We start from the raw sequence: 60,948 nt of genomic DNA, 5'->3' as shown, positions 1-60,948 counted from the left end.
AGACTCCATAGAGTTAAGTTGTTAACCCATTTCTTGTTCCCTGAAAAAGGCCTACTTGTATAATTCTGAAATGTACATTATTTTTCAGTTTTGGTTCAGCTTACCTTTTTTTATTTACCTCTGGCAGTTCACCACTTACCTTTGGACCCTTTCAAGCTGTTCATTTGACTTGAACTGCTTGAATTTCAATAAAAAAATTGAAAAATTGGGGTGTTCTAAAACTTTTGACCGGTAGTGTATATAACTTACGATTTAAGTGTTTTGTAATATCAAGTTGTCTTCTTTTCTTCCACTCTATAATATCTCCAGTCAGAGCTCCCAGGGCGAGGTACACAATAGTAGGAGAAGCTATACGTTTTATTGTTCCTGCACATATGCAATGCTCAATCGGCTGTGGAGGTCAAGCCTGCAAGTATGATAACCCGAGTTACTGGAGTGAAGACCAACAGGCCATAAAAGGCCTCTACTCGTCCTGGTAAACATGCTTGTTCTTCTTTAGTAGTTGTGATACACTGTAAAAAATGTTTGTAGAAATTACAGTAAAACACAGTCAAATTGCATCAGGAATGGGGCGTAAAATTAAAAATTGTGTATCACCGTAGTAGGCACTTTTAATTACCATAAATCAAGGAATTGCACAATTTTTACTTTTACTGTCATGAACTGTACACTGTAAAAAAAATGTTTGTAGAAATAACAGTAAAACACTGTCAAATACATCAGAAATAGGGCTTAAATAGACACTAGACACTTTTAATTACCGTAAATCAAAGAATAGCATAAAACTTTTACTTTTTTCTGTCATTGACTGGAAGAAACACACAGTTTTGCTGTAAAAATATAACATTTTAATGCAAATTTTATGGAGATATTCCACGATGTGTGAATGAATGACACAATTACCCTAAAAATAACAGGAATATTCAGTCTAAATTACAGTTTTTGCTGATATTTACATTTAAATTTACAATGGAAAACCCACTCACTGTAATTTATCAAGGAATAGCACAATTTTTACTTTTACTGTCATGAACTGTAGGAAACGCACAGTTTTGCTGTAAAAATATAACATTTTCATGTAAAGTGAATGGAGATTTGCCATGATGTGTGAATGAATGACACAATTACCTTAAAAATAACGAGAATATTCAGTCTAAATTAGTTTTTGCTGATATTTAAATTTACAGTAGAAAACCCCCTCACTGTATTTTTTACGGTGAAGTTCTGGCAACCACAGCTGCCGGTAATTTACCGTAAATTTAACAGATTATTTTTTTACAGTGTAGTACAACAAAACATAACAGTTTTCCAACCCACTAACTTGTTCTATTGTTTTAGGGTTTCTGATAATCTTCTCGCTATGTCCAGACCCTCAACAGAAATCATTGAGAAGTATAACATCATTGATCAATTCAAAAGGTACAGCAGCTTTGTTTCATGGTCTTCCAGCGACACACAGCACCTGAGGAGATGAGAATAATGACTTGTTCATGTCTCTGTTTGTGTGTGTGTGTTTCTGTTAAGGAATGGTATTAAATCAGTGATCAACCTACAGATACCTGGTGAACATGCCACCTGTGGAAACCCTCTGGAGCCAGAGAGCGGCTTCTCGTACCGCCCAGAGGTCTTCATGGAAAACAACAGTAAGTGCTTTATGCGGCCGTTCTTGATCAATGATCATCAAGACAACATTTTGATTATATAGATAGATAGATAGATAGATAGATAGATAGATAGATAGATAGATAGATAGATAGATAGATAGATAGATAGATAGATAGATAGATAGATAGATAGTAAAACTGAATTTATCATTTTATGGTCTTTTACTGTCATAGTTCAGCAGTTTTCCACCGTAAAATCTACAGACATTTTTTACAGTGTAGGCTATTTGAATGTTTATACATATTTAAAATGAATGTTTATACATATATAAAATCTTTACTGCCACATGCCATCACACTGTACAATAACAGATAATAACCTGGTTTATTACATGCTGTCTATGCACTTTATGTGTTCTTTATGCACACTGTTCATTGCACCTTATTTGTTTCATAGCACCAACATTTTTATACTGTATATTCATATTTATTCTGCACTGGAATTCTATTCTACTCCTTAATTCATACTCTTCTTTAGACACTTTATTTTTTATTGTATTTTTATTGTATTTTTATATTTTATTGCTTGAAGTATGCCTAGGTTGTTCTTTTTATTTAATTGTGTTGTTATTGTCTCTGTGTGTAATGCTGCTGCTACACTGTAATTTCCCAGCTTGGGATAAATAAAGTATATCTATCTATCTATCTATCTATCTATTGTATAATAGATTGTATGCCGTTGTAAAATACTACTCCTACTAAAACTTCTTACCATTTCAGTTTATTTCTACAATTTTGGCTGGAGTGACTACGGAGTGGCCAGCCTCACCACGGTGCTGGACATGGTGAAGGTTATGGCTTTTGCCCTGCAGGAGGGAAAGATAGCGGTGCACTGTCACGCTGGGCTCGGCAGAACAGGTAGATTTAGTTTTTATCCTGTCCTGTTGTCTTTTAGTTTATATCCTGTCCTGTTGTCTTTTAGTCTTTTAGTTTTTATCCTGTCCTGTTGTCTTTTAGTTTTTATCCTGTCCTGTTGTCTTTTAGTCTTTTAGTTTTTATCCTGTCCAGTTGTCTTTTAGTCTTTTAGTTTTTATCCTGTCCTGTTGTCTTTTAGTTTTTATCCTGTCCTGTTGTCTTTTAGTTTTTATCCTGTCCAGTTGTCTTTTAGTCTTTTAGTTTTTATCCTGTCCTGTTGTCTTTTAGTTTTTATCCTGTCCTGTTGTCTTTTAGTCTTTTAGTTTTCATCCTGTCCAGTTGTCTTTTAGTCTTTTAGTTTTTATCCTGTTGTCTTTTAGTCTTTTAGTTTTTATCCTGTTGTCTTTTAGTCTTTTAGTTTTTATCCTGTTGTCTTTTAGTCTTTTAGTTTTTATTCTGTCCTGTTGTCTTTTAGTCTTTTAGTCTTTTAGTCTTTAGCTCCAGTGTTTCCTCATGGGGGCCTCCTCACTGGGGGGTGTGTTGGGTCTGCCCGTGGGGATGTGGTCTTGGGGACTCCCTGGGCCCGGGGGGCTGGGCGGCTCTGCACCATGTGTGGAGTCCGCCTCGGTCTCCCCGGGTCCTGGTGGTCTCTGTGATGGCGCCCTCTCTCTGTTTGTTTTTTCTTATTTTTTGTAAAGCACTTTGTGTTGCATTTTTATGTATGAAAAGCGCCAAATAAATAAAGTTTGATTTGATTTGATTTGTAAGGAATGTTGGATGAACAGCAAAGTCTGATCCTTTCTCTGAATAATCTGCTAAACAATTAAGGCGCTCCCCTTTTCCACCCTGCAGGTGTGCTGTTAGCATGTTTCTTGGCTTACACCACCAGGATGACTGCTAACCAGGCTATTTTATACGTACGTGCTAAACGACCTACTTCGATCCAGACGCGGGGTCAGCTGCGTTGTGTCAGGGATTTCGTCCAGTTCCTCGCCCCTTTGAGGAGCGTGTTCTCCTGTGCGGAGCCTCGACTCAACCGGGTCACCCTGTCCCAGTACCTGAACCGCCAGAGACACATTCTGCACGGCAACGAGAGGAAGGAGCTGAAACACCTACCGAAGATCGTCCAGCTGGTGTCTCGGCTGCTGGTGGACATTGCAGAGAACCGACAGGTGATTGAGGAAGACATTCTGGAGGCGCCTGATATTGAAGACATAGAGATGACTCTCAGCGTCATCGAGAAGATGGGCCCTGAGTTTTATGCACCTGGCAAGCCCCGTTTGCCAGGTGCGCCCATATTACCCAGACATTTCAACGAGCCGCCCATTTTCTACCATCGCAAAAGTCTGAGCTACAGCGAGTCCGACTTGAGACGGCTGGGCTCCAAGCTCAACCTCCACACACAGCCCCTGGGCCCCATGTCTCAGAGTAATGTGGACCTTCCCGAGGCCACTCAGCCTGCCGTCCAGCATCAGTGCAACATGTCGGAGGTTTCCTACGGCTCAACAAGCTCACTCTGGCAAGTCAAGAATTTAGAGACCCAAAAAGATGGATCCATTCTGCTGAAGAAAGTGAAGCGGAAAACCATCCAACGTAGTGAGTCTATGGGGAACAATGAATCTGAATCCAAATACAGTACCATGTTGTCCAAGTGGAAACAAGAGCAGAGGGAAGAGTTAGGAATCAGCAGGAGGAAGCATGAAGATGGAGAAGAGGAACAATCAGAGGTGCCCTTTATTACCCTGCAGTCAGAGTTGTCCCTGGAAGCCAGGAGGCTGCTAGTAGCACAGGCGCTTGCAGTGGACCTTCTTCTTGATGGGGAAGAGGAGCACAAGAACAGAGTCTTGGCCTGGCAGGTAAATGACCCAGTAATAACCCAGTAATAACCCAGTAATAACGTGGTATTTGTAGAATTGGAGGACATGCATGCAGAATCAAAAGTCTACTCTGCAAAAAAGCCAACTTGTATTTTTTGGCCTAAAACAGTGATTTAAGTTGGTAAAACTTGGAAATATAAATATTGACATTTAGGGCAATAATGTAAGTTAGCACAACAAAGGAAGCCAGTTGTCTGCTCAAAAACAAGTTGGTGAGTTGTTGTTACTTATATCTTTAAGTTGGGGTTCACAACAAGGGACAATAGTTCTGATAACTCTTATTTCTTTGCTGTGAAATGCAGGAAAGGGGTGAAATTCGGTCATTAGCGAAAGCTAGCGGCTAACTGATGCTAGCGGCTAACTGATGCTAGCGGCTAACTGGCGCTAGCGCCGCTGCTTGTTACAGCAACAAGAGTATCCATTAGCGTATCAATGCTAACTCAAAATTGTGGTCGCAACATTAGCTGACATTTCATAGCAGCGTTACAATCGTGGCAATTCAGCACATTGCAGAAGTTAGCAGAAGTAAGGATTAAAAGTTATTACAATGTAAAATTATAAGTTAGTACAACGTACAGTTGAGTTGACAAAAATCTAATTTCAGAGTTGAGCAAACTCAAAAACAAAACTTAAAATATTTAGTTTAATTGTCCAACTTAAAAATGTATCGAAGTTTGTTGCCTTGAAATTTTTGGTTCACCCAACTTTTCTTTTTTTGCAGTGTATGTAAATGCTTGAATTTGTCCTTTACACAAAACTCAATTTATGTTAAAATGTTAGTTCAGTTAGCTGTTAATGACTGCAGGCACACTAGTCCTAGTTTTTTTTCTGAATGACAAAAAACAAAGTGACCCTTCCAAATTAAATGTAAAAGACAACAACCTACGCCCAAACCCACATGATCACTTCAATTCTACATGTAGCTGCTATGTCGGAACTTCTTTAAAAAAGTTTTAATATATATACACTACCGGTCAAGAGTTTTAGAACACCCCAATTTTTCCAGTTTTTTATTGAAATTCAAGCAGTTCAAGTCAAATGAACAGCTTGAAAGGGTCCAAAGGTAAGTGGTGAACTGCCAGAGGTAAATAAAAAAAGGTAAGCTTAACCAAAACTGGAAAATAATGTACATTTCAGAATTATACAAGTAGGCCTTTTTCAGGGAACAAGAAATGGGTTAACAACTGAACTCTATGGAGTTTTGGGCTATTTTGCCCATTTTTCAATTATTTTCATGTCTTTGTAAGTCATTTTGAGTCTTTTTTTTTGTCATTTTGTGTCTTTTGGTGTCTTTTTTTTGTCATTTTGTGTATTTTTTTGGTCATTTTGTGTCTTTTTTTAGTCCTTAGTCCAACATAAAACTTTCAAAACACTATCATGCTCAATAAAGAATTTTAAATGTTGCAAATGTGCATTAATTTCAGAGTACACTGAGACATTAAACTGCATAATTTTCAATTAAATTCTGGAAAAGTTGGTGTTCTAAAACTTTTGACCAGTAGTGTATGTTACTCAGAAATTGTAAGCCTTCTCAAAATGTTGCCTAATTAAACTAAAACTTAAAGCAGTTCTGCAGCAACGGAGGTTGATCAAGCCTTGAAAGTTGCTAAGTTGCTACCAATTCCTACAGGTGTCCCAACTTTTCTTGATCACTTACAACCTACAAGTTGCTCCACATTTAAGGGAACTTCTGCAACTTCTACTTTGATGAGTCAACAGTTTAGAATACATTTTCCTTTCTAAATTGATTCTCTGATTTCTTTTTTTTAACTTCAATTGTTTATTTGTTATATGCATTAATTTCAGAGTACACTGAGACATTAAACTGCATCATTTTCACTTAAATTCTGGAAAAGTTGGGGTGTTCTAAAACTTTTGACTGGTAGTGTATATCAGGGTGAAACTCGTCTGGCTGAATGTGTGCAGGCAGAGCTGAACCAAGGCGGGGGCTGGGAGAGGCTGTGTCTGGAGCGGGACCCCTTCATCCTCACTGGGCTCATGTGGGCGTGGCTGGAGCAGCTCAAAGAGCCCGTCATCTCCGTCCAGGACGCCGTGGCCCTGAACTCTAACCACGCTGACGCTCACACCGTCTTTAACACACTGGACCAGGTCAGTGAGCTCTCTGTGCCCGTTCACATTGAAAACAACAGCAACGTTACAATGAAGTGCCTGGAGCTACAGAGTTTATCTAAATATTAGAGGTGGGGGAAAATCGATACAGCATAGTATCGCAATATTTTGTGTAGCAATATTATATCGATTCATGGCCCGCCAAGTATCGATATTAAGTGTCCAACAGTAGTAGCAGGCTCACTTTTAGGAATACACTGGAGATACTATGTATCATATAAAACTAAAAGATCTAAGGAATCTATAGGTGACATTTGTGGACATCGTGTATTTTGTCGGGAAGTTGTTGAAATAACGCTTCAAAGTTAAGCATTTTCTATAATTTATTCAGAAAAAATTCAGAGCAGTGAAGCTTAAAGTTGAGGAAAGTTTGATAAAATGCTGCAGTCGTTGTCATCCATACCTGTTTAATATCTGTTAAGTTCTGTTTGACTGGTTGACTGATTCAGTCAAATAGAACTTAACAGATCTTAAACATGTATGGATGACAACGACTGCAGCATTTTATCAAACTTTCCTCAACTTTATGCTTCACTGCTCTGAATTTTTTTCTTGTTGAGATGAGATGAATAGATTGAGAATTTTCTCTTATTTTCAATTCTTGACTGATTTTAATTTTGTGGACACAGAATGCAGTTAAACAGTTTAATCGCAATGTATTGTATCTCAATATTCACCATATCGCAAAATGCTTAAAATCGCAATAATATCGTATTGTGACTCAAGTATCGGGATAAAATTGCATCGTTGGCATTCCCACCTCTAATAACCATAATATTCATCTCTTCCCAGGCCCCGAAACAAACATTAACATGCATACTAGATTGTATGGCTCAAATGCAGGTAATACCAGAAGAGGTTGAAAATGCTTTCCTGAATCGTACAATAAAGGCTTTCACCTGGGTAAGAAAATCAATGCACATGGTTCTTTTTAACAGTTTAATTGATTTCCTTGTCAACTTATGAGTCTTGTCTGCCTTTGAACAGATGGAAAACAACTCAGAGGATGGAAGCAAAGTGTATGAATCCATGACTAGAGCCCTCCAGTGTGTCATTGAGGACATGAGAAGTGCGTTCATCGAAGAGGATGAGAAGCAAAAATCCTCTTCCTGCCCTTTAACATAAGGACTACCAGTCATGTATACGTGTTTCACTGCCTGTATGTCTGTTTGTTTGGAGGAAATACATAGGAAAGGATGCTTTTGTGCCTTGTAACCAAATGATTTACTTTGTCAAGATTTTGTCAAGTTGGGCTAAATGTAAAATCTTATAGTATGTAGAGCAGGGGTGTCAAACTCAAATACACAATGGGCCAAAATTTAAAACTTGAATAAAATCGCGGGCCAACATTGAACAAATAAACCTTTTAATATATACCAAACATGTTTTGCTTTAACATTAAATATGGAACCAGCAATGCTTATAAACATACAATATATAACTAAATAGTGCAGACATGCAAAATCAAATTTCAAATAAAAAACACATCAATGTCATTAATTTTTTAAATTCAAATTAAATAAAAATCATATGCCTCTTTTCTATTTGCATCCTTTTGATTTAAATATCAAAATATCAAAAAGTTTTTCAACAGGTTAATACATTTAAAAATAAAACAACAATAATAAATCTAGTATTAGCGGTAAATGCACAGTGTAATACCGGCGGGTCAGCTTTTATAGTACAATAATAATATAATAATTTGGTTTGACACCCCTGATGTAGATTATTGTCACTAATACAGATCTAACATGCCTCATATTTCCTTCATCAATTAGTGAATGGAGGAACATATTGACAGTTGAATATTATGCCTTAAGACTGGTAATATTTAACAGTGACATACCTCAGCTCCATAGATAAGAACATTATCCTTAAACCTTCCAAGACTTTCTTAACAAGTTTGTCACCACGCAGTGTATGAATGCCTTTCCTATAACATAGCATCTCTCATAAGTGTTTAGCGTTACATTCTGCTTTCTGTATACATAGACTTACCAAAGAGCATCCTAATGTTTGTATATATGATGAACAGTTCATAATAAAAGAAAATCCTTCCTGTGAGTTGTGCAAACTGCTTGTAGGCACCTTAATGTGGAGCAGCGAAGCTCAGGAGGTGAAAGAATACGCTTTGAGGACGTCTTTCCCGTCATTCCCTTCTGTCGAGGCTACGATGCTGGAGTAATCGCAGGCGACATGAGTGAACCCTCTGGAAAATAGGACACAAAACATAAAGTCAACTTTAAACATGACGCTCAAAAGAAGAAAATGCAGGCACTCTGGTGGATTGACAAAAGTTAAAAAGCCTTTATTTTACATGGGTTGCATATAAAAAACACCAACGCGTGTCGGCTTGCGCCTTCCTCAGGGAGAATGGAGACAAAAACACATGCAACCAATGTAAAATAAAGGGTTTTTAACTTCTGTCAATCCACCAGAGTGCCTGCATTTTCTTCTTTTGAGTTCACTGTTTACCCATTGCAAGAGCACCGGTGTATTTAGGGACACCAGCAGCGCTCCTGTTATTCTGTTTTTTAAACATAATGCATTTGGGCTGTTGCAATAATAATAACTTTTGCTGATACAGCAGACCAGAACTAAAACATACAGAATACTAGTGGTGTCAACAATAATCGATTCGGCGATGCATCGCAATGCGGGGCATGCACGATTCAGCATCGATGCGGCAAAGTGCCATAATCGTTTATGTTTATTTCCTGTCCTCCAGTGGGAAGTTGTGGGGGACAGGGTGGGAATTTCACACTCTGGCCTTGATGCCCTGTGAAAAAATGTTCAATTTACGGCCAAGGTGGCCTTTGAGCCCCTGTCAAAGTTCCAGTAAACACAACGCTAACCCGACCCACTCCCTGTCCTTCCAGACATGCACGGGTAAGCACAGGTAAGCTAGCGGGACAAGCTGTTTTGATTTGTTGTGACTGAAGTATGTGGTAGTATTTGACAGAACTTAACATTTAAGTTTTTATAGAAAGTACTATTGATAGGTAATTACCATTGTATTTGCCTATTTAAAGTCGACTCGTTCACGTTACATTTTTGCTTTATGAAAACTAGCGATAGCTAGCTAGCTGGGATAGCGCTAACGTCTTCCCTAGCTCAGGAACAAGGGCTCGACATTTAGCTGATGTAGATTTCACCTCAGCAGGTTCCTTTTTATGGCAGGAGGAGGCATTTCTCTTTCCTTACTCTTAGCTGAACTCAGGCAGGAGATTCATTTTGCCATCTTTTCAAAATAAAACCAGTAAAATCTATTGTTATTAGGCCTATCTGACTGCTTGAATTGCCTCATGACTGACGAAAAATGTCCCTTGTTGTGTGCAGAAGAATTGTGATGCATCGTAGAATCGAATCGTTACCTGGTGAATCGTAATCAAATCGAATTGTGAGGGAAGTGCCAATGCACACCCCTACAGAATTACAGTACCTGGACATTGTGTGAGAGCCTCCCAGTAAGTGGTATCTGCTCTCCAGGGTCAACCCCTGGTCTCTGTCTTTTCTCCATGTCAACACTCGTAAGGACAGGTCCTTGGATGCCGTCACCACACGAAAGCTATCCTGTAATTATGAAGACACTTATACTTGGCTTTCTCCAAACAGGTGAAGGGAAATTTCAAACTTCAAATCAAATCAAACTTTATTTATATAGCGCTTTTCATACATAAAAATGCAACACAAAGTGCTTTACAAGAAAAAAGAAAAAATAAGAAAAAACAAACAATAAAAATGACAAAACCCACCCCTCCCTCCCCCACATACACATCTGTAAGTATACATACACAAACATGCACACACGCATTTAGTCATGCACGCACACAAACACACTCAGACTCACACACAGCACATATTGATTGACAGTGTAGAGACATGGCAAGGCACCGAGGATCCAGATGAGATTTTAGAGAAGACTAAAAGACAACAGGACAGGAGAAAAACTAAAAGACTAAAAGACAACAGGATAGAAAATAAAAGATAAAAACTAAAATACAACGGGAATAAATAAATAGTAAAATAATCAGTTAAAAGCTAGACCAAACTTTAATTTCCAAATGAGAAAACAACCTACCACACATATAGAAGAGATAGGCATAGTGTGCTCTTGAAAGCTAGCAAGCAGGGCTCCTTTCAGAGAGAACACCCTCAGCTCTGGACCAGCTGCCAACACTAAGCAGTTGCTGTCCTTAGCCTCCAGAAGGATTTGTGAGGACCCAGAGTTCAGCGTCAACGGGAAGGACTCCACCTGCTGGACTAAGATGAGATTTAAAAATTATACCAGTGCAAGTGAACAGCAACATTTGATTGGTGCTGTAGATTACGGGATTAATTCTGAGATATTGAGTTGTCCTGTACATTTTTAAAGGGTGCCAACATTCATAAAAACTGTTAAATTTACACTACCGGTCAGAAGTTTTAGAACACCCCAATGAAAATGATAAAAGACACTGAGCCTCCACTATATCCTTGCTCTGACCCTAGACTATAGATCCAGAAACTTAATTTCCTCATCTTTGATTGCCTACTTACAAAAAAACTAAGGGGAAATGGTCCAATGACTGAGCAAGATGGGCAATTTGGCCGCCATATTGATATGCAAATGAGAAGTAAAGTAGGCTGGTTCCTGACTTGTACCCATAAATGCTCCTCACTTCTCATAGGAGGCCTTTATTCTGAAATCCCTCTAGACTATCAGGAAGAAGCATGGGATCATGGGAGTTGTTGTCCTAATTGTTTAATAACCACCAGTGCTGATGAAAATGTACCTGACTGGACTTAGACAGAAATAATGTTCACAGACCAGTTAATGTAACAAACTTTCATGTTACATTTAGGTTTACATACATTTTGCTGTCATTAAAACCCAACACTGGGGGTCTGAAGCCCCAACTCCCCCCAGAATCAGTTAGTGATGCTGAATCTTATATTATTCATTCATTTATTACCCTTAACGGCTTGACTGACTGACTGAATGACTGAGCAAGATGGGCAATTTGGCCGCCATTTTGATATGCAAATGAGAAGGTCAAAAACTCAAAATTTCGCTTGGGAACCATTTTTTTTGATTCAGCACCCTTGAAATAAGTAAAGTAGGCCGGTTCCTGACTTGTACCCATAAATGCTCCTCACTTTCACTTTTTGGACAATTCCGTCTAGACTATGACGTCATTGAGTTCTGCCTATAGTTACTGTTTTGATTGTGAAGCCGCTATAGTGACAGAAGTTACACACTGTGTGTTTAAAGCATATCAAAGTTAATCTGCACATATCTCAGTCCTCACCCTTGATCTCTGACTTGTACTTAGTCTTTGTAATGCTGACATCGAAGACAGTGAGGGCTTTGTTATTGTGGCTCTGGTGGTGGATAATGGCCAGTCTGGCGGGCTGGGTGGGGACGAAGACAGCCGCCTGGCAGCCAGCGACGGGCACAGACTGGCACAGAGGATCCTCGTCCTCTGTCGGCGAGGTCAAAGTCTCAGTGTAAATCACCTGCCAACAAAGCAAACAACACAAATCTACAAAATGCAAATTCATGGTTCCTATTTGTGTCATTTGCACAGAGTTAATGTGGTAAAAAGAAAACACACAAGAACAGAGCAGGAAACACAAACATAAAGTCAGGCTGTCAAAAACAACAAGAAATACCTTTGGACTGATATCATCGTTGTCCTTAGTTCCAGCAGCGATCCATTTCCTGTCAGGTGAAATAAGGAGTGTGTTGACTTTAAAGGAGTCACACACAGTAACGCTAGACTTTTTCGTCAAAGCTGAATCAGCTAGTGTACACACGGATCCCTGACTGGTTCCAACCTAGAGAAGAAAAAAATGACTTATTAGAATAAAAAAAAGCTGTTATTTTTAGATATACAAACCCAGAAATACTGAAGGTGCTTACAGTCAGAAACCACTTGTCGTTGATACTGTACTGTAGTAATGTACAGTCTGGGGATGCAGAAGAATAGGAGGCCACCTCCTGGCCGCTCTGACCCTGCCAGGTCTTGATGAGGCCTGTGGAGTCTGCTGTGATCACAACTTCATGCTTTTCATCACTTATTATGGCCGTCAGAGGACTCTGCACAGGGCTGCACCACAGGACTTTACCCTGAGAGAGAAGGAGGCATTTTCAAGGTTATTATAGTTTACGAAAACTAACGAAATAACGAAAACTAGAATTGAAAAAACATTTTCGTTAACAGAAATAAAAATAAAAACGAGAGTTAAAAAAAAAAAAAAAGATAACTAACTGAAACTGTATTGTGGGGTTACAAAGCTAACTAAAACTAACTAAAATTAAAGTGGAAATGTCCTTCGTTTTCGTCTTTGTCAGCTTTTTTCATTCGTAAACCTTTTTGATTTGATATGAAATCTATTTCATACGGAAGCCCTGAACCGCAAGTGAAGAAATTTTTTTTTGAGATGTTATCTTGTTATTTCGAGATCATATCTCGTTATTTCAAGATAATAAACATATGTAAAAAAAAAAATAAGAATTTAAAAAAAAAAACATTTCCAAAATTTTTTTTCTTCAGATATTATCTCATTATTTCGAGATAATATCTCGTAATTACGAATTAATTTTTTTTTTTTTTATTATTATTATTATTTTTTTTAATTATTTTTTTTTTTTACATAGGTGTGTTATCTCGAAATAATGAGATATTATCTTGAAATAACGAGATATGATCTCGAAATAACAAGATAACATCTAAAAAAAAATTTCTTCACTTGCGGTTCAGGGCTTCCGTAATTTCATCTTTCTGGTTTTATGACTTAATAAACTTATTGGGGCTGAGATGTTTCAGACAAAGGAAATAAAGGAAACATTTATTGTGACCTTATTGAATCTGGACCCAACAAATACCCCATTACAAAAACACTAAAACTAACACTAAAATTAATAAAAACTAAACTAAAACAAAGCATTTTCCAAAAAATAAAAACTAGCAAACACACTCTAAAAACTAATAAAAACAAACTGAATTGAAAACAAAAACTGACAATGGAATTAAAACTAAAACTAATGAAAAATCCAAAACTATTATAACCTTATACCCCAGGTGAGGGTATTTAAACTAGTGGCTTTTTGACTTTTAACTAAGAAGAGGGAACTGTTGGAGAAAGTTGGTTTTCATAGTGTTTGGCTGGAATCAAACTGAATGCTGACTGCAGTATGATGCCTGCATTCAAACAATGTCAATGACAATAAAACAATATATTTCAGATATGGCCTGATGAGGACTTACAGCATTTAAGGGGACTATGGATGAATAACTCCAGTTCCACTTCAGTCAATCTGAATTATCCCTGTAATGATGACTTTTACATATTTACATACACTACCGGTCAAAAGTTTTAGAACACCCCAATTTTTCCAGTTTTTTATTGAAATTCAAGCAGTTCAAGTCAAATGAACAGCTTGAAAGGGTCCAAAGGTAAGTGGTGAACTGCCAGAGGTAAATAAAAAAAGGTAAGCTTAACCAAAACTGGAAAATAATGTACATTTCAGAATTATACAAGTAGGCCTTTTTCAGGGAACAAGAAATGGGTTAACAACTTAACTCTATGGAGTCTTGGGCTATTTTGTCCATTTTTCAATTCTTTTCTTAGTCATTTTGTGTCTTTTGGTGTCTTTTTTGTCATTTTGTGTCTTTTTTTGTCATTTTGTGTCTTTTTTTTAGTCATTTTGTGTCTTTTGGTGTCTTTTTTTAGTTATTTTGTGTCTTTTGGTGTCTTTTTTTGTCATTTTGTGTCTTTTTTTGGTCATTTTGTGTCTTTTTTTTAGTCCTTTAGTCCAACATAAAATGTGATTTTGAATCTTTTTTTTACTTTCACGCTCAATAAAGAATTTTAAATGAATTTCAGAGTACACTGAGACATTAAACTGCATCATTGTCAATTAAATTCCGGAAAAGTTGGTGTGTTCTAAAACTTTTGACCAGTAGTGTATTTTCTATGGTATTATTTGTTAACACCATATGAGAGTCATAAAATAAATTGAGAACAGATTAACCTCACATACCTAAATTTACAAAAATGTGGATTATGTAGTAACATCAGTCAAACTCTGTGCCCCCAAACATAAAAACACTCAGGATAGTAGCAGGATTAAGTTGTTGGTACTGACGTTTTGGATGTCCCATGCTCGGATTGTCCCATCAGCCGAGGCGCTGCACACTGTGGCGCTGCTGCTGTCCCAGAGGTCAGGAAGCTGAGCTGAGTTCCCCTGCAGGTACACAAACCCTGCCACCCGGCCTGATGGACAGCATGTCAGGGGAAAAAATGGAACCTGGTCTCACAGAAATCCGTGAAATAGCCACGGAATCACTCAAATTTCCGTGAAACTGACACGGATTTGGCTACAATGCAAGTTAATGACAGTCATATCCCGTGGCTATTCCATGGATATTTGTTCCTATTGGTTTGTTCCAAGTCACGTGACTTTCAAGATTCTGGCGGTCAGAACAAAAAACATGGAGGACAGTTCTCTCATTTTTAGTGAAAAAATTCATATTTTGACTTTGTTTCTGCATAAAAATGGATTTTGATCACATTTCTAGCGAGAAATACATGTTTTATTTTCTAAATATTCACTCAGTGAATGTACATAATCACTGTGTATGTTGGAATAGCCACGGGATATGACTGGCATTAACTTGCATTGTAGCGAAATCTGTGTCCGTGTCAATTTTGTGTCTTCTGGTCATTCTGTGTCTTTTTTGATAATTTTTGGGATTGTTTAGTCATTTTTTTAAATTTTTTGGTAATTTTGTGTCTTTTTTTTTTGTATTTTTGTGTCTTTTCTGGTCATTCTGTGTCTTTTTTGGTCATTTTGTGTCTTTTTTTAGTCATTTGGTATCTTTTTTGGGGGGAAACTTAAGGAAATATGCTGCACGTTGAATTATGAGAATGATCCAGCACTTTTTTGGAACTTCCTATTGGTTTGTGTCCATTTTTAGTGAAAAAAAATCAATATTTTGACTTAGTTTCTGCATAAAAATGGATTTTGATCACATTTCTAGAGAGAAATATATGTTTTATTTTCTAAATCTTCACTCAGTGAATGTACATAATCACTTTGTATGTTGGAATAGCCACGGGATATGACTGGCATTAACTTGCATTGTAGCGAAATCCGTGTCAGTTTCACGGAAATATGAGCGATTCCGTGGCTATTCCACGGATTTCTGTGAGATCATGTTGAAAAAATGAGATGAGACGCATTATGAAGTCGTGCAAATGAGATCCCGGAGAGAGACGGCATACCTGTGTGTCCTCTGAGGCTTTTGCAGGTGTAACCTCCTGACCTGCCTTTCGTCATCTTCATCTCTAAATGGCAACGTCGCAGGAAGTATCTCTTCCATGACTGCTTCACGTGTTCACTCGCCAACACAGACAGGTTACAGAAACTCCAGCGCTGCAGACACATCCTCCTGAAGGGACCACAGAGTTTGATATTAACCCAAAAGAACCCAGAGCTATTTATCCTTGAAGGAAAATCATGGAGGATACACCACAGACCAAGTGGGCCACAAAGCACACATTTCTGACGTTTTGTTTTTTTTATTCTACCCCTAAATGTCAAAGATCTGTGATGTAACATATATGTCACGTTGGGTGTTTATGGTGTTTACTTTTATTATATTTCTTATTTTTATATGAATAAACTCGACACCTTTTCTGCTTACAGAAACACAAATTTGTCTTTTTCTCAAATTGTGACATTAATAGTGCTGTTTCACAACAAATTATTTTTCAGATTTGTTTTTAAGTAACAAAATAAGAATAAATCAATAATAAAAAATAAACAACAAACCCTAACAGGGTTAAATGCAATAAAGGACACCCTATTAACAAATTAGAATTGTTAAATGGGTTTAAACAAAAAATCGTAACAAAAAATAAGCTTTTTGAAATTAGCTACTTTTTTAGATTTCTGTTTCCAGTCACAGCCACATTTTGGAGAAGTCACTAAAGTGTTTGTTACACCAATGTCACCGTGGGTTCTTATGGGTTAAGATTTTTTTTTAATTTTTTTTATTATTCAAAGACATGGATGGATTACAAAACAGCTCTCATGGTCACAGACCAAGGTGTATGGACCAACCCTGGCCTTCAACTACCAAATGTCACTGAATGAGACGCACACCAGCCAGGAAGAGACTCAAAATGACCACAGAAAATAAAACAGAAAAAAAGACAGTTATGGAGATGTAACAAAGAGACACAAAATAACTTTGAAGAGATGCAAAACAACTACAAAGAGACACAAAAAATGGTCACAAAATGATTTTAAAGTGAAACAAAATGACAACAAAGAGACAAAAACAACTAGAGACACAAAATGACTACAGAAAGACAAAAACAACTACAAAGAGTCACAAAATGACTTTAAAGTGAAACAAAATGACTTTAAAGTGAAACAAAATGACTACAGAAGGAAACAAAGTACAAAGAGCCATACAGTTACTACAGAAAGACACAAAAAGACAACAGAAACAAAGCTGTATAAATAAAACAACTATAAAGAGGAACAAAAGGACTACAATTTAACTAACACAACTGCAAAGAGACACAACTTAACTGTAAGGAGACACAAACTTACTACATACAGACACAAAATGACTGCAGAAAGACACAATTCGACAAAAAAAAAGGAGCAAACCAATCACAAATGAAAAAACAGATCAAAACAATTACAAAACTACAACAAAAAGATTATGAACAACTATAAAGTGTGCTGTTATGCAGGAGGTGGTGTTGCGAAAAGAGTGACTCAGTTATCTGGGGGTGTGGTTGTCGCGGTAACAGGTTCTCAACTAGCCAACATCACATGCATTACGTCTTGACAATACGTCGTCACACTGTTAAAATAATCACCTAAGTCATTTCTTGTCAAAATGTTTTTTTTTTGCCTAAATCATCTCCTCATTGCCACCTATGGTTAAAATCTCCTACACCCTCAGTTAATCAGATCATGTGATTTTACCCCTTTAAGATAATGGCCTATGTCAAGTGTGTGACTTAGGCGGATTTATTATGCCTAAGTCAAAATAAAATGTGACTTAGGCAATTTTTTGAACATGCCTTTGTGACTTAAGCAAGATATGGTAACACTTTATTTTGAAGGTGTCTACATAAGAGTGACATGAGCGTGTCAGAAACATGACATGGGATGTGTCATGAACATTAATGACACTTTGAAGTAACATTAATGCTCATGATACTGGTCATGTCATGTTTCTGACAGGCTTGTGTCACTCTTATGTAGACACCTTCAAAATAAAGTGTTACCATATCTTGCTTGAGTCGCAAAGGCATGTTCAAAAAATTGCCTAAGTCATTTATTTCTTTTAAGTTACATAATTTACACACAGTGTTATTACTATGCCAACAGCCATCCTTTGTTACATCCTTTTTGAGTGAAATGATCAATAAATGTCATATGTTACCAGTGGTGGAATGTAACTAAGTACATTTACTCAAGTACTGTACTTAAGTAAAGTACAAGTACCTCAAAATTTTACTTGAGTATTTCCATTTTATGTATTTTTATACTTCTACTCCACTACATTTAGAGGAAAATGTTATACTTTTTACTCACACATGAAAACATGATCGGTTTAAAGTTTAAAGTGACATTTCCTAAATTAGACCTCATAAAAGCATATTAAATAGTTAAAATGAGAAAATGAAAGCGGTCCCTACATAAATGCATCAAAAATAATAATCCAACAATATATTTTTAGAATATATAAAACAATCCAAGTGGGTCCAATCTGCATAATGAGTACTTTTACTTTTGATACTTTAAGTACATTTTGATGCTGATACTTCTGTACTTTTACTTCAGTAAGTTTTGAATGCAGGACTTTTACTTGTAGTGGAGTAATTTCACAGTGTGGTATTGGTACTTTTACTTAAGTAAGGAATCTGAATACTTCTTCCACCACTGTATGTTACACTTTGGGTGAAGTTTTTTGCGTTTCCTGCAAAACTTGAAAAAAAAAAAATGATTATTTTAACAGGGTGACGGTATGAAAATACAAACAAAGCTCACCTCCATAACCAAGGAGTCTCTGCAGCCTCGTTCCAGTCCTAAGAAATAAAAAATAAATCACTGTAATCACACACAAGTCACACACATTTGGACATTATAATAATAATCTCGTTCTTAATAGATATGAGTTACTTCCGCAAGTTGGACACTCCTTACCTTACACACACTGGAGGCGCTGATTAAATCCTCCTCAGTCAGAAATGTAAAAATATGAATGAGACAATCACCGATCAAGTGTGGCTGATGGAAATCCATACTGATATCGATAATCCTGCACCCTTTGCAACAATTGTCACACTCCTATATGTCAAAGCGACATAAGCTTACAGTTGGCGCAAGCTACGGAAAGAATCCAGGGACAAGAGAAGGTTGAGGTTTGTTTTGACTGCAGCCTGCAGTGTCTCCATTCCGCCACCAGGTGTCGCCATTGTAAAAGAAGAGGAGCTCTGGATCATCTACCTCCTCCAGGTAAGACACAGACCGCATACAACTATGAGGTGGATGAATTATAGCCTACGTTTGAAGATTAAAACATACAACCAAAGTAAATAAATAGTAAATATCATTCATGTGTGATTCAACCACCTGTTATCTGTTTTGAGAATAATTATTCATCTGCTTAAGAGAGAGAGAGAGAGAGAGAGAGAGTAAAATAGAATTTGAAAAGCAATGCTTCTTTGTTTTAATGTTTATCTGTAGATATTTTTTGTGATTTTTTTTTTTTTTGGAGGGGCAAGTTTAGAAAAAAGTTAAATTCTGAGAACAAAAGTGGTTATGCGCAAGAATAAGCTGATGATGGCCACATTCCGTTGAGGCCTGACCCACTTAATAACCAAATAAAGAGCCATCCCAATCAGTCAAGGTGAATTCACAGTGGAGGAGTGTGTGTGTGTGTGTGTGTGTGTGTGTGTGTGTGCAGAGATTCAGCCCTGGCGGGATTCTTCAGCTGGGCCCCATGTCTCCTGTGAACACGCCCCAGATAGATGAGCCAGATATATAGCCAAGACCTGCGGGTAGCAGAGGAACTGTGAGAAAGAGATAATCGCACTTGCTCACCCCAAGGGTTACCTGTAACACCCTCGCAATGACAAGAGGGCCCAGCGAAAGGGGGCCACGTAACAGGAGTTTGGATGACACCCTAGCCGGCAATTTATAAAGAAAAAAGATTCCCGAGCGTGCGCTATTTTTTGATGCTTTTCGTCATTTTGGAGTTCCTTTGGAGTTACCTGGGATCGCTGTGATCGATCGGAGAATAAGCGAACCGAGTGATTCATCAGCTCTACTGATCGGTGCATGAAACTGAGAGCGGGGCCGCAATGAGTCGGAGAACAAGACGCTGGATTTTAAGAGTTTTACTTTGTCTGGGAATTGTTTATTTGAAAATTGGGTGAGCTGCGTTTATTTGACTTCTCATTAGTCTGCTGTAGACTCTTCTAAAGCACCAGAGACTTTAATAACTGAGGAATGACAATGAGACTTTTATCTGTTGTTCCTTTCGCGTCTACTGAATCTTATATTTGCTCAAAAAGCAGGCAGGTGAATTAAAAACAGTAAAAGAGAAGAGCGTGATCTTATTCCAGTCAGACTCGCGGCAGTTGCGCTCCTTAAACTCAAAGACAATGGTAAAACTCATACTGGCATAATAGTTAAAAGTATCTACAACCTTAGGGAAGTGTTTAATTTAAGGAATAAGTCTAGTGGTTCCTCTTAAACCAAACATTTTATAGAATATCTTCTAAAGCGAAAGTTTTTTTTTCTACATGAATTATACTGTTAAAATATTATTATCCCAATAAAAGCAGTCTAAAACAGTATTTTTCACATGGATATATTAAATATATATTATATATATTCCATCATCTAATATGTATTACCCCGGATGGTGGAAATGTATTTCTTTTTAAAATTGTAAAAAAAAAAAAAAAAATTAAAATTAAAAAAACGAAGAAAAAAATTAAATAAACATCCAAAATATTAGAATAGGAAAACATATATGGATGATGGCTGCTTTCCCCTCAATTATATCCATCTTCCATTCACAGTGGCTTTTCGTCGGTGGTGGCCCTAGGTGCGAGCATAATCTGTAACAAGATCCCCGGTTTGGCCCCCAGACAACGGATTATCTGCCAGAGTCGCCCCGATGCCATTATCGTCATCGGAGAGGGAGTCCAAATGGGCATCAACGAGTGTCAGTTTCAGTTCAAAAACGGGCGCTGGAACTGCTCTGCGCTTGGAGAGAGGACAGTCTTCGGAAAAGAGTTGAAAGTGGGTATGTTGCTGTCTGTTAACGTTTGTCTATAGTTTGAAAGTTTCCCCCCACAGCAGTAAACACAAATAACCTCACACTCTGATGCGTATTTGTGCGCATTGTGCGTAAAATACGCACGGTCTTTTATCTCTGTTTCTCTTGTGGTTTCCCTCAAATTGTTCACTATTTAGTAACTGCCAAACAGAATTCCAATATACATGTAAAACAAGAAGTTACATTATGACCGAGAAAAATAAAACAACGACCTTGACATGCATCCTTCTCCACGTCTTACAGAATCTAATAACTGGAGCTCTTGATCTCAGGAGAAAACCTGCACCAGACAAACTTCTTCTACTCATAAATATCATAAGGAGCATCCCATAAGGAGTCAGTGTCATTTACATCAGGCCTAGTTTTTCTCCAGACTTTTCATTGAGTAGGGCTTTTCTATAAAAAGGTATCTGAAGCCAGCACTGTAACAAAGCTCCTGTGACTGTTGGCAGCTTTTCTTTTCAGCCCGGCAGAGTCTCTGGAGACACATTTTCACTGGTCTTTATCCTGTCTAGTGATGGGTGCTGTGGCTCTCACTGTAAGAACGTAGATCTTACCACGGGTATAAGTTACAGTGGTGCAAAGCCAAGAGGAAAGGAAGACCTGAAAGTCCTAAATTAGAGAAACAAATTGGTCCAAATCAGTGTTCCTACTGCTGAGACAAAAGTCTCCTCTGGAGAATGCTGAAACTATGGCTGGAGTTTTGTTGCTCATTTGTTGGCCTTTTATAAATTGAAGATTAAAGACTGTTAGATATTGACGACACCAATAACAGGAAGGGTATTTTGTCTAATGATGCCTTTGTGGCTACATTCAGTGTAAAGAGTTTCATAACAGAGGATGCTTTGTTAAATCATTTAGATAATAACCTTAAAAGAATTCAAATATTTTCTTAGTTCCGCCAGAACTATTGATGTACAACAAAGACTCTAAATACCCTTTTACACAATGGTCAGTAGCTTGGACCAGCTGTTTGAGGCCATCTTGCCTGCTGCTGTTGGAAAGAAAGGATTATCTCTTCATGCTGTTGAAATGAAAACAGTGGTGTTTGACAATCTGTTCCTTTATGAATGAGTGGTTTTAGCCCATCAAGAGTCTTGGTTTGTGTTTCCAAGACAGGAGTTTAGGTCCACGGCTTGGACAGCCATACCAAATCGATTGGTTTTACTGATCAGATTAGTGGGAAGGCCAGTGGTTGTAAATGAACGCTATTGTTGATGCCAAGGCTGAGTGGAGCTGTGGAGCCCAGAATTGTTCTTAAGGCGAAGGGGGAATGACCCGTAAACTGACATAATCCTGATGCAAGGTGCATCAGCTTTGAGCCATTTTAGGCCTGAACTGTTTGCTCTTGAACTTTGTAGTTACACTAAGCTGTATGAGATGAGGTGCATGCCTCTGCAGAGATGAAAGAGAAACAAACATGGCAGAAGAACAGTGAACTGGCACTTCTTGTTCAACTTAAACAGGCGTTTGACTCTTTTCGTCCACTCTCTTTTTAATATTTTCCACCTTTCATTACATGCTTAGAAAGAATTCATACCATCTCTTGCGGTGAACTCATGTACTCAGAACTGCAGGGGAAAAATTAACAACGGAGCAGTCAGAACTCACTGACACACCTTCTTTTTTGGCTCGGAGCCCATCAACTCTATAAAAACGTCCACATAATTGATGCTTCAATATGAGGTTTTTTTTTCAATGGCAAGGGCACACATTCAAGATGTTTATCAAGAACATGGCAGCTTAACATGGTGAAGCGGGTGGCAGGAGGAAGCACAAAGAAGGAATGATGTTTGTTTTGAACAAACAGAGACAAGAGGAGTTTATTTACACATAGATATGATGGATGTTTTAACCAGGAGTTTCCTGTTTGCTTGATAATGAATCTCAGATCTGAATGAAAGCATGCTAATCGCTGAATATTACATTATGGGCTGTTTTCACATTGTATTAGAAAGGGAAAGTACTGCTTTGTTTGCATTACATAAAGCTTTGAATAAGATAAACCAAACATTTGTTTTATAGTTTGTTTCTTGTCTCATTATTTGGCTGGAAAGCTTTGCTCCAGGATGTGTCTGTATGAGTCCTGTCAGATTAACCTTTAGTTATTTGTCGATATTTCCCTGTGTGTGTAAATGATTTGTTAGCTGGACTTGGGTAAGATAACAGCAGGATGAAGATTCGGATGTCGGTACCTTATGAGTTTACACAGAATGTGACAGTTTCTGAGCGGATCAATAGTTCTTCCTTTACAACCCTCTTATTCATACTGCTTTGTTGACTATACTGCCAGTGGCCATCTTGGTTCACGGGCAGGACAGTTTCCAGGTCAGGTTTCAAAACACTGCAGCCCTTTAGGGATATGTCAGCAAGACTGTGATGTAAGCACACATACTGTTAATAATTAATCTCATTTTTAAAGTCCCCCTCCACTTAAAAATGTGTTTTTCTAACGTTTATGTCTTCTAAAAGGTTTGACCTTGACTATAGTGAGTTATAGCTGCGCAAAGCCTCTCACTAAGAGCTGTTTTAACATTCCTCTACTGTGCATTTCACTTCAATGTAAGATTTTAACGTACGCCAGGCTTAGGTATATAGATTAGGTACGTCACGACTTGGAAAGCCAATCAAAAGCTCAGTAAGAAAACTGAAAACTACTCAGTACACAAGAAAAACCCACACTGTAACATTAGCAGATGTGATGATTACTTTCAAAACCAGCTACAGATACGAGCTAACAAGCTAACAAGCAAAGCATCAAGATGGCAACTTACCATTTTGACACAGCTGCTAGTTGCCGAACTTGGTGCACAGCAGACTCCTCGTTTAAGTCTGGAGGCTCAAACATGTATGGCTGAATCTCTCCAATGTTTTCTCGAATACTCTAATGGGAAAAAGAAGATGCTTAACCCTCTGGAGTCTCCAAAAGTGCCAAAGCATGGCTTCTTCATCACCAGACATAAAAACAAAGCAAACCAAAAAAAGACACAAAAAGACACAAAATGACTACAGAAAAGACACAAAATGACCAAAAAAGACACAAAATAACTAAAAAAGACACAACAACAGCCACGAAATGACCAAAAACACACAAAGTGACTTACAAAGACACGAAAAGGATTTAAAAATGGACATAATAGACCATTGGATTCCCTAGAGTTAAACTATGTCTGTTGTGTGCAGAAAATAGTAGATGTGCATCCAGCCCCATCTTTAAGATCTTAACTTTTATGTGGTAAAACCATGTAAAACCAAGTATTAATGATATCACATTATTTCTTCACACTTAAAACATGTTTAGGGGGGTTTAAAAGTAATCTCATGTACTTCTTGTGTTTCCTGAAGGAGAAACAACATGACATTCTCTATTTCAAAAAATGTAATCTTGCCACATTTTATTCATCCCCCTTTTTTTCCGCTCCGCTAGGCAGTAAAGAGGCGGCGTTCACCTACGCCATCATTGCGGCAGGGGTGGCCCACGCCATCACAGCCGCCTGTACGCAGGGTAACCTGAGTGACTGTAGCTGTGATAAGGAGAAGCAGGGTTTCTACAGTAAAGACCAAGGCTGGAAGTGGGGAGGCTGCTCGGCAGACATCAGCTACGGCCTGCGCTTCTCCCAAGTATTCATCGACGCTCGGGAGGTCAAACAGAATGCAAGGACGCTCATGAACCTGCATAATAACGATGTGGGACGCAAGGTAAGTCATTAGCAATACCAGTTTGTCTCCTTATTGAGCGAAATGACTTTAAAGATTAGGGTTTTGTTCTTTAACCCTTTGATGCACAACATGGGTCTAAAGCAGGGGTCTCAAACTCAAATTACCTGGGGGCCGCTGGGGGCACTATCAAATGACCAAAAAAAGACAGACCAAACAAACACTAAATTACTTAAAAGACACAAAATGACAAAAAAAAAGACACAAAATGACAAAAAAGATACAAAATGACCAAAAAAGACACAGAATTACCCAAAAAGACACAAAATTATTTTAAAAAGACACAAAATTACAAAAAAAAGACACAAAATTACCACAAAAAAAAGACACAGAAATACCAAACAGACACAAAATTACAAAAAAAAGTAATTAAAGGGACCTTCCACACACAACACGGTAAAGTGCCATTCATATAAAACTCACATTAAACTTTCATATCAAGGTAAGGGCCACAAAATATCGTCACGAGGGCCACAATTGGCCCGCGGGCCGCGAGTTTGAGACCCATGGTCTAAAGTGACCCGATATATAGGATTTTTTATGTTCTATATCTTTGCAATAAATTATTTTCATCATTAAGTATTCCAGGTTTTCCTCAATTCGTTTTTTTGATCATCATACATAGTAATTTTATGTTTTCCTTGATTATTTTTTTAATAAAATCCCTTTTTGTGTCACAACTCTTCTAATGCTTTAGCTAAGTAGCTTGCTAAGGTAACTACTTAGCTAACCTCTAGGATAAGTATTTAGCTAAGTAGCTTGCTAAGCTAACTACTTGGCTAAGTAGCTTGGCTAAGTAGTAAGCTAAGTAGCTTGCTAAGCTAACTACTTAGCTAACTTCTTGGCTAAGTAGTTCGTTTAGCACGCTACTTAGCCAAGTAGTGAGCTACGTAATAATACAAAAACATATTTTCTTCATAAAGTATGAGAGGCAAAATGGAAATAATGATCTGTTGTTATCAAAAACAAGATATTTATACAAGATATATCCCATACATAACATGGGAAAGGAATGCGGGTCATTTTTGACCCATGTTGTGCATCAAAGGGTTAAAGGGACTGTAGGGGAACTGGTGCTTAGCTAGCCTAAGGGGAACCCTGCCTCACAAAAGTTACATTCTCATACAATAAAACTGCATTGTTGATCATGTTTCAAAGGAAAACAATTTCTCCAGCATTACAGTTGCAGTTTGAAACACTTACTACAGTTTAAATTTGTGCTTAACTGTGAAACAATCACAGTTTGGTTAGGTTTGGGCACCAAAACTACTTGCCAAGTGTAGTAAAACATCATGGTTTGGGTTAATATAAATATATTTGTTGTGTAACTTGGTTAGGTCTAGGCAACTGTGTGGTTAGGTTTAGTAAAAGATCATGGTCGTTTGTTTCAACCATCCATTCACACCAACATCCTCCATGCTTGGATATCCGCTGACATTGATTTGAAATGTTTTTGCGATACATCAAGAACAAAAGCAATCCGGGTGAGAATACATTTCCTGTAATTTAGAACGCAATTTACGATGTAGTTTTGTTACATGGAAACAGATCAGGCTGGTAAGGCTGGCCTCACTAAAAGTGCCATGATGTGGTGTGGGTGCACCTTGCCAAAGACTGAGACAGTCGGGGCCAAGACTGAACAAGCAGTGGAATATAAGGCTGCTTTTAAGAGAAGAGCTGTCTAAGTGGCAGGGTTTGATTACAACCCAGATCTCTGCACTGAAAACAGATTGACACTGTACAAAAAGGCATTAGCCCAGTCATCCCCCCACTCATGGGATTAGCAACAGTGAAACAGTATACAGTTACCTTTATGACAAACCCCACCCACAATTTCTCTAATATCATAAACCCGCTTCAGGTGCAATGTGCTTGTATATGCACTATAGAGGTGTTGTTATAAAAGAGTGTAGTGTTATGCAGCCACCTGCGTACCAACTCTAGTCACAGTTTTAATTAAGTCCTTAAAGGAACACTCCACCGTTTTTTCATATTAAAACATGTTATTCGGTCAAGTAAGACGAGTTGATACAGACCTCTTGCGTCTCAATGCGTGCACTCAATCGCCCTGGCGCGCGGAGCTACTTGGCTAGCACTTAGCTTAGCCCAGTTCATTCATTAGGATCCAAACAGATGGACAGTTAGAAGCGACCAAACTCCTCCACGTTTTCCCTATTTAAATACAGCTACACGAGTAGTTAAACGACCAAGTATGGCGACACAAAATAAAACGTGTCGCTTTTCGAAGCGGATAAATAATATCAAAATCAAATATCAAAATAATATCATCACTTCCGCTCCCTCTCACTTCCGTCAGGAGTGATGATATTACTGCGCCGAGTCGAAGTGCTCCCAAGTGCTATTCCGCCATACATTATAGTTCTCCTTTTTATCCGCTTAGAAAAGTGCCACGTTTTATTTTGTGTCGCCATACTTGGTCGTTTAACTACTCGTGTAGCTGTATTTAAATAGGGAAAACGTGGAGGAGTTTGGTCGCTTCTAACTGTCCATCTGTTTGGATCCTAATGAATGAACTGGGCTAAGCTAAGTGCTAGCCAAGTGGCGCCGCGCGCCAGGGCGATTGAGTGCACGCATTGAGACGCAAGAGGTCTGTATCAACTCGTCTTACTTGACCGAATAACATGTTTTAATATGAAAAAACGGTGGAGTGTTCCTTTAAGCAAAAGGTTTGGACATCTATCATCAAGTAAAAATGAATTTTAATATATTCTGCCAAGCTGACTGACACACCCTACTGCAAAAGTTACAAATGGCCTTTCGACGTAATAAACAGAACAAGAGACAGCGACAATAGGGGAAGGATGGTTTTCATGACGTGCTGACCGGCACATGTGATGGCTTCTCTGCATGCATGGCTGCAGAACGCTGCAGAGTGACAAAGAGACTCCAGTGAGTCTAGAGGTTAGAGATTGAGCGGAATAATGTGCCAAACAGCTAAAGTGAAGTTGAAGTAAGTAAGGAATAAAAAAGCAGCTTTGCCCAAGTTAACTCATAGCCTCTCCCTCTCTCTCTCTCTCTCTCTATTACACTGTGCCAAATAGCCTGATTCACACAACCAACACGTCCATCCCAGCACTCGCTGAAAAGCCTCCCTGCACACAATTGCACCCAGTAGATCATTTTCTACGTGCGTTTCAAGACCATGAATTCAAATTGGCTTATCTGGACAGCTAAATTGCCTCCCAGGGAAAGGACTGTACTTGTGGATTCAAACTTTGCTACTTCGTTTCTCTTCTTTCTGCTAATAAATGGCCTCTCTGTTTTGATAGTCACCCCCTCCCCCTTTTATTTATGCTAATCAAAAGCAGTGACACTGAGCAGGAGTGCCGTTCACAGCTCCCTGGTCGAAGACGTCCAGACAAAGGCTGTCACAAGTGTTGGTCACAGAACAACTGATGGATTAGCCAGTTGAAGCCAAGGGTTTTATGAAGTGGTTAGCTTGGGGAAAAGTTTTTTCTTGCTTCTTGTTCACACGTCTGTATTTGGGTTTTATGGTTAGAGTTTACTTGCCAAGAACACAGAGGCATAAATATCTCGTCAACAGCTTTAGGAGACCATATCGCATACCAAACTCCTAGCATTTAAGCGAAAGGAAATTGCAATTGACCTTGTTGCTAAAGAAGATTCCAGTTTCAGTCAATGGCACTTCTCATTGTCATCAGTTCGGGGTTTAGCAGTAATCCTAGTCACTCGGCGCCTTGTACAGTCACTCTTGACATTTGTGTGTTGTGTGTGGTGCCTACACACACAGAGCCTGAAATCTGATACATTATTTTGGCTTCTGTGTATATGGTATCACACAACTATGTGGTGGGGCTGTATTTAATCCCCAACCACGGTGTATTTGTCAGTCACATTGTTATTAAATTGCACGTTTGTCATTTGCCTTGAAGTGCAGGAGTTGAAATGTGAATTGCGACAGTTTGAAAGACACCAAAGTTTAGACTATGTAGACAGTGCATGAATTGTAATTTAATCTGGAAAATGGAAATACAAGCAAAACTTTCTTTCTGCAGATAAAAATCATTATTGAGAGGAAACGTCACGGTTATTGGTTTTAATAATCTAGTACGGCTGTTATTAACCTATCATCATAGTGTATTTATCACTCATCACTGGAGTGTTTTCACAGTCGTTACTACGTTACTAAGTTGTTTTTGTGTCTCTAGATCCTGGAGAAGAGCATGCGATTGGAATGCAAGTGTCACGGTGTCTCAGGCTCCTGCACTACCAAAACCTGCTGGACTACACTTCCCAAGTTCCGCGAGCTCGGCTACATTCTCAAGGAGAAGTATGCCCATGCGGTGCACGTGGAGCCAATCAAAGCCAGCCGCAACAAGCGCCCGAAATTCCTCAAGATCAAGAAGCCTTACTCGTACCGGAAGCCCATGGATACAGACCTGGTGTACTTAGACAAGTCGCCTAACTACTGCGAGGCGGACCTTCTGACGGGGAGCTTGGGGACGCAGGGCCGGGTGTGCAACAAGACAATGATGCAGCACATCAGCGGCTGTGACTTGATGTGCTGCGGCCGGGGATACAACACACACCAGTACTCCCGCGTCTGGCAGTGCAACTGCAAGTTCCTGTGGTGCTGCTACGTTAAATGCAACACCTGCAGCGAGAGGACAGAGGTGTACACATGCAAATGAGAATATTTATTGGATGATGTGTGTGTGTGATGATGCATGTGAACGTACAGGATGATGTCTTTGTGTTTTCATGGACATACTGGAACATTTAAACTTTACAGGAAGGCTGTTATTGCAGTCTTTTCATACATAATGAGGAACTACTGTACGTCTTGATTCTTTTGCACACAAAGCTCTTCACCCCTCGTCTTTAAAGGACTGTTGTGCTTGTTGGGGCGCAATGTTGAAAAAAAAAGTGTCAAGGGAAAAACTGGACCCTGGCATGTGGGACTGGGTGCCCACAGTGTGAGCCAGTGATGCAAAAACAAAAAAATTTCAAGACTTTTAAGCTATATGGACATTTAGGAAATGGACTTTGCCAATGCAAATGAATTATGGTGGATGTGATTGCTGGGCAGGACACACTGCTGTAGTTCTCACTCTGTGCACAGATGAAATGACACAGCCATTTGGAATATTTAACATACTGTATTTAGAGAATGAAAATAATTAATATTAATTTATTCTATTAAGAAAAACTACTGATTTTGTCCGTTATGGATCAAAAATAACTAAATGTTGGGAGGTTTTTTTTTAGTTTATTAAAGCAATCAAAAGTTGTCCACACACTTGTTAACACACTGGATTTGCCTGGAATAATATGTAATAGAATAATGTTCCAAGATGAAACTGCTGTAGGCTACTCACGTTGACCTTCTGACCCTCTCATGAGTTTGTCTTCCCTCTGTTTGCTGCTAGTCTAGAAAATCCCACTTGTTGAGGTCGAAGGCTGTACGCTCTACTGACTGTCTTCAATGGCATTGCTTACTTCAAGCTGATTTAGCTTAACAGGACTTACTTACTTACTTACTGATCAAAAACACAGGCACATTTTCCACTTTTGGTAAATATTGGTTCATAGAGTATATTTTGTAAAAGCCTATTTTTATATGAATGTCTTATTTATATCTTTTGCATATTCAATGTTAAGTTCTGACTCTGATTCCTGTTTTTAAATCCCTGTGAACGAAAAGCTGATATATGTAAGTTGGCCCCTGCTGTCACTGCCATAGTTGTATATTGTAAGTGATAGAAACTGTTTATGTGTCTGTGTTCAAACGTCTGTGTTTACTGCATTTCATGACTACTACTGATGGAATACAGGAACAGAATAACACTAACAAGACATGATTTTCATTATTGCTTCCTTATATATCAAGTTTCACTCTGATAATGACAAAAAAAAATTGGGAATGGCATGCCAGACAGAAAAAGATATATGGTGAATGTTTAGTTTTGCAACATTAAATGCACTTATTACATTATATACAGTTGTAATGGGCTATAGATGGCTAGATAACAGTATAAAGAAATGGTGTAGCTTATAAAATGATTGAAAATTTCAAAAGAAAAATATAAACCTGAACATTTTCTTGCCATAAATCAGTTTATAGCAGTGGAGTTGTTGAACATTTATGACATAAATTACCTTAATTGCTCATTATATAGGAATCAATGAACTGTTAGAGTCATTACTTAGACTTTTAAATGAACATAAATGTAAATCTTTATCAACGGTAGCTACATTGTGGTTTTTATCATCATGAGGCAATCGTAAAGTCATAAAATAGGGTATAAATATTCTCAAATATCAGATAAATCAGTTCTCAAAGTGTCTATCCTACACGTACAATGTGTGCAATGCTGGGCGGCAGAAAGAGAGACGTCTTTTGAGCTGGGGAAAGTTATTCAGGCTTAATTGAGGGCCCATCTTGCAGACTGGGAAGCAGTTGAATGTGTCAGAGGAGAAAAGTGTTTGTGCTCTAATGGTAGGGTACCAGGGTAATTGATGAGGCCGGTTGGGCAAACTGTCACGGAGATGACTTGCTCAGTCGGGGGAGTGGGAGCTGTCAGGTGATAGATGACTCGCACATCTGCTTCATTCACTCCTGGGCCACTAGTTGCTACAACAACTCCAGTGCAGCAGAGAAAATGCAGGGCAGTCTCCAAGAGAGGCCGGCCAACGTGTCAGGGAAATGTTAACGATGCTAAAGCCCACAGTGGTTACAGATTCCACTCTCATCGGCCTGGAAGTGGAGCGGGGAGACGGGCCCGAGGTGCTGACGGAAAACCTGCTCCCAATAATCTCCTCGGATTGACAAATGTGGCCTGTAAAGTTTTCACCTGTGCTGTGTTTTAGAGCATTCCCACATGGGTATTTTCCTTGTAAAAAACCGCCTTTTCCCTCCCCCGAGAAAAAGCCAAGACACGTGAGAATTCAGGTTTAATTTACAGTAGATTAGCCGTTTCATGTGTCATTGGCAGTGATAATCTGTCCACAATAAAGAGAACAGGGCGTGAGGGGGATAATAACAGAGTCTCTGTCTGACAAAAGCCCCCAGCTTTCATAATATTGATACAAAAGACTCACGCATAAGAAAAGGGAGCTACTTCAAAAGCTCTGGTTAAACTTAAACTAGGGTTTTGTGTGTAAGACGCACATCACATTATCTCATGAACAAAACAATTACTCAGACCTTTATATTTGTCACTTATTCACTTTCACTTTAAGTAATCTAACATCTGAATTGACAAGGGTAAAACCCCAGTTTTTGAAAGTGGTGTATGACGGTTACAAGGTGCTCGCAAAGTACATGTTTCCACATTAAAATGACTAAAACGACTCGACTTATGATATATATTTTGTTGAGTTGTGTACTTTAATGTTCCCAAACTATTTTTAAACCGGGAGAAATCTGTATTGAATCAAAACTTGTCACTTGTCAATGGTGTCATATGCCCTTTGCGCATGTGTCAGCACTGCTGTTGTCTGTCACAAGTTGTCATAAATTGACTTTTATTCATTTTAATGGCCACATTTTTATGATGCAGTTTTTAGATCTTTTTCCTTTTTAAATATATACTTAAACTAGATGAAGGAATTTAGTCATCAGACACCTAGATGTAAAGTTATCAGAGGAACAAGCCGAGCAAATACGGCAGCTTGGCCCCTCCGAACAGCAGAAGAAACCCAGATTTTTAAGGTGAAATTACTTTATTTAGTGTTTTTCCGAGTTTAACCCATAAGAACCCAGACCCAGTTATCCTTAAAGGATTTTTTCTATAAGTGGACCGCATTGAACACATTTCTGATGTTTTTAAAAAAAAAAATACTACCCCTAAATGTCAAAGATCTGTGATGTGACATATACATTACAATGGACGTTTATGGTATTTATTTTTATGATATTTCTTATTTTAAAATAGAAAAAAAAACTAGACATATTTTCTGCTTACAGAGACATAAATTTGCATCTCCATAACCTTTATCAAAATTGTGACTTTAATTTGTTCAGGAAATATGGTCAGAATAAGTTAAATGCAACACAGGACACAACTATTAACGGATTAGAATTGTTAAATGGGTTTAAACTTTGCCTAGTAACAAAAAATAAGCTTTTAAAAATTAGCTACTTTTACACATTTCTGTTTCCAGTCACACAGTATACAACTGTTAGGGATTTAATGAGTTAAGGTGAAGCATAAAGCTGAATATGGGAGATTCTAGAAGATTTAAAGCATGGGTCTCAAACTAGCGGCCCGCGGGCCAATTGCGGCCCTCAAGACGATATTTTGTGGCCCCCACCTTGATATGAAAGTTTAATTTAATTACTTATTTTGGTAATTTTTTGTCTCTTTTTTGGTATTTGTGTCTTTTTTAATAATTTTGTGTCTTTTTTTGGTAATTCTGTGTCTTTCTTTGGTCATTTTGTGTCTTTTTTAAATCATTTTGTGTCTTTTTCAAATCATTTTGTGTCTTTTTTTTCTAATTTTGTGGGTTTTTTTGGTCATTTTGTGTCTTTTTTGGGGTCATTTTGTGTCTTTTTTAAATTATTTTGTGTCTTTTTTGGTAATTCTATGTATTTTTTCATCATTTGGTGTCTTTGCGGCCCCCAGGTAACTTGAGTTTGAGACCCCTGATTTAAAGTGTTTGATACACGGGTGTCACCGTGGGTTCTTATGGGTTAAATCACCGGGTGTATTTATTTTGAAAGGAAGACACCTCTACGAATGATTCAGCTACCTGTCAAAACCTCCTGAACGTCTGGATCTTAAATTATCAGAAGAACACACTGAGCAAACGTGAGTATCAGCTCAGCCAGCAGGGCCTGAACAGCATCGGAGAAGCTGCAGCTTTTTAATGTGAAACTGCTTTATTTAGTCTTTAAACCAGTTTTAATAAACAAGTCTATTTTGGGGGGAGAGGAGGAGACTTCTGCGCATTTTTCGGCTGCCTGTAAAAACTTGTTATTGTTTTGATTAAGAAACCCCAACGCAGAAAATTACATATTGCACGTCTTAGCTTCCACTAATACAAATTAATCATGAGGATTTACACCATCAAACCACTGATGCTAATATTTACAGTGTGTCATATCTTTTGTTTTTTAAACAAACAATGCAGTTTAGCTCCTGTTCCAGGTAATCCACCTGCAGTGTTTTCCAGTCAGGTGCAAAAACACCAGCACACAGAGGCCACAGTCACTTCATCCCTATTGAGTCACAAGCACAAAACACCACCTCCTTTGATATCACAGCCTAAGTCAGACACCCTGCAGGATCACTGAAATGCTAATTATACTCTTAGCCGTGTTTCTCTATAAACAGGACCGGGCCCATGCCAAGATGTTCAGGGGTGTAATATCCATGTTGCTGTGAAGTGGGGTTGCGTTACCCTTTGGAGTTTTGTTTATAAGAACACACACACACAGACACACAAACACACATACTCACCCGTCACCTGCAGTAGTTGGAAATTGGTGGTAGCAGCAGATTTATGGTTGGTAGTCTGGCTCACTCCCTGTGTTATTACTGGAGGCCTGCCACAGCTTCCCTATCTGCTCCCATGACCCATTACATCAGGGCGGCCCAGCGGCGTGCTCCAGCCAGCAATTAACGTCAAAACCAACAATGACTCTTTTAACACGTATTCAAGCAAGATCCATCCTGCTTTCCGTTTTATCATTAGATCGGCCTTCACTGGTGGCGAGATTCATAGCTGACATTTTTTAGATTTAACTCATGATTCATCCATTTTTTGGAACCAGTGATAGAACTTGTTCTTACCTTTCTTTTTCTTACCCTTTTTAGGTTTATTGTGATTGTGATTGATAAATTGAGAATATGTTTTTTTTCTGTATATTCTGTGCTGTTCCTGTGGACCCCAGGAAGGCTAGCTGGTTACTAAGGTACCAGCTAATGGGGATCCTTAATAAATAAACAAATAAATACATAAACTTGAGGTTTATTTCTACTTTATATCATGAAGCTAAACCTTATTACCTTTTATAACGTGATTATAAGATTTCTTCTCCTGTTCTGTTCTGTTCTGTCTGCAAAACATCTACTTAGAGAATTAATGTTCCCCGTGAAACACAGATAGCCTCTTGTATTTACTTTTCCAAAGACGACTGACAATATACCACCAATGAAGAAGGAAATGACTCACAATTTCACAGTAAAAGAGTTGTTAAATCATACATTTTACAGGGCCTTCATTAACACAAGGTTCTGTCTGTGTTTGAACTATTCCGTTTCAACAACTTCCAACGTTTCACTCAAACTACTGGACAGCACTAAAGACAATAATTTTAAAGGAGGAGGAGGAGGAGTGAGAAAATGTGCTCTCCAGTTTTTTCTCTCCCCTTCGCTCTCTCTGACCATAAATCTTCTGACACATGATTATGTCAGTCATACTTTTGTTTTTCCTCTGGTTGAGACATGCACAAGCACCTGAGCGCTGCACAGTAAATTGCAGAGCACAAGGTTGTCTTTATGTGATTCCAGAGATACTGCACGGGCGCAGAGCTCATTCATGCACTCTCTTAACAGAGTGCTGTTTGAGACTCTGCGATGGAAGAGATAGCACACAATATCCACTCCCCACAAGAGAGGTCCACAACTGTTTGGCCCTCACAGGGGGGCTGTCTATCTGACTTCCCATGGTCTATCTGATTTTACAGGTAAACACAGTGGTCAAATAGCTCCAAGCTATTGTCAGAGGCATTAGGGTAAGAACACAGGTTGGATCAGCTCTTTGGGGGGATTTTGCAGGAGCCGTTTACAATGATTTGAGTGAACCTACCGGCCCGCTTAACCTGCCCTTTGAAAGCTTTGGAAATATGTAATCATGAAACAGTAATGCATCTGAGCAATGGGGTAATGAGAACTTTCAGGGAGTGTGTTAAAAGCAGCCTTTGATGGTGCGTCGTGTTGTATCTTCAGATGATCTGAGCACCCCATATGATACTTTTCCTCTGTTTTTGGAGTGGTTGGAACAGGGCTATGGAGGGCCCTCATACCTGGCCCCCCTCCTCCCTCTCCTCCCTCCTCCAGAAGACGTCACCTGAGCTAAGCTTACAGTAATCCTCCGACGTCTCGGCCGTCCTGACACGGGATGTTTTGAACAAAAACACCAAACTCACTACAACCCCATAAGACTCAGAGACGCTTATGAAATATCACTGATATTCATCCTGACAGCCTTTCCCTGTTCTTCCCTTTTACAACAGCTGGCATCTTCTCTTCGTGATTTGATCGTTTCTTGTCGGTTTGACAAGACAGCAGGTTCTTATAAACCACAGTCTCATTAGGAAATCTTTCTCTCAACTCACCGAGACACGACTTTTAAACAAGAATGGGAACAACACTGATATGAAACTGGAAACACAGCCAAGCCTTTTTCCATCTGGATATTATGAAACCAATTAACAGAAGAAAAGGTGCACAAAGAAGTAAACAAACTGCGTGTACTTTACTGATGGTGTCATAGCTTCCAAGCTCCTGTCTCTTGGCTGAAAAGTTCAGAGGGAGTTGCAATGAATTCTCTCCTCTAGCATCTTGCAACCTGTCCAGACACGCTCCTAAATGTATCATTGCAGAAAGCTATGAAACAATTTGAGCTGATGCTGCCAGTTTAAATAACTAAACCATGTGGTCAGAGCTATTATATCATTAATCTTCTCCCTCTCCACTCATGCTTTGCCAAGAGATGGAAACACCCTCACCTTCAACCCAAAAGAGGTAAAGAGATACCTGAAAGTACTTCTTTTGATATGTAACCCACAATGCTGGTGACAAAAAGTGTTTTGAAGTCAGCGCCACAGACCTTTTCAATCATGTTATATATTCATTTCATTCCCTGCTGCGGGATCGAAATGCATATTCCAGAAAAGGTATTGAAAGATTTTGCGGTAACAGCACAGAAACAAGTATTCTGCGCAATTACAATGTGTGTGTATGGGTCACAAAGTGGCTTTTGTACGTGGTTAATTGTGTACACAGATGTCATGAACTCTAATAACCACTTGTATAAAGTTTGGCTCCCTGTAAATAATAGCCAGTGTTGGCTGTAAACAAGGTAAAGGCCTCTGTAGAGATGTCTGACAGGTGGTATTTCAGGTCATTCTGTTCATTCCTCTTAACATATTTTTCCATTCGTCACTTATTCCCCCTACAATGCCACACAAGCACTATTCAGTTTCTAATCCAGCTAAAAAAAATGAACTGAGGACGACACCTGCAATCCATCTTTTACAAACTGGATATAAGAGGTCATGATGTGGCTAGAAATTGAAAAGCAGAACTAGAATAATTAAAAGATATGGTAACACTTTACAATAACCATCATTTATAGATGGTAAACAGATAGTTTATTAATGTTTAATCATCATTTATAAACCATATATAGGCCATTTAGAATGGTGAATAGAAAATGTAATAATGTTGAACTATAATTTATAAATGCCAAATAGATTTCTTTACCATAAACAAACATAATTATTACTTTATTAATAGCTTTACACTCGTTATAACATTTTTAACACCATATTAAGTATGTAAATGATTTAAAAATTATTCGTATACCTTTAAGAAATTGCTTGAAAACATTTAAAGATTAAATATGTATAGAATTTTGTAAATGGTTAATAATAATTGGTTTATAAACCATCTATAAACATCACTTAGATGGTTATTGTAAAGTGTTACCAAAGATATAAGAGAATCTTCCATTCCAACATCGTGAATTGTCAATTTCATTCATAGGTAGACTGATCCTTTGCTTCTGATGGTTTATAACATACTTTTTTCTCTGATCCCTTTTACAGTAATGCTGTTTTATTTTGGTTTTAGTTATTGTTGTTGTATCTTTCATGTACACTCCCATTCAGTATAGGATTTAAAGGGCCCTCTGATATATGACAGCCCTGCTCTGTCATTTAAAAATTGGGAAATCATTTTAAATTTCTCCAAAACATGGAACGTGGAATTGGAAGCTGTGGAGTTTATGTTTTTTTGTTTTGTTTTGTTTTTCTTCTGTTGTAGAAGATGTAGGTATTGTTGACACTGTTTTATTGAATGGGAAAAATTAACATAATAAGTGTTTAAAAAAAAAAAACAGCAACTAATGCAGCCTTTGCAGCTGGAAATCGGACCTGCTTTAAGGAAAGAGAGCTCCTCTAACTTAATCTATGATACACACTAATTTAACACAGTGTTCTTTTCTGCAGATTTTTTATTTTATTTCCTCCACTGAGTGGTTGCAACGCTGTGCTACCATAAATCAATAAACATATTGGTAACACTTTCTATGAAGACTGTATCTATAGTGCATTATGAGCGCATTCATAGTGAATTATAATGCTCATTATAATCAATCATAATGCATTATGACTGCATTCATAAACACATATAAAGCTTCATGATGCACTATATCAACAGTTATAAATATAGCTTATAATGACTTATAAATCCAAGTGTCTTATGAGTGCTCTTGACTGGTTATAAACTACAGGCTGACTGATGAGGCTTCTATAATGCAGTATAGCTAACAATGAAACATCATGATTAGCTATGCTGCATTATAGATGCGTCTATATGAACCTCACTTTACTTAAAGCATACATTGATCATTTATTTATACTTATGGCATCCTATGAGTCCTTATAACAATTGATTGTTGAGGTGTGTGTATAGAGGGGTATGAGTAGTTGTAATGTATTATAAGCCTCATCAGTCAGCCTGTAGTTTATAACCAGTCAAGAGCACTCATAAGACACTTGGATTTATAAGTCATTATAAGCTATATTTATAACTGTTGATATACACTGTAAAAAATGTCTGTAGATTTTACGGTGAAAAACTATTAAACCATGACAGTAAAAGACCATAAAATGATAAATGGGTTAATTCAGTTTCAGTAACAATTAAATACTGTAAATGTATATATCAGCCAGAACAGTATTTTTACAGGTTTTAAATTAAAAACAAACAAACATTACTCTATTACTGTAAAATACATTGGCACCGTGTTTGTAACAAAAAGCATCACTGTAATTTTTGCATTTATTTTTTGTAAAAATACTTTTTCTCACTGTTAAATGTACTAAACACCATATATCTAACAGAAATATACTGTAATATTTAATGGTAAAATCTTTAATTTATGCGGCATTTATGAAGTATTTTCTTGTCAATTATATGTCAAATCTTTTGATGGAAAAACCTTTTATTTATACGGTAAAAAATGGAATAAATGCAACCTTAAACGTGAAATCAACAGTGTCAATATCTTTTTACCGTAATATTAGAAAAAAGTTGCACCGTATTTATTACGGTAACGTTCTGGCAACCACAGCTGCCAGTTTTTTACCGTAAAAATGACGGGGTTTTTTTTTTACAGTGTAGTGCACCATGAAGCTTTATATGTGTTTATGAATGCAGTCATAATGCATTATGATTGATTATAATGAGCATTATAATTCACTATGAATGCGCTCATAATGCACTATAGATACAGTCTTCATAGAAAGTGTTACCGAAATATTTTTAGGAATGAAAAGCGAAACAAAAACAACAAAAAACCCCTGAAAAACCGAAGTATTGTGCACTGAATGACCTCTGAGCTGCTGGGTGACAGTGCTAGATGAGGCTGTGACAGTGGTAGATGATCCTACAGTTCAGTGCAGGGTCAGAGGCTTGTCTGTGGGGCAGGAGAACACAGCTGGATGCTCTTCTCTGAGGTCAGCTTCAGTAATGGTAATGGGATAAAGAATAGGACAAAAGGCAAACGGGATAAAGAAAGCCACGGAGGGGAGAGAATCTCACTTTCACTCGCCTTTAATGATTTTACACGGGCTTTATACCTACAGTATGTTGATTTATGGTTATTCTAATGGTATATTGCTGTTGTCTTTAAAATACTGAGCACAAGCGAAACAAATGGTGTTTTTTTTGGCTGGCTATTCATTAGTGAGTGTCTCCTCTTGGCCTAGTTAAATGCAGCATGAAAGCCTGATGGGTAGTGACTCCTGATACTGTGCCAGACAGTGACAAACACCCTAAAGGGTTTCTGGCAGGAAGTCTTTAGATTCTTTGCTCCTTTGCAGCCAAATAAATGACCCTGTCATGCATGCACTGACAGGGAAATAGGAGCATATCGCCTATCTACAGTTTCTACAAGGAGAATAATATATATATGATCCGGACAATGATCTTATGTCACCTGCGACTCCTGAAGAGGGAACAAAGGCATTTGAAGCATTGTCAGTTGGCACAGATAGCAGAGCGATCACTTCCATAATAAATCACCGCTCTTCAAAAGGATCGGTGTCTGGTGACAGGACGAGTAGGCCGAACAAAGCTGTCTGCTCTGACAGAAACTCACATGAAGTGGAAGCGGTTCCTTATTCTCAACCTTGGGGTCGGGACCCAATTGGGGTCGTAAGATGATTTCTGGGGGTCGCCAAATCATTTTGGAAGTCAGCTCTGTCTCCACTGTGTTAAAGTGTTCATGTGTTAATGTGTTTTAGTCTTTTTGGTCATTTTGTGTCTTTTTTTGGTCATTTTGTGTCTTTTTTGGTCATTTTATATCTTTTTTTGGTCATTTTGTGGTCAATTTGTGTCTTTTTTGGTCATTTTGTTTCCTTTTTTGGTCATTTTGTGGTCAATTTGTGTCTTTTTTGGTCATTTTGTTTCCTTTTTTGGTCATTTTATATCTTTTTTTGGTCATTTTGTGCCCTTTTTGGTCATTTTGTGGTAAATTTGTGCCTTTTTTGGTCATTTTGTGGTAAATTTGTGTCTTTTTTGGTCATTTTGTTTCCTTTTTTGGTCATTTTATATCTTTTCTTAGTCATTTTGTCTTTTTTGTCATTTTGTTTCCTTTTTTGGTCATTTTATATCTTTTCTTAGTCATTTTGTGTCTTTTTTGGTCATTTTGTTTCCTTTTTTGGTCATTTTATATCTTTTCTTAGTCATTTTGTGTCTTTTTTGTCATTTTGTGTCTTTTTTTAGTCATTTTGTCTTTTTTTGGTCATTTTGTTTCTTTTCTGCATCATTTTGTGTATTTTTTTTGTCATTTTGTGTTTTTTTTGTCATTTTGTCATTTTTGGTCAGGTTGAGAATAGCTGCCTTATAGCACTGAGCTGATGCTTTAAGCTGAGAGGACACCCGCAGAGCATAGGGAACAAGGATGGGACTTCTTCAAAAACTGTATCAAGGCAGCCTAATTGTATAATCCCTTACTGAATAGGGAATGTACACAATAGTGAATATTACGAGTGATTATTTTCATTTAGAATTTTGAAATCTTAAGATAAGTCTTTCATATGTGCATTATGCTGCACTGTAAAAAATATTCTGTTTAATTTACGGTAAAATACCGGCAGCTGTGGTTGCCAGAACTTTACCGTAAAAAATACAGTGAGTGGGTTTTCTACTGTAAATTTAAATGTAAATATCAGCTAAATCTGTCATTTAGACTGAAAAATTACTTGCCATTTTATCCCTATTGTGTCTCTTTTTCCTAATTTTGTGTCTCATTTGATAATTTTACGTATTGTTTTGGTCATTTTGTGTCTTTTTTTGATAATTTCATGTCTCTTTTGGTCGTTTTCTGTCTTTTTTTGGGTAATGTTGTGTCTTTTTAGATAGTTTTGTGTCTCTTTTGGTCGTTTTCTGTCTTTTTTGATGGTTTTGTGTCTCTTTTGGTCGTTTTCTGTCTTTTTTTTTTGGTCGTTTTGTGACTCTTTTGGTCATTTTAGGTCCTTTGTTAGGTCCTTTGGTCTGCTATTATTTTTAGGGTAGTTATGTCCTTGTGACGTTATGGTATTTCTCCATTCATTTTAAATGAAAAATCTAATATTTTTTACAGCAAAACTGTGTTTTCTAAAGTTTATGACAGAAAAAAGTAAAAGTTTTGTGCTATTCTTTGATTTACGGTAATTAAAAGTGTCTACTACGGTGATATTACATTTTTAATTTCACGCCCTATTTCTGATATAATTTGACAGTGTTTTACTGTAATTTCTACAAACATTTTTTACAGTGTGCTCATCAGCAGATAAAGGCACACTATGCAGGAATTGTCACTTCCTGTCCATAAACACAACATTCAAACTTGGCCCATCCTTTCCAGCTCAACAAACTCTTGATTCACTCTTGTTTTGGAACTACTTTTGGCTGCTTGACGTTTTGCCTTGCTATATTTGCATTTTTCCAGGGCTGTGTCTGCTATTTTCAAAGCTTCAAGCCTAAAGGCTGACGCCCAGAAATGTCCCAAACACAAAAAATAAAAGGAAAGAGAAAGTAGAGGCAGTGGGGAGGGTCTCTGCAAATACAGATACAACCACACACTTCTGGTGGATCATAAGTGATGATTGAAAATGAGGGAAAATGCTGTATAATACATGTAAATTCCAATTGTGCAGCAATTTAGGCCACCAATTTTATTATTTTTCTATGTATAATGATTTATGAATGTTGCATGCAGTAAGCAACATGAAATTGGATGTTTTTCTCCTAAAAACAATAAAATAAATATGCCAAAATGAACCATCTTTAATCTGAATAAAATATTTTTTGTGCCTTTTATGCCAAAATGGTGAACTTTTAGCAAGTAGCTATTTATTTACACATCCAGCAGATACAGAGCAACATGAGCATTCATTTGGGGTTGTGTTTATAGCCATCTGGCAAATGTAATTGAGAGTATAACTCTTCTTTTACCTCTGTTTTGGTATCCACCAACACCTGAGGGGAATATCTGTTTCCTTAGCGGCTAGTGCCCCACTAGCTTATCTGCTGTTTAATGTGGATTTTTAAACCTTTTTTTTGCTGATGCCAACCCTGTCTCTTAAAAATTATGCTCTCATACAACAAAACTGCATTCTTGATTATGTTTCATGGTAAATGCTATTTAAAATAACACTGTTTACTTTTGGTTTCTCACAGGAAACAATCACCAGTCTCATGGGTGAAAGTCTGTTTGACCGATACACCTCTACTCCTACCGATCCGAACAGCAACTTTTCATGCTTTATACTCCATTCCCTTACTTCCCCCTTTACTTTTACCCTCCGTTATGCACTCTCGCCTTAGTATTGTTCATAATTAATACGGCCACTGGAGGGCGCCACCAACAATACATGCTGATATACATGTAGCAGCCCATTGAATGAGCTGCTAACGACCTGCTGTACCTACTAGAACAGACCTGGGCATTTTGAGGTTACCCAGAAATTAGAAATCAATACAACCGCAGTGCTTTTATTTTGAAGGTGGTTTACGTATATCTGCCGAACCTGGTCTCACAGGAATCCGTGAAATAGCCACGGATTCGATTAACTCAAAATCTGTGGAATAGCCACGGAATAACTCAAATTTCCGTGAAACTGACAAGGATTTCGTTACAATGCAAGTTAATATTTTTTCCTATTGGTTTGTTCCAAGTCACGTGACTCTTAAGGTCTCGGTGGTCAGAACAAAAAACATGGCGGACAGTTCTCTCATTTTTAGTGAAAAAATCAATATTTTGACTTAGTTTCTGCATAAAAATGGATTTTGATCACATTTCTAGCGAGAAATATATGTTTTGTTTTCTAAATATTCACTCAGTGAATGTACATAATCACTTTGTATGTTGGAATAGCCACGGGATATGACTGGCATTAACTTGCATTGTAGCCAAATCCGTGTCAGTTTCACGGAAATTTGAGTGATTCCGTGGCTATTCCACGGATTTTGAGTTAAGCAAATCCGTGGCTATTTCACGGATTTCTGTGAGATCATGTTGATCTGCCTGCATGCATACCCACCTGCAAAGAAATGAGTTCCACAAAATACATTGGTTACCATTGGTTACCTAGGTACCTTGTCAAAAACACATATTGCTTTTTGCATAAAGTTAATAAATTACTGGTTTACTGCATAACATGAATGACGTATCTCCATGAAAATAAAAGTAAGACATTCTTTGGTCACCTTGTGAATCCACCGTAAGAGCTAACAAACATTAGCATTAGCACTTGAGCTAACAAGCACTTTACTATAGTTAAGACAACAAATATAGCCACAAATATATATCACAGAACAAACCTTGTGTCCTGTCAGTCAGCCACTATAGAAGCCTTTTTGATACTTTATATCAACTTTCTATTAATTACGACGCGCTCATTATTTACCGTTCATTTTTCATTTTACCGTTCCACCTGTTATTTCCTGTCACTACCTTTCAAAATTAAAGCACCCATTTCACACTGGACTTCACCTTTTCAAAATATAAACATCACAACATTGTAAAATACCTAGAAAATTTACAAAAGTGATAAGTGATATAGTGATTGGAGTATTTACTACTTTTTACTGCTATATTTGATTTACTCCACATTAACAGTCTCATCATAACATGTATTCTTATCAGTAGCAGCTAAAAACCAGATAATTTACTGTATTTTATAAAGCGATTCAATGAATATTGAGCAGAATTTAGACTTATGGTATTGGTCATGTGGCCCCTTGGGAAAATGAATTGCCCACCCCTGTACTAGAAGGTATAGTAGGGTCATACTCGCCGATCGTATGTGGTGATAGGTGCTGATAAAGACCCGTTCAATAGTCTGATAACAACTGAACCAGCTGCTGTAGCAGGGGAGTGAGAGTGACCCTGCAGGATCTTTTGAAGTTTTTAAATCCTCCTTAAAAACACACTTTTTCTCCCTGGCTTTTAATCAAGTTTAAGTGGACATCTTGCAAAAACAAAATTTATTTTATTATATTTTTAATTTATTTTAGTCAACGTTGCACTGTGTTTATGTATTTTAGTTTTTTCGTTTTTACCGTATTTCCTAGAACTGTATCTGATATCTGTACAGCACTTTGGTCAACCCCGGTTGTTTTAAATGTGTCTATAAATAAAGTTTGACTTGACTTGGCTTGACCCAGAACAGTAAAGTTCAGACATAAAAAGCTCTGAAGAGCTAAGCGGACAATTTTCTATCAGTTCATCATCAAGCCCATCTACATACACATACAAGTAGCCATGTGATCCACTGTTGATACAAAAATATTCATTAATTACTCCTTAAGTTAAAAAAATAAAATAAAAAACATTAAGAAAAGACTACTGATGTCCATGCTGAAGTGAAACAAATTGACAAAAGAGCTCCGATTCCTACAAGATGAAGCATGATGGGAGATAGCGGGACGCGTCCTGTAGCAGGTGGAAGCCTGCTGCAGGTGGCAGGCCTTCAAAGGCAACAGTGGGAAACATGTTAAGACATCAAACAATTATGCTGCAGCATATAGGAAAGCTGCATGCTGCCATTGTAAAACCATGAACACCCACAGGGTCAATGAGGTCTAGACAGATTAACAGGATAATTAACACGTCTCAGTATTACATACAAAATCTGTAACGCCGAAGAGTATTATGACTCTTCAGGTAATGAGAATACAAGGTGGAGAAATACACACAAAAAACTGTGAACTATTCAACAAGAAAGGGAAATAAGAAAGGTCTAACGCAGGGGAGTCAAACTCAAATACACAGTGGGCCAAAATGTAAAACTTGGACAAAGTCGCGGGCCAACATTGATATTTATTGAAAAAATTGACCTAAACAAGTTCAAACGAAATGGAACAAGCAAAGCTTGATATAACTTAATATTGCAAACATGCAAAATCGAATATCAAATAAAACAAACAAACACATCAATGGCATTCATTTCTTGAATAAAATTTAAATAAAAATCATATGTCCCTTTATTTTATATGCGGCCTTCTTTAAATTTAAATTTAACAGTAATCTTTTTTCCACAGGCTAAAAATAAATGTGAGAATAAAATAACAATAATAAACCAAATGACTAATAATAATATCCTTCAATGAATGTGCAACCATTCAAGCCTTGGACTAGCAAGAAAAAGTGCATAAAGACAACTTTAACTGTTGCTCAGTTTGCTCCACACTGATCTACTGTGTTCAAGCCAAAACACCAGCAGAGCATTCTGGGATTTGTAGTATTATTTGCGCTGTATAATAATAGATAGATAGATAGATAGATAGATAGATAGATAGATAGATAGATAGAAAGATAGATAGATAGATAGATAGATAGATAGATAGATAGATAGATAGATAGATAGATAGATAGACAGACTTTATTTATCCCAAGCTGGGAAATTACAGTGTAGCAGCAGCATTACACACATAGACAATGACAATTAAATAAAAAGAACAAACCTAGGCATACTTCAAGCAATAAAATATAAAAATACAATAAAAATACAATAAAATATAAAGTGTCTAAAGAAGGAGTATGTATTAAGGAGTAGAATATAATTCCAGTGCAGAATAAATATGAATATACAGTATAAAAATAATAATACCGGCGGGCCAGCTCTGGTTGTCATTTGGTATTTCCTCGCGGGCCAAATATAATTATACTGCGGGCCAAATTTGGCCCGCGGGCCAGAGTTTGACACCCCTGGCCTAATGTATTATGAGAGAATGCAAAGTACCAATGGCCCCCTACAGTCTGGGACAGGCAGCAAAGAGAGTCTCCTCTGTGTTACACTGGATCACAACGTTCTGTATTCTCATCAAGTTCTGCACTATTTCTCTGAGATGGAATAAAAAGGAGAACAGGTTCAGAATGTGACAGGTTGGTCTGTGTCTAATGACAGGTTTATCTTGAAGAGAGACAGAGACAAACATTACCTCAGTTGCTGCTCGCAGACGTGCTGCACAGCCCAAAGACAGCGTCAGTTCACCGAGTCTGTACTGATCTGTCCTGGGGGAAATTCCTTTCTACTACTGTCCCTCTCTGTAGCAGACTGTAGTTGTCAGTGTTGGGTCATATGATGATATATTTGTGTGTTTCGACAATGGAAAAATTCCACTATCGTGAGCACATGCATGAGCAGCGAGGCTGAAAGCTCGAACTGGAGACACGTGCGGAATAAAAGATGGGGACGAGACAAGAGAACACAAAGCTCAGGTGAAATCCGCTTTGTGGATCATTACCAAATTAAAAGGGGCTTTTCCAAAAAGTCCTGAATCAAATGTTCAATTTCAGCTCACTTCATGATTTATTTTACAATAACATATGTCACACTTGTGCTGCTCAGCCAGACAGATTCCTGGCGACACACCTACTGTGTTATACCTCTCAGATGTGTCTGACAAAAGTGGACCAACGACTGAAAGTGAAATTACCTTTTGCTAATAGTAACTGGTTAGATGTACTGTACAGTGTTAGAAAGACTTGGTCCCTCCTTACACAAGCTGCCTCAAAGCCTGTCAGGCAGGTTTTCTGTAATTACATGAAAAATGGCTTTGGTCCCTCCGGGGTTTTGGCCACATCAGAGACAGAAGAAGTGTCTTTGCATGCTCATATGTGTGTGTGTGTGTGTGTGTGTGTAACTGAGAAAGGGGAAACACTAAAAGAAGCAGTGAGGGTTTATGCAAATGGTCATCTCTCATTTTGTTAGTCATCTGTTTGTTAGCAATGCTGGGAAACTCTTAACAAGTTTAATCATACATAGCAATCAAATTGTCTGGCAGCCTTTCTTTGATACAAAGTATACAAGAGTCAGGCAAGTTTACAAACCGTCATCAGTCAAATCTCAATTAACAGATCTGTCAACATCACGAACAAGGCCGGTCGAACTGCTGCAGTCTGTTTCAAACTGTTTAAAACCTTAAATGCCACTGGCAACAAACATCCCCGTGGTTTATTCTCAAAGTCTTTCATGATTTGTGTTAAATTGTGCGAGATTCCTCCCTAAATCCTGGTGATCAATCAAAACCTTTCGAAAGCAAGCCTTGGGCAACATATTCAGGAAAAACCCTAGAGTTTCAGAGCTGTGGAGGAGATGATGAAGATGGCTTAGGTGAGAATGAATCCTCCTCTCCAGGGGGAAAAACTATGATTAATCTAAGTCACGTCAACAAAATCAATATTTTCTTCTGCAAAGGAAACAAGCTAATTGCAATTCACAATATCGGCTAACTACACTAATCTACGGGCCAAACAGATGTTGTGTGCGGTTTGATAGATTTGGGTGCGAGCAGAATCTGTCTGGAGCTCCGAGGCCTGCCAGATGCTGCTGTATCAACACCTCTTTTATCACCTGAAGAGAGCCATCATGCCAACTATGACAGTAATTCCATCTGAGAGGGCCACACTGACAGAGGTATCATCCCAGCATGGATGAGTGGGATTGACTGCACACATTTACATTTGGTAACATGCTTTCTGAGAACTCTCCCGGGTTGTGAGCACTGTCGGCCAATGTTTGGACTTCCTGAATTTATGCATTCAATAAAAAGAAGAGCAGCACATTCCTTCAGAGTTCTGTGCCAACCTGCATAACTGTATTTGCACATGGAAGTTTCTTTTCATGTGTACGAGAATGGCAATAAAAGGGCTGCCATGATGGCAGGTTAATCCTCCTACATTAACACCCAAGAACACAATGATTTAACATCAAAACTCCAGAAGCTTGCTGCTGGTAAAAGCAAAGGAAACAGTCAACACACTGCTTGATGACTTTCTGGCTTAGGTAAACAGAAAGTCTTACGGTAAGAAAAACTTGTGTTGTTTTACACTTGTCTGGTTGTACAAACAGAAGTGTGAAGTGTGTTTCATGCTATAATCAAGTGGCAACAGTCAACAGCTATATAGTTGTGTGGAAGGTGCCAAAATCCTGCAGTCTGCTTTAAGTAGCCCTGGGTGTTTAGCTCCGCTGGCTTGTGCTCTGTTTTATCCACGGGATAACACACTGTGGGACTAAAAGATGGATTTGGCAGCTACTCATTACATTCACAACTGTTAATTAAAATGTGGCTAACACTTTTGTTTGTTTATCAATATTTATCCTCTTCTCACACGTGAAAACAGCAGAGTTTGCAAGTTTGTTTAAGGCATACCTGTTGTCATGTCATAACTTCACCGCATGTGGTGATTCCTGCCTGTTCTTGTGTGCTGGAACATTTTCTTGAATTTGGAAGAAGAAATGCGTCTGATTTCAAGCCTAGAGAGAGAACAGGAATGTTATCAGTAAGTTTAAATGTAGTGGAGGTGAGTGCATCAGACAGATTAAGGCATTTTAAAGGGACAGTTCAACCCCACAATTAAAAAAATATATATTTTTCTCTCACCTGTAGTGCTATTTATCAATCTAGATTAGTTTGGGGTGAGTTGCCAAGTGTTGGAAATATCGGCCATAAAGATGTCTAACTTTTTAAAAAATATAATAAAACTCTAAGGCAATTAGCTTGGAGCTCAATGGACCAAAAATATTTTTTTAACACAAAATTAAAATCTCTTTCCAGATGTCATGAGCTGGTTATTCAAGATAATCCGACCTGGTTGTGAGAAGTTTCATGGAGTACATTTTGGTTGAAAGTATTGTTTCTATATGATTTTTGGAAAAATCCAGACAATCCAGCATGATAAACAGCACTAAGAAGGACACTGTGTTTTAAATTTTGGAGTGAACTGTCCCTTTAAATCAGTAGTTCTCAACCTTTTTGAGTCGCGACCCCCAATTTAACATGCATGTTGTCCGTGACCCCCACTCACTGAACACAATCTCACACGCACAGTTCAGATCACCCAAAAAAGAAAAAAAAATGACCAAAAAGAGTAAACAAATGACCAAAAAAGACACAAAATGACCAGAAAAGACACAAAATGACCAAAAAAAGACACAAAATGACCAAAAAAGGACACAAAATGAACAAAAAAAGACACAAAATGACCAAAAAAAGACACAAATTGACCAAAAAGGAAACAAATTGAGCAAAAAAGACACAAAATGACCAAAAAAAGACACAAATTGACCAAAAAGGAAACAAAATGACCAAAAAAGACACAAATTGACCACAAAATGACAAAAACAAGACACAAAATGACTAAAGAAAGACACAAAATGACTAAAAAGAACACAAAATGACCAAAAAAAGACTAAAACACATGAACACTTTAACACAGTGGAGACAGAGCTGACTTCCAAAATGATTTGGCGACCCCCAGAAATCATTTTGCGACCCCAAGGTTGAGAATAGCTGCTTTAAATAACCAGACCATCGAAAAACTAGACTAGACTAGAAGTTGTCTTAAAGCACTCATGGCTAGATAACTGGACTCTTCATCATAGGTGTTCTATGGTGATTGCAGGGCTAAATGTATTTTGATAGGCTAGAATAGCTACTGGAACTGTCACTCTCATCCAAGTATTGAAGAGAGATTTTTATGTAAACCCATAAATCAGTTAACATCCCTGCTTAGATATGCTTCAGATCACATTATGTTCAAGCTTTGTATCCAGGCATACTATTTTTGGATTCTGGGTGTGTTTTTTACAGACTGACTGTATTTTTGGGAATGCCAATAACAAATCCCTCTTGACGTTTTCCTTTGAGTACAACATGCCACAGCACAGTCCACAACTGTATGACGATTGCACCTTGAAGAAGAAAAATGCCTTTTGAAATAACAAACACTTGAAGCCAGCTCATTACTTGGGTGACATTGTTTCTTCCAAGGCAAGCCTCAACTCTTCATCATTATACAACTCTGCCCATTGCTCACCCAAAGAAAATTTATTACCCTCACTCAAATCCACTTAGAGCAGACAGCATGCATTCTGTAGCTGGCTGGCTCTGAGTGCTGAGCAGTTTGTGAGGAATGCCTCGCACCAGCTGATGAGATGTCAGGTATGAAGCCACGCCTCCAGTGTTTTGAACCACAAATAGATTAGTGCGGATTAATTAGTGCGGACTTTCAAGGACACAAACTGATTCCATGTTTATGTGAATGCAACCTGGTCTCACAGAAATCCGTGGAATAGCCACGGAATCGCTCAAATTTCCGTGAAACTGACACGGATTTGGCTACAATGCAAGTTAATGACAGTCATATCCCGTGGCTATTCCATGGATATTTGTTCCTATTGGTTTGTTCCAAGTCACGTGACTTTCAAGGTCCCAGCGGTCAGAACAAAAAACATGGCGGACAGTTTTCCCATTTTTAGTGAAAAAAATCAATATTTTGACTTAGTTTCTGCATAAAAATGGATTTTGATCACATTTCTAGCCAGAAATATATGTTTTATTTTCTAAATATTCACTCAGTGAATGTACATAATCACTTTGTATGTTGGAATAGCCACGGGATATGACTGGCATTAACTTGCATTGTAGCCAAATCCGTGTCAGTTTCACGGAAATTTGAGCGATTCCGTGGCTATTCCACGGATTTCTGTGAGACCATGTTGGTGAATGATATAGTGAAAAAGACTACAGCCACACTATCAGCTCTGTCTGTACTTGGGCATGACAGTGCTTTGAGCTAAATGCTAATGGCGCCATGCTAATGTGCTCCACATGACTTACATGCAGAAGTTTAGTTGGAATTTAATTTCCGCTGCATGACTCGACACAGGTGGGCTCATGGGAGGGGTTTGGCGATGGCGAAGGCCCTCCATCTTGCCCAAATGTTAAAAAATAAAAAATAAAATACACAGCAAGCGCCCTTTTGCTTGCCCCCATTGTATATAAGAAAATGTCCTCTAGGGCAGCTATTCTCAACCTTGGGGTCGGGACCCCAATTGGGGTCGCGAGATGATTTCTGGTGCTCGCCAAAATTTTTTGGAAGTCAGCTCTGTCTCCACTGTGTTAAAGTGTTCATGTGTTTTAGTCTTTTTGGTCACTTAGTGTATTTTTTTGGTCATTTTGTGTGTTTTTTTTGTCATTTTGTGTCTTTTTTTGTGTCTTTTTTTAAAATCATTTTGTGGTAAATTTGTGACTTTTTTGGTCATTTTTTTTCTTTTTTGGGTAATTTTGTGTATTTTTTGGTCAATTTGTGTCTTCTCGTCATTTTGTGACTTAATCCGACTATAACTGGACAACTGATGTGCATGCAAACGTGCTAGCCCGACTAATGTCGGAGTTCTCCAACTCTGATTAAGACACCCAGATAATGCGATTGGAATACGATTTTCGCTGGCATGTATGAAAAGACAATGCATGTTGTCCACCCCTGGTGCTGGCGTACCACCCCGGAACAAAAACATCCAAGAAAGCTGGTCACATTAGCCGGTCAGTAGCGACGGCACAAAGTGTCAAGCCGAACCCTCTAACAGCATCCATCTTGTTTGAAAATGCTGGTTTCCCGCCTTTCTCCCATAGACTGTATATAAATAATGGACGTAGTCTCCGTGACGTCACCCATTGGTTTGTGGCCCGTTGGAAGCCTCGAGTTCAGCGTTATACTCATCGCCATCTTGCGTCGCCATCTTGTTTCCGATACGCGGAGCAGACCATATCTGGACTGTGGAGGAGGAGAGGGATCTGATCACTGACTACAGCCTCTCTACACCTCAACCTGACTGAGAGAAGCTGCTGCTAATTCATGTTAGCATTAGCTGGAGCATTAACTGGGATGTTAGTTTTGGCTAGCAAAAAAACAAAAACAAAATGTATCTTTCTTACCTCAGAAAACTGAGCAGCGACTCCTTGGAGTGTCTGTTAGTCCAACCAAACACTGAACAAGACATTTACTGAACAAAACGTTCAAATAAACTGTCATTAAGTGAAAATACAGTGAAAGGGTCAAAGTTATGAGACCAAACCAGTAAACGTCCTCTTTTCTATCTATATAACGTTATATATAACTTTATTGACACGTTGCCGTGGATACGCATTGTTCTGCTTCTCTCCTGGTGACGGCTCGCCTTGTTAGTGACCTGTCAATCAATGGTAGCCCCGCCCCAAATCATACGATTCTTTATCTTCTATTTTCTTCTAAATGGGGCCATTATTAGAACTATTGACATCAAATTGTCTTGAAGAAGATTTTTTACTAGTGATTGAGACCATAGTGTTGTCCCTGAAAAATTTTTCTAAAGTAATAAATCAAGTGAGAAGTTTTCAATTTAGCACTGAAATGAATGGGCAGATTTCTTTTGCAGCCAAACTTAGCGCCCCCTGCTGGAATTTTCGGTGAATTGCAGGCTTTATGCACTTACTGGTGGCCTCCATGCTCAGACACGGAGATTGCCGCCTGGTTTCTCCACTTGTTTATTATGATGTAATAGGTCAACAGGAAAGGGGGTTGTATTAACCCGCTGAAACGACGCATATCACCACCTAGTGTTGAGGAGGAGGACATGTTCCTGTCAGTTATTCCATTTTCTAAATTGCATGTAAACTGGGAGAAGGACAAAAGTCTGATTTGATGCAAAATCGACTTTAAGCATAGCTCAACTAAACTGCATGTAAACGCACTCACTGAGTCCGCCACTCTTACTTGACTTAACTCGATTTGGTACCATTGGTTTTTGGTTTTCCATAAGCAAAAGTTGTGCATATAATACCTTTTTTTTGGTAATCTATGTTTAACATTGTAAGCGTCAAAGCCTTGCTATATCACAGTCCATTCGCCATTTTTTCTCTGGAGTTACTATTATTTTAACAAATAATTAATTTGTCTTCGGTTTGTTATTTGCATAACCGATCTGATGAGGAGGGAATGTGACAGGGTGTGGACTGGGGAACACACTTGCCTCGGGACCCTGGGGCGTCTAATCTGCACAGTACAAGTACAGAAGAGAGAAACAATGCTTCAATGCCATTTCTGTGTACCTCTGTGCTCCATGTTTGCCACATTTAACTGTCTTTGAAGTTCTGATTAGGGTCTGTAGGATAAATCACATCAAATCCAGTTGTTTCAGACCACAAGGATCTGCATTCTCATCATGCATCTTTGAAATCATTTTGAGTCATCAGCTCCTGTGGGAACAAGTCTGAAGATAACCCATTCAGGAAGCCCATATTAGAGTCAATGAGGCAGAGTGGAGCGAAAACACAGAAAACACAGCCCTGCAGGTAAAAATACTCGTGTAAAGAGGAAGCTTGAAACTGGTTGAATAGACTGCCGTGCAAAAAGGGAAAAGGCCACGTCGTTAAATGTCAATGGAACAGGAAGAAAATGCACATGCATGACTTTATGTCATTGCACCTTGAACATAAATTAGCCATCAGGTTAGGCATGAATTTCACCAAACAATACGTGTGTCAGGAGTGGTACATTTCACTGAGCTGTTGGGTTTCCTCACACACAACAAGGTCTCTTGATTTGAAAGCGAGGACCAACATAAGATAATAAACAAAATGTTTCCTTCAACATTACTTCATTACTTCAAAGCCTTACTGAGATTAACATACAGTAGATAGTCACAGTTTTATGTCCAGGTTTTGACTCTAAAGAACTTTTTAGGGCCACCCAACTGTTGTGTTTCACCAAACAAATGTCACCAAGGTAGATAAGCACCAAGCCAAAGTAAATAAGACTACGTCATCTTTGTCTCTCTTTTTTTTTTTTGGGATAGAATGCTCCGTACAGAGCTGGGTGGTAATTCACCTACAAACTCACAAAGAGGGAACTATTTGGTTTGAACCAGATTAGTGGTACAAATGTCCACCTATAGGAAAGGAAAGTAATATCAGCAGCAGTTTAGAACTAGACCTGTGAACTCCCCATCCAAATGGAATGAAATGAACAGAATAGCTCCACATTTTGGGAATATACTTTTTCACTTACTTGCTGAGAGTCGGATGAGAAGATTGATATCAATTTCATGTCCGTACGATAAATATGTGGCTACAACTTTGCCCAAAGAAAGTTAATCTGGCTTTTTCCGAAGGTAATAAAATCTGCCTAGCTCATTGATTAACATCTTCTTTGCTAAGTCCATACAAAAACATGTAATAAGTGTCAAACGTCATGCTGCAGTTTTTCAGGGATGTAATGCACCAGACTTTTTCTTGGAGGGGGCATTTAATTCCAGGAGTCAGTCTCCAAAAGGCCTGCAAATTGAAGCCAATGCATTCTTTCTAATATCCAGCAGGGGGCGACTCCAGTGCTTAAAAAAGAGGAGTCGAGTTTATAGAACTCTATGTGAAAATTATCTTAATTCTCATTTGATTTATTAGCCTCAGTAAACATTTCCTCAATTACTTTTTTGTCTCTATTGCTTGTTTTAAGTCTTCTTCAATACAGTAAAATAAAAAAATAAAGCATGGAATGCTTTTAAGCATAGTTATCTTGTGATTGACAAGTCGCTACCAAGTGTTGCACAGTTTTGGTGTTACCCATGTTTTCATTTTCAAACTTCGACCCTTTCGCAGTGTTTTTTCATTTCACGAAAGTGAATTGTTACAGTTTGGTCATCTAAAAAACACCCAGCTGTTCATTTTTTTTGTACCTTGCTAACCTTAGTTGTACCCTCTTGTCCAAATATGGTTAATTCTGGTTCCAAAAACAGGATAGTGAAGGCTAAAAAGCTAAATTTGAGGCTTTGAAATGGTACACAAAACAATGGGTGACACCACGGTGGCTATGTCTATTTCTTATACATATTCTATGATTCACACTGGTTACAAGTGAGTGCATCAGGCCAAGAAACATCGACTTTCTAATTAAACTATCAACAAGAAAGCAAGTAAGTGTAGCTCCAAAAATGATGCACTCTCCTTTTAGCTTTTGTACTGTACACTATTTGCAGGGAATAAGTGTGACAGCAGTAGTATTTTTCTTTATTTGTGCACTTAATTACACCCACTGACTTTGTTTAGACAAAGAAATCTGGTGAAGACTCCCCTTCCAACCAGGACAAATCATGCACTATTCACACCAGACAGAGGAGTGTGAAGCCTCCCATTATTAACCCATAAGAACCTATGGTGACACCCATGTAACAAACACTTTAAATCTTCTACAATCTAAGATTAAACCCATTTAACAATTCTAACCCATTAATAAGGTGTCCTGTATTGCATTTCACTTCTTCTGACCATATTTCCTGTCACAATTTTGATATATGTTATGGAGATGCAAACAAAAAGGCAAATTTGTGTTTCTGTAAGCAGAAAATGTGTTTCGTTTTTTTAAATTTTAAAATAAGAAATATCATAAAAATAAACGCCCAATGTATTGTATGTGTCACATCACAGATCTTTGACATTTAGGGGTATTTTTTTTTTTTTTTAAAACATCATAAATGTGTTTTATGTGGTCCACTTGGTCTGTGGTACATCCCCCATAATTTTCCTTTAACCCTATAAAGCCTGAACCATTAAATAATTGCCAGAAAATTCTTATTTTTTTTAAAAACTGGAGTGTTTATTGAACCTGCTGACAGATCATTTAAAAAAATCCAAAAACAATAGGCATATATGATTTTAATTTGTATCATATTTGATACATCAGTTCTTTTTGTGCAATTTGTTGCTCACAGTTTGTTTTTCTTGAACTAACAAAAACATATAAAACCCAACATTTTTAACCTTTTAAGGCTTTACTTTCTTTTAACATTTTCCTCAAACATGCAAAATATTTTTTTCCATATAACACAACATCATACATCTGCTGATATGAAGTTTCCACGCAGCAATGACTGATCCACCAGTGGAACCTGCATATCATTTTTGCTATATCTTGTATTTTTGTGCAATTTGGTGCTCAGTTTTTTTTTCTTCAATACATGTATACATCAGGTTTTTCTGGAAAAAAATATCACACTGATGATGTTTAGGTCTCAAAAACTTGTGTATCAAATATGATACACTTGGCTTTATAGGGTTAAGGATTACTGGGTCTGGGTTCTTATGGGTTAAACTCAATAGTGCAGCTTTTTTCATGGGATTCTGAATACGACCCAAAGGCTAAAGTAAAAAACATTCATGTCATGAGGTGTTTTTTTTGGCTTGAGCAGCCCACCTGTTGTCTGGTCAGTTATAATGTTCAGCGTTTGAATGTGAGCACAATCAGGTGTTTTGAGGAGTTCTGACTAGATCTCTGGCCATGGTGCAGGGCTCCATTTCCACTGAGTTGTTGGCTCAGAGCTGCCCTCTGTGTGCATACCTGTGCTTGTGCATGAGTCTCAGCATGTGTCTGTATGGTTCTTTGTGAGTTTCTTTCTTGCACCTTGCCTTATGGACAGTTCAAACAGGGCAGCAGAATAAGACTCGGTGTTAGGATCTTTTGTATTGCTGCAAAACATTCTGCTGTTCTTCAAACATGTATAAGATATTTCAACATAGCTTTCTTTGCTGCCTAAGGAATTTGAGCTGAGCCTTTGAATTACATCTGAAATCAACTCTTATCTTTCATCTTTCAACACTTATACTACTTTTATACACTCCCTTCAGCATCTGAAACCTCAAGGAATCAGCACTGAAGGTACATTTCCAGGATGGTCACATGAATTCTATCGGTTTTTGTTGTCATGACTTTGATCAAGGAATGCCTCCTGCTCATCTCTGATCAACTAAGTGCATATAAAAAAGATGAGACTTCTCTTTTAAATCAGGCAGAAAGGAATGCACATTTACTCTCAGCTCGCCTTGGGGCCTTAGCCTGCACCAAACATGTTTTCGGAGTACAGAAAAGAAGACTAATGGCACCTACTGGGGGCTCCCACATGCATACAACTGTATCATAAACTGCTATCATGGCACACTTCCAAGTTCTCCAGTGAGAGTGGACTTCTATTTTTATGGCATCATATACAAACGATTAACAAATTGCAAAATGCCTGAAATCTACTAATGAAAGGGTAGACTGAGCAAAATGTACAATTTCTTTTGTTATTTACTTTTTAACTACTTTGTCTCACATCTGCAAGTGTGCAGAAAATTAGGGTAAGAGAACGATACTTTATTTTTTTGCTTTACAATTGCTGTAATGTTATTGTCATAAATTACCCCATAATTAGTTATTATCTATGAAGATTTGATACTAATCTCACAAAATGCCAATTCTTTTTTTCCAGAGCTGACTATATAATCCTATAATGAATCTGTCCTTTAATTTTAAAGTCAAAAGAAGTACTGTCGTTCCCTTGTTCTGTGTGTGTGTGTGTGTGTGTGTGTGTGTGAGAGAGAGAGAGAGAGAGAGAGAGAGAGAGAGAGAGAGAGAGAGAGAGAGAGAGAGAGAGAGAGAGAGAGAGAGAGAGAGAGAGAGAGAGAGAGAGAGAGAGAGAGAGAGAGAACACATGCATGCAAGTGGAGGCATGAGAGTGTCTGTACACTTTCACCAACTTTTCTAACAGGTCCGCCTGCTGCTGGCTGTTTTTCTGTGTGATTTTTCTGTCTGTATTACCAACAAATTCCTGACCAACCCCCAAAAAAGCGATGGCCACAAATGATATCAGAGATACTTTGCACAGCCCTTTGTGGTGAACTCAGCTCTAACCAAAACATTCACAGTTCAATAAGTCCTGTTGCAAAAGCTGTAAGTGAGATAGAGGAGGCACGCAGCCTTCCTGGCACTGTCACAGCTTTAATGAGCCTTTGCAACTTAAGCTTCCAGGGAAGAAGAAAAAACTAATGAAAGACTACCTTAATGAAACAATGACTAAGGTTTTCAAATTGGGAATACCCTCTCTCATTAAAGACTCATAACTAAGATCCATTTTCCAAGCCATCTGATTCATCAACTACTAAATTATGCCTAGACAAAGGGGGGTTTCACAACATCACACACACACAGTCAATTAAAACATGTTCATAGGAATGATTGGAATATTGAAAATAACAGGGATGCAACTGTGTTTTCTTGTGTTCTTAGAGTCGGATCAATGATACAACCTCTAAATGAGCAAAAGCCCTGATGACAAAGGTTCAAACGCTTCTTCAGCTTATAGCCTTAACCTTAATAGTGGCACTGTGGGGACACAACATAGAATTAAATGTAATTATGAAAAAATGTTTCCAACCCAAGAGGTGCCTGTGAGAGGGAAACCAGAGAGGCTGTATTCATTTCACACAGCCCCCGGCTGCTGAGAGGATATGGCAGTCCTTTTCATATTGGCAGCTGTTTGATCAGACTAACAGCGCTCCTTAGCTGAACCATAGCTGCAGGTCTCATCTAAACTCCTCATCAGATTCAAAGGAGACACCGCGTCTCCAATGCACTCCAGGCTCTTTCCATAAACACAGCTGAATTATTCCTTTGAGCACCCTCGCTTGATACTGGCCCCCATTTTTCTTTCAGAAAGTGGTAACAACCAACAAACCTCGCAGAGCTAGATGTGGAATAATGTTGCCGTGGTGTGTTTTCACACACTGTCACTGTTGTATCTGCCGGCAAGGGTGTGAAATTTTTACCGTGAGGGCATCTGATAGCTTGTAGATCAATTGATAGTCTTCTCGGTGCATTGTGGGAAATAACAGGGAAAGTAGAGGGCAGCAAAAGAAAGAGAGAGAGAAAGAATTCACCACAGACGCTGACAGTGAATGGAGGTGTAGCGAGCATGGCTCTGTGTTGATCATGGTTATCAGAGCCATAGTAGATGTCTGATAACTGAGGTGTGGTGTTGTGTAAGTGTGTGTGTGTGTGTGTGTACCTGTGCGATCTGAATGACTGCACAACAAAGAGTCTGAATGGATTTAGTCAAAGCTCAAACTCTGATGCAGCTGCATTCCGGGAGGTTTATGATGTGAAACACCAAAGGAAAGGAAACAATGATCACATTCATGAGATGTCATTTTCTTCCACTTTTATCTGAGGAATTTGTTGAGTTTTTTCCCCCACACACACTTTTTTTTCATAACGTAATGTGTCCACCTTAGCCAAAGTGGGCCTTTGTTAGAAGGCTTTGTTTGAAAAAGTTTGACCTCATTCTCACTAATAGGGTGCAGATCAGTTACATCTACAGTAGCATCCATCCTCACATACATGTAGACATACAATTAAGTTTTTTTTTTAAAGTTAACAAAAGAGAATGATGTATATACAGTAGTGTTCAATATAATAGCAGTCCAATGTGACTCACCAGATTAATCCAGTGCTTTTATTTTGAAAAACAATAGCAAACATTATCATTAGCACTAGAGCTAACAAGCACTTTTACTATAGTTAAGACAACAAATATAGCCACTAATATATATGACAGAATAAAATAAACTTTAACAAACCTTGTGTCCTGTCAGTCAGCCACTATAGAAGCCTTTAGATACTTTATATCAACTTTATATGAATTACTACGCACTCGTTATTATTTACCGTTTGTTTTTTTCATTTAACCGTTCTACCGGTTATTTCCTGTCACTACCTTTCAAAATTAGAGCACCCGTTTTACACTGAACGGCACCTTTTCAAAATAAAAGCATCACAACATTGTAAAACACCTTGAAAATGTACAAACATGAAAAACAAGCTATATAATACAAAAACATAAATAGGAACCTTGCTAAAGGTCATTTACAGTTGTGTTTAAAATAAATGTAATAGTGATATAGTGATTGGAGTATTTACTACTTTTTACTGCTATATTTGATTTACTCCACATTAACAGTCTCATCATAACATGTATTCCTATCAGTAGCAGCTCAAAACCAGATAATTTACTGTATTTTATAAAGCGATAACATTAACATTGAGCAGAATTTAGTTCAGAGTTTTGGTCCGGCCCCTGCAACCTTCGTGGTGTTGGTCATGTGGCCCCTTGGGAAAATTAATTGCCCACCCCTGACTTAGAATGATCAATTGAAGGCCAAAGCAAGAAATAATCTGATGCTTTTACATTGTTTAAGATTCTTTAATGAATTCAGAGACATTGGTGAAACTACACAAACTGCTTGTAGCTCTCATGTCTGTCATTGTCATATCTCACAAAGTGAAGAGCAGAAAACCACTAAACGTTGTTCTGTGGTATTGGTCATCCCAAACTTCTCCATTAAGGTGAACTGAAACAACATCTCCCACTTCTAACTGCAACACTACACCGTTGGATGCATTGTCCTCAGGATCTGTGTTCGTGGTACGACTGTCACCTGCGGTAACTGTGGAAGTTGTGTTTTTGAAAAGAATCATCCTCATAATGTATTCAGAGTGTGCTGCATGGCCAGTAAATCTAAAGTAGTACACTCCTCTAACTGGTGCAGTGAAGTAACCTAAAACACAGACAGAAAAGAACGGGCTCAACTGATGAAGGCAAAAATATTACAACAAACAGGCCAACTTCTGAAATAGAAAAAGGCTAATCACACTACCTGTGTTTACGTTGTAGTGGTTTCCAGTGTTGGTGAAGACATTTTTGTAGATGAGTGGAGCAGAATCGTCTGTGTGACCTTCACCAGATGTCCGAAGAGAGGCAGAAAAGGCCACTTTCCTCGCTGTGGCAAAATTAAAGAACACAAAATCAGTTCTGAATTACTTTCTGTACATCATGTGCACATATACTCATGATATGAGACACATTCACAACCATATGCACATAATTCATCACGCAACTCAAAAACCCTAGTCTTTACCTTCCTACCTTACATGTATGTA

The 60,948-nt window shown here is 38.1% G+C and overlaps 4 protein-coding genes across 4 annotated transcripts in view; 2 read left to right on the top strand and 2 right to left on the bottom strand.

The window, feature by feature from the left end:
- Positions 1-221: 221 nt before the first annotated feature.
- ptpdc1b (protein tyrosine phosphatase domain containing 1b) lies at positions 222-8,023 on the top strand (the record flags this gene model as incomplete). Its single annotated transcript, XM_059333907.1, has 8 exons — positions 222-475; positions 1,339-1,419; positions 1,525-1,643; positions 2,385-2,522; positions 3,372-4,375; positions 6,323-6,505; positions 7,319-7,429; positions 7,514-8,023. Coding segments are annotated over 8 exons (2,028 nt in total), but the record flags the coding sequence as incomplete, so codon positions are not given.
- fbxw12 (F-box and WD repeat domain containing 12) lies at positions 7,396-19,058 on the bottom strand. The gene is made up of 11 exons (XM_059333905.1): positions 18,750-19,058; positions 18,594-18,631; positions 15,800-15,966; positions 14,661-14,788; positions 12,432-12,638; positions 12,182-12,346; positions 11,818-12,025; positions 10,608-10,789; positions 9,969-10,099; positions 8,615-8,735; positions 7,396-7,640 (listed from the first exon to the last, which is right to left on the bottom strand). Exons 1-10 carry the CDS (start codon positions 18,846-18,848, stop codon positions 8,636-8,638), a joined length of 1,425 nt encoding a protein of 474 aa, XP_059189888.1. The 5' UTR covers positions 18,849-19,058; the 3' UTR covers positions 7,396-7,640; positions 8,615-8,635.
- A 273-nt stretch (positions 19,059-19,331) lies between these two features.
- On the top strand, positions 19,332-30,436 carry LOC131972139 (protein Wnt-7a). The gene is made up of 4 exons (XM_059333917.1): positions 19,332-19,980; positions 20,636-20,862; positions 24,323-24,594; positions 28,803-30,436. Exons 1-4 carry the CDS (start codon positions 19,910-19,912, stop codon positions 29,283-29,285), a joined length of 1,053 nt encoding a protein of 350 aa, XP_059189900.1. The 5' UTR covers positions 19,332-19,909; the 3' UTR covers positions 29,286-30,436.
- Positions 30,437-60,207: 29,771 nt separating this feature from the next.
- The window catches only part of LOC131972147 (complement C1q and tumor necrosis factor-related protein 9-like), a 3,053-nt gene continuing 2,312 nt past the window's right edge, over positions 60,208-60,948 (bottom strand). Inside the window, exons 3-4 of the mRNA XM_059333928.1 lie at positions 60,666-60,788; positions 60,208-60,566 (exon numbers count right to left, since the gene is read on the bottom strand). Of these exons, the coding sequence (XP_059189911.1) occupies positions 60,283-60,566; positions 60,666-60,788 (407 nt within the window). The 3' untranslated portion in view covers positions 60,208-60,282. The remainder of the gene's footprint in view (positions 60,567-60,665; positions 60,789-60,948) is intronic.

This window comes from Centropristis striata, chromosome 5, assembly GCF_030273125.1.
Source record: "Centropristis striata isolate RG_2023a ecotype Rhode Island chromosome 5, C.striata_1.0, whole genome shotgun sequence".
NCBI lineage: Eukaryota > Metazoa > Chordata > Actinopteri > Perciformes > Serranidae > Centropristis > Centropristis striata.
Note: the sequence above shows the minus strand (reverse complement) of the source record. Positions and strands in the feature narration are given on the sequence as shown.

Bases quoted from the DNA above. Each gene is read 5' to 3' on its own strand.
- LOC131972139 (XM_059333917.1), top strand. From the start codon at position 19,910: ATGAGTCGGAGAACAAGACGCTGGATTTTAAGAGTTTTACTTTGTCTG. The intron at 20,863-24,322 runs GTATGTTGCTGT...CCGCTCCGCTAG, and splicing joins CGGAAAAGAGTTGAAAGTGG to GCAGTAAAGAGGCGGCGTTC. The intron at 24,595-28,802 runs GTAAGTCATTAG...TTGTGTCTCTAG, and splicing joins ATAACGATGTGGGACGCAAG to ATCCTGGAGAAGAGCATGCG.
- fbxw12 (XM_059333905.1), bottom strand. From the start codon at position 18,848: ATGGATTTCCATCAGCCACACTTGATCGGTGATTGTCTCATTCATATT. The intron at 10,790-11,817 runs GTGAGGACTGAG...ATCTCATCTTAG, and splicing joins GTACAAGTCAGAGATCAAGG to TCCAGCAGGTGGAGTCCTTC. The intron at 10,100-10,607 runs GTAGGTTGTTTT...TCATAATTACAG, and splicing joins CTATCTCTTCTATATGTGTG to GATAGCTTTCGTGTGGTGAC.